The sequence below is a fragment of the Borostomias antarcticus genome, assembly GCF_949987555.1.
Source record: "Borostomias antarcticus genome assembly, chromosome: 4".
Lineage (NCBI taxonomy): Eukaryota > Metazoa > Chordata > Actinopteri > Stomiiformes > Stomiidae > Borostomias > Borostomias antarcticus.
In genome coordinates this window covers 13,516,541-13,577,769 of record NC_140237.1, presented here as the reverse complement: position 1 = coordinate 13,577,769, position 61,229 = coordinate 13,516,541, and the positions used below count along the sequence as shown (strand labels likewise).

At 45.6% G+C, this 61,229-nt stretch overlaps 3 protein-coding genes across 3 annotated transcripts in view; 2 read left to right on the top strand and 1 right to left on the bottom strand.

The window, feature by feature from the left end:
- Positions 1-575: 575 nt before the first annotated feature.
- LOC311308377 (GRAM domain-containing protein 2A-like) lies at positions 576-14,532 on the top strand (the record flags this gene model as incomplete). The annotated part of the gene is made up of 12 exons (XM_084437336.1): positions 576-624; positions 1,849-1,915; positions 2,262-2,319; positions 4,105-4,177; positions 5,988-6,091; positions 7,171-7,269; positions 8,707-8,778; positions 8,889-8,948; positions 10,530-10,704; positions 11,695-11,788; positions 12,625-12,729; positions 13,067-14,532. 12 exons carry the CDS (start codon positions 576-578, stop codon positions 13,068-13,070), a joined length of 960 nt encoding a protein of 319 aa, XP_084293462.1. The 3' UTR covers positions 13,071-14,532.
- Positions 14,533-21,341: 6,809 nt separating this feature from the next.
- On the bottom strand, positions 21,342-22,775 carry senp8 (SUMO peptidase family member, NEDD8 specific; the record flags this gene model as incomplete). Its single annotated transcript, XM_084437088.1, has 1 exon — positions 21,342-22,775. One exon carries the CDS (start codon positions 22,773-22,775, stop codon positions 22,137-22,139), a length of 639 nt encoding a protein of 212 aa, XP_084293214.1. The 3' UTR covers positions 21,342-22,136.
- A 19,213-nt stretch (positions 22,776-41,988) lies between these two features.
- The window catches only part of myo9aa (myosin IXAa), a gene marked incomplete at both ends in the record, with an annotated part of 101,829 nt that continues 82,588 nt past the window's right edge, over positions 41,989-61,229 (top strand). The window contains one exon of the mRNA XM_084437335.1: positions 41,989-42,876. Coding sequence (XP_084293461.1) covers positions 41,989-42,876 — 888 coding nt within the window. The remainder of the gene's footprint in view (positions 42,877-61,229) is intronic.

Below are 61,229 nucleotides of genomic sequence, written 5' to 3'. Positions count from 1 at the left end.
CTCTGTATCTAGCCTGTATCTCTCTGTATCTAGTCTGTATCTCTCTGTATCTAGCCTGTATCTCTCTGTATCTAGCCTGTATCTCTGTATCTAGCATGTATCTCTCTGTATCTAGCCGGTATCTCTCTGTATCTAGCCGGTATCTCTCTGTATCTAGCCTGTATCTCTCTGTATCTAGCCGGTATCTCTCTGTATCTAGCCTGTATCTCTCTCTATCTAGCCTGTATCTCTCTCTATCTAGCCTGTATCTCTCTGTATCTAGCCGGTATCTCTCTGTATCTAGCCGGTATCTCTCTGTATCTAGCCGGTATCTCTCTGTATCTAGCCGGTATCTCTCTGTCCACAGGTTTGTGGTGATCATGTGATACGTGTTCAATTTACTGCCCGACCACTAAGTCCTCAAGTCCTCACACACACACACACACACACACACACACACACACACACACACACACTATCTTGTGCCACACAGAGGGTGTAATCAGAACAGGGTTGGGGAGGAGGAAGGTTGCCATGGCATTATTGTAATGTTAATTTGATGTTATTCAAAAATGATATAAGATGCTAATGAAGAGATGTGCTCACAGTGCTACAATCAGAACAGAGTTGAGGAGGAAGGGATAGGTGGGCATAAACTGTGGTCAACACTCTGGAATACACAATAGTGTGTTAAAAATAGACTCTGGACAGATTTGAATAACATAATAATAGAATAGAATAGAATAGAATAGAAAGTTTGCCATGTGTAACAAGCACGGGTACAGGTACATTGCTATTCTTGTAATCGCTTGTCCTTACAGTATCTTATCAGTGCTAATCAGTTCTGCATTCCAGTCCTAGCTACTCAGCTGGACATTTAAAGGTTCCCAAACTGTATTTATAGTATAGTATTTGCCATACTATCCGTTGTCTAGCAGTCTATCATCCTCATCTACTTATCTCATCCAATCATGGATGACTATGACTGTCCATGATGTAGGCAGTGCAATTAAATAACATTCAAGTACACAGTTGTGCATAGTGTTGCATTTTTCGAGTGTTGTCAGCTGTTGGTTCAAGTGTTCAAGTGTACGGTAGTGCAGAGTCCTGTCGTGGGCGGTGGTGTTTCCGTACCAGGCTGTGAGGCCTCTGGTCAGGAGGCTCTCCATGATGCTGATGATGCTGAAACACTCACTTTCCCCCATGAACATGAACGTATCTATCTGTCTGTTGTGCAGGGCTTCACAGTGTCCACCCAGGATCTCTTGTTGTCCAGCTGATTTTGTCTGATTCATGGAAAATAAAACAAACAATTAGCTTCAACACTTAAAATTGATCTTGGTCTAAATAATAAATAATTGGTCTAAATTGTGGTAGCAGTATAATTTGGATGATAGAATAAATCATTACCCTCTTCAGAAATGAGATTGTCTTCATTCCCGGTTGCTACTGTAGTAGAAGGACTGCACACAAATCTATGTTATGTTATTTTTATTTATAATGCGTCCCCCAACCAACTGTTACATCAGCCCGGGGCGCCGCCCAGGTACAAAGGGAGACAAACAAAAACAAAGGACTGCAAACAAACAGATTAAAAAGAAACGCCAGGAATTGGAGAGTGGCTGGCTGCTGTCGGGCGTAGCGCCGCCAATCTTCAAATCAATACCCTGCCTCAACACATGTCCCATATCAGCCTCCATAGCTAGTCAGTTCAAGTTCCTCATGAATGCACATTCAGCAGTGCTTCTCAGCCTGTGTGTCTTTTTATCATAAAGGACGCAATGTCTTGTCGACAGACTTGCGTTGTCTATTTGTACGTCTGTATCTATATTTGTCTGTGATGTTTATTTTGTGTGCGTCTGCCTACAGTTCTGTACAAGTGTGCTGCTGCGTCTGGCAGCTTTGAGCCAACCTTGGACCCAACCAACATTGTGCTGTCATAAACAGCAGACACACACACATCACACACTACTGCTTGACCCAATGCCATGGTCAGACAGTTTATGACTATGGATTAGAGTTGAATGCCACAGATGAAGGTCAAGATGAAATCTTGCACCACTTTCAAACATGGCTTCAGTCCAATCTGTGTCATGGATATTATGTATAAAGTAGATAAAGTTTATATGTGTTGTTTGACAGTCCTGAATCAAAAAACTTTTTTTTTTTTGATTACACAGTAGTATACTTTAACAAGAGTTTCAATCCACTGCATGTAAAGATTAAGTGACAAAAAAGTTCCCCATTTCATATTTATCTCTATTTCTGGGTCTGTATAACAGGATACAGTTGATTGACGACCTGTCATATGAAGATGTGAAGAAATGCTACAGAGGCTCGGTAAGTGATGTCTTTGTGACGCTTTGCAGTAAACAACGATGGTTCAATAACACAGAGATGCATGCAGTGTCAATGGTCCATCTATGTGGACCTTGATGATGTAGTCCCTCCACAAAATGCTAAACCTTTTTGAAAAGTGAACTGCCAATTATATAGTAGGCATAGGTTTAATCCTTACAGTAGAATTCATCTTGTTTTTTAATGGATTGTCTTTACCTTATTTCTTGCAATGTATTGAAGTAGTGTATGAGAAATGTATTATCTTTGTGTCTGGACCCCTTTTGTGACATCACCGAACTGTGACACATTCAAGTCTAGGCTAAGAGGTTATTAAGTATTCAGTAGGATCTAAGATTAATCCTATTGTAAGATCAGGAGTCTAATTAGGTTTGTCTTCCAGATATTGGTTTGAGCCTTGTACCCACTCCAATCTCACCCCAGTAATAAGACAAAAGACATAATGTAATAACCTGTGGTTTAATTGTGGCGGACCTACTAAATCCTCCATGTTGATACAGTAGGCTGGAAGGTTAACCATTAACACTACTCTCCCTCTGGAGGTTAGAGCGTGCACATTACGGAAGGTAGATTAATATTATCTTTCATATCCCTGAAGACACAAGAACACAGAGCTGAACAAAACAGAGCAGCTTGGGAGACACAGAAAACAGGCTCCTTCATGACGACAAGCAAGGCTGCTGAGGTTCTGTTGACGAGTGTGAGAGAGAGAGAGAGGGAGAGAGGGAGAGGGGGGGGGGGGGAGAGAGGGGGAGAGGGAGGGAGGGAGGGAGGGAGGGTGGGATGGAGAGAGGGAGGGAGGGAGAGAGGGAGGGAGGGAGAGAGAGAGAGAGAGAGAGGGAGAGAGAGAGAGAGAGAGAGAGAGAGAGGGAAGGAAGAAAGAGGGAGTGTATTTGCGCTGTGAGGTATGACACTGCTTTTTTTTTTTCGACTCTGGGTTTGTGATATTTAAGGATAGAGAGGAGGAGGAGAGAGGAGGAGTGAGGGACACTGAGAAGTACTGTAGATGTCAGACAGGCCGTTATCAAGTAGGAGGAAAGAGTGGCACAGGGTGGACCGACAGGCGACACGTGGTAAGAGGAAGTGGGAGGAGTCACACTGCTGAGTCGCGTTAAGCAGGCACAGTGAAGGAGAGAGAAAGGGAGAGAAAGAGAGAGAGGACCGGCTGTCTGGCTCACAAGGGCAGTGTGAGAGAGTGTGTGAGTTTGTGAGTATGTATGTGTTTGAATATGAGTAGAAAGTGTGTGTGGTTGAGTATTTGTGTGTGTGTGTGTGTGTTGATAGAGTGCTTGTATAAGGATAGTCAGCGTTTAGTGTTTAAAGAGCCATTTTAAGACAGAGAGCTCAGCTGAGGCGTATGTTGCAGAGTCCTTGTTGAAGGGTGTGCGTGAGCGTGTGTGTGTGTGTGTGTGTGTGTGTGTGTGTGTGTGTGTGTGTGAGCGTACAGTATGTATACAGTGGGTCGCTCGTAGCCCATAGCCACTCCTCCATCACAGACGGACATCGGTGGCTAACCGGCGCCAGGACAGTGTGTGAGCAGCCGGGTGCTCCACGGCATCGATGTGAAGGAGTGTGTGAGTGTGTGTGTGTGTGCGCGGGGCCAACATGCTGAGCCTGGTGCAGAGCACTCGTCCTCTGAGGGAGAGGTTGGTGGCGTCGGCGGCGGGCGCTGCCGGTGGCGGTGGCGCCCAGCGGGGGGGTCCAGCCCAGCGGGGGGGGGGTCCAGCCCAGGAGCTGCTCATGACTCTGCCCTGTCCCTCTGCGCAGACGGTCAGCAAGTACAACTCCCAGTACCACAAACTCTTCCAGTGCGTGCCCAAGGAGGAGATCCTCATGAAAGGTACTGTAGTTACAATATAAAACACACACACACACTCACACACACACTTACACACACACACATTCATACACACTCACAAACGCACGCTAACATGGTGTTATGGTATATACAGTATCTGCTTTAAGAACTTTAACCTTAATGATAACTATTGTAGCCTTTTTCTGTCTTCTGTTTATTTACAATACGTCAGACTAACGCTATGCTTTGAGATTGTTCTCTATAGACTACACTGACCATCTCTATAGCCTATGCTTTGAGATTGTTCTCTATAGACTACACTGACCATCTCTATAGACTATGCTTTGAGATTGTTCTCTATAGACTACACTGACCATCTATAGCCTATGCTTTGTACAGTACGTCCGTTAAGTTCTTTTTAGGCTTACTTGCTATCATCCTTGGTACCTCAGTGTTAATTCCTGATGTTGTTGTCCTGCTAGAGTACATGTACTTCCTTCCGTAGACCAGTTGAAAGACTATAGTGACTAATAGAAAGATCGCGGCTGACTCCTCCCACTTTGGACACAAACTGTTTTGACCACTCCGGTCCAGCAGCAGGCTGCGGTCCATCAGGACCAAAACCTCTCAGAACAAAAGCAGCTTCTGTCAGACTGCAGCCGCCCCCGTCAGCAAGGCCCATGTCCCATGTCTGACTCTGCCCATGTCCCATGTCTGACTCTGCCCATGTCCCATGTCTGACTCTGCCCATGTCTGACTCTGCCCATGTCTGACTCTGCCCATGTCTGACTCTGCCCATTTCCCATGTCTGACTCTGCCCATGTCTGACTCTGCCCATGTCTGACTCTGCCCATGTCTGACTCTGCCCATGTCTGACTCTGCCCATTTCCCATGTCTGACTCTGCCCATGTCTGACTCTGCCCATTTCCCATGTCTGACTCTGCCCATGTCTGACTCTGCCCATGTCTGACTCTGCCCATGTCCCATGTCCCTCTCTGACTCAGATTCATCATTTGCAAATTACTTTTGATTGTATTGTAAATAGGATTACATTGCATATATAGGATCATATTATATTTGCCCTATTGCATTTTGCGCTATTATATTTTGCACGGTCCTGTCATTTGCACTATCCTGTCTTGTCCTGGCACCTTGTCTATTGATGTCTATTTAGTGTTATACACCAACAGTCCAAAGCAAATTCCTAGTATGTGAGAAAACCTACAGTACCTGGCTGAATATTATGAACCTGATTCTGAATCTATGCGGCGTTATGTATTTGGTATTAACTTACTGTCCAGTCCTACTCTGTAGTCTACGGTCCTCTTCCAGTAAAGTAGGTTTATAGGCCTCCCTCACAAACCGCCTTTTGTGGTGAACACAAGTCTACAGCACACACTCTTTAAAAATGTCAGCATCTTCCACAGGAAGTGTGGTTAGTCTTGTGCCATTTAATCTAACGGAACGTTGGCATTTTGAACATACATTTGTTCCTGTGAATTTACCTCAAGATTCAAGATTCAAGATTCATTTATTTGTCCTGAGGGAAATTTGTCTTGGACATACAGGCTGTTACATAAAGTGCAAAGGTGCCATAAAAAGGACAAAACAAAACATTAGTGCATAGACATGTGCAAACATGTGCAAACATAAAGTTTGCACGTCTATGCATTAATGTTTTGTTTTGTCCATGTTATGGTACCTTGGACCTACAGCCTGTATGTCCAAGACAAATTTCCCTCGGGACAAATAAACGAATCTGCAATTTAAATGATCAGCTGGCACATAATGTCAGGTGAAATCAAGTGACTTTGTTGTTGTTAAGGGTCTCTGGTGTCTCCTGTCCCCTCAGTGTACTCCTGCGCTCTGCTCAGAGACATCCTCCTGCAGGGACGACTCTACATCTCCAGAAACTGGCTGTGTTTCTATGCCAACCTCTTTGGCAAGGATATCAAGGTCAGATGATCTGATAGGTCGACCCTGTGTTATTGATGTCATCTCTGATCTGGTGCGTTTGGATAGGTGAAATACTCCATACTGTACAGCTGTTAGCACTTTTCTCATGTTACTGTAGATCAGTGATTTCTCAAAGGAGGGGAGAAAGGAAGGATGCACTTTAGAGTGTTCAAACTGCTATTGACTGTCAGGTTAACCAGACAGACAGACAGACAGACAGACAGACAGACGGAGGTGTGGCTAGACAGCCAAGGTTAACATTTTTAACCCAATAGTAGACCAGACCAAGTGGGGCAACAGGCTGTTATTACTCAAACTTGCAGCAGGTGCGTGCGTGTGTGTGTGTGTCTGTGTGTGTGCGCGTGAGAGAGAGAGTTATGTGTTCTCTCTGTGTATTGGAAACCCAAGCCCTCCTGCCTCTAAGGGACAGTAAGCTGCTTAGTCTGAGTGCATTCCTGGCATTCTGATTGAAACAAGAGACTGTATCTTTCTTTTTCTGGCTCAATAGGTTTCCCCTATGGGCTTTCCCCTGTTATTATTAAACCTTGCTGGTACCTGGACACAGTCTTGCCCTAATTTTCACCTGTCCATCTCATTTGATTATCTATCCATCTATCCATCTATCCATCTATCCATCCATCCATCCATCCATCCATCCATCCATCCATCCATCTATCTATCTATCTATCTATCTATCTATCTATCTATCTATCTATCTATCTATCTATCTATCTATCTATCTATCTATCTATCTATCTATCTATCTATCTGTCTGTCTGTCTGTCTGTCTGTCTGTCTGTCTGTCTGTCTGTCTGTCTGTCTGTCTGTCTGTCTGTCTGTCTGTCTGTCTGTCTGTCTGTCTGTCTGTCTGTCTGTCTGTCTGTCTACTATAATCTATCTATCTATCCATCTGTCTGTCTGTATGTCTGTCTGTCTGTCTGTCTACTATAATCTATCTATCTATCTATCTATCTATCTATCTATCTATCTATCTATCTATCTATCTATCTATCTATGTAATATTGTCTCTTCCCTTTCCCCCATATGTAATGTAATGTAAATGTGTTGTGCTCCTCCAGGTTGCCATCCCTGTGGTCTCTGTGAGGCTGGTTAAGAAGCACAGAACAGCCGGTCTGGTGCCCAATGGCCTGGCCATCACCACAGACACCAGTCAGAAGGTGAGCCTTAGTCATGTAGCGCCCCAGGTCACTGTGAATGGAAACACTGCTAATGCTCGTTAGCATCACGCTAGTTTCCATCCAGCACTGGCAGGTGGAGAAGAACTGCAGCCTGCTATGCTAACATGCTAAGCTAGGCTAATGTGAAACGGAGTATGGTTAAGCAGTATTGAAAGGGTGTCATCATGGTCACACTCACAGTCTATTTTCGTCATGTTTCCCTTCTTGGTATTTTTCCTGTGTTGTGTGTGTGTGTGTGTGTGTGTGTGTGTGTGTGTGTGTGTGTGTGTGTGTGTGTGTGTGTGTGTGTCTGTGTGTGTGTGTTAGAGAAAGAAGTTGAGTTAACCGTCCCATCACCTCTTTCAGAATCAGAAACAGGTTTATCAATGATTAACATGTTTCATCAATGTTGGAAACACGTACAGCATGTCTGTCACGTTTCTGTCACATGTTGTTGTTGACATGTTTACGTCAATGTCTAAAGCTCAGCTGGCATGTTGTTGATATGTTTACGTCAATGTCTAAAGCTCAGCTGGCATGTTGTTGTTGACATGTTTACGTCAATGTCTAAAGCTCAGCTGGCATGTTGTTTTCATCCATGTAAGTAGAGATAGCCTCACATGTAGCATTCAGATGTATTTTCCACTATCATATGAATCAAATGTACTGTAGATGTGACGCTGTAAATTCCCCCACCTGGAAGAGGAAATGGATCAGCTGGTGATGTGTTCTTCCAGTCAGCAGATACCTGACCACTCAGTAGCTCAATCATGATTATCACCTGTGTGTTAGTGGGAGGTGTTTGAAAGGCCCAATCGTTTCTCATTCACAATGATTAATGAAAGAACCGTGTCTCTACTTGTGTGTTTTCTCTGCTCTCTGCTTGCTGGTTATCTCTAGTTGATAAGCCCCTGCAGATACTGTGCATTTTCCTAGAAAATCCTGTACCTTTTCCCAGTAATGGGGATATCATTGTTAGATCTATGTATATATGACCATATATACTCTAGACCCTTTCAATGGAACTTTGGGTCACTAGGGCAATGACATCTTGGTCCAAGTAAACAGCTCTGTAAACTCTGGTATTATTGATATTGTTGTTATTGTTTTCAATATGAACATTCCATGAAATGGTCAATAGAGACATGTCTCCCATGTGTCAACTGTATATTCTGTCCTCTGTATGTGAAAGTGTGGGTAACATTAATTCCTGAGTGTGTTCATTTGTGTGCATGTTTTGTTTGTATTTACATGCTGTGAACAAGTGCGTTTACTTCTGTTTGTATGCACTGTTGTTTTTCAGTATTGATGAATGCCAATATGTTGTATGTGTGAAGGTGGTTTATTTGTCATACTGTATGTAGGCTGTAAGATAAGGGCACCATATATGATGAAATGCTTAACGCTCATGTGTTGTAAATACCTTCTCTCCTACAGTATGTGTTCGTCTCTCTCCTGTCCAGAGATAGCGTCTATGACGTTCTCCGCAGAATCTGTACACACCTTCAGGTCAGAGAACACACACACACACACCTCCTCCTCGTCCTCCATCAAAACAACACCTTCAAGACAGCACTGTTTGCAACGTGTTAACACCTGTGTTTGATCTGCCTCCGCAGGTGAACGGTAAGAAGAGTCTGAGCCTGAAGCAGTACCTGGAGGAACCCAACTTGTCTCTGGTAAGACCGACCTTCAGCCCCTGACCCCTGACCCACCCCACGCTGCTCACCTCCCTGACACTCTTAGGTACTGTCAAGACGTGGGTCTAAATACAATCTGAAATTCAATAAAATGAAAAAAAAGGAAGTTCAAGGCAAATCAAAATGCCTTTAAAGGCCCTATGAGGAGTTTCGGCAAGTGGAAGTGTTTTCCGCCCAAAAAGACCACATTTCCCATGAGCCTCGTAAACCTTGACCTACCTGAGCCGGGTGTTTTGAAGACGGAACGATGGCCACCGACGAGGTAATTACATAGGTCTTACTAGTAACGTTACTTTTGACAATATACTGTATAACGGTCATATTTAAATTATTCTTCGTCTTGTCGGCGGCGTAGGCTACTGCAGTAAATCGTTTCGTCATTCCAAGGAAGTTCTGGACGACCCGACCACAAAATAATAATCGAAAAATAAACGACATACAAGAAACAACATTTGTCGAAAATGGACACATAAACAAGTGTGGGTAATGTAGATTCACCCACATTAAAATGAGACTGTTTCGTAACCAAAAATAAACTCCTCAGGGTACCTTTAATAGCCTTTAATAATGGGGTTTTTTTTAGACCCATGTCAGATATGTACAGTCTGCCTCACTGTACACACGCCCAAAGAGGCAAAGATCGGTGGGGCTTCTGGTCTGGTATATGATTCATAGTAATGTATCTTTCATCAATCTGCAGTTGTGTGTAGTGACTGGCCAACTGTATGGTCTGGATGAAAATGTACTGGAAACATTTCAAAGGAATGTTAAAGTTATGCATTGTAAACGTTTGGTAAAGGAGAGAATTAAATTAAATTAAAAATATGGTGTTTATTTTGAATCAACCATGATGTTTTCCCTTTTGGTGAAAGTATTGATGTGGTGTGGAATGGCCATAGCATACTACATCAGTCATGACCCGCAAACACCAATGACCTTATTATTGATGGCCTCTCTCCTGGGGAAGAGATAATGTAGTTAATCAATACATCACAAAGATTTACCTCCTGAGCTGGCAAGATCAGATGAGGGATCTCTGAACAAGTCACCTTGTATGCAGCAGTATGGATTTTGCAACTCAGTATTATGATTAACTTGTGTAGATGCTAACATATGCTGTAAAAATACACTTGTGAATGTTCTAGTCCTGCAAGATTTCATATTTTGCTTGCTTATTATCTTCAGGGGTCTCTTACTGTATACTGTACATGTCAGGTATCCTGTATTGTAGCTATATTACATCTCTCTTTGTGAAACTTTCTTTTTCTCTTGTCTTTCTGTATATGATAATAATAATAATAATAATAATAATAATACATTTTATTTAAAGACGCCTTTCAGGACATTCAAGGTCATCGTAAAAAGCCGGATAATACAGTAAAGAAATAAAAATAAAAACAATAATACCACAGTTTACAGAGCCGTTTACTTGGACCAAGACGTCATTGCCCTAGTGACCCAAAGTTCCATTGAAATATATGTCAGTGCCCCATGTTCAGTTGGTTTTGATACGGTACCAGGATGAACCTCTCTCTTCCTGGTTGTGTCCCCGGCCTCCAGGGGTTCCCGGCCCCAGACGGCTTCCCGGTGGTGGGGGACTTTCCCCCGGCGCTGACCTGGAGGAGGAAAGCCTCGGTGACGTCCGTCTCCTCGTCTCTCCCAGACCTCCTGGGCAACTCTGCTAGCAGCCTGAGCGCCGTGGACACGCCCTTCCAGACTGACCAGCCTTTAGAAGGTGAGGACCTCTCTCTACCATCGGCTCATTGGCTTTTTCAATAATCTGCATTTTCACAAGCATGATTCCCTATGCAAAGATACAATAGTCCACCTCTCAAATCCTGTGAGAAGGTTAGCACAACACCCACCCAGGTGTTTAGTAGTGAGTACTACTGTAGGTACATAAGGCTTGAAAGGCCTCCTTCTCTACCCAGCTACCTTCCTAAGAACAAACACTGATCTGCTATGATATGGATTGGTCTATATTTGTGGAAAGCTATCCTATTCACAGTACAACCATTCTTTATTCCTTTGAATGTTGTGAAGTGAATATGATGCATTTTTTTAGGATTTCAGTTCAAACGGGGCCCTTAGGAGCTTGACTAAATGTCATCTCCATTAAGGGGAGATTTTGGGCTCGAGTTGGGATTTTACCCGAAGAGATTTGAGTTGTCGGGAATCACGTTGATGTCAGTGGGGTGATTTATTTTGAAAATAACAATGGCCTAACATCTCTCATGAATGCTATTACATAATAACCCTGTGAGCTCTGTGAGTTTCGTGGCCAGGGGTCCATTAAGGGATTTGTTGAGGTTTAGCTTCCCTGACCTGCGGTCACAGCGACTACCGTATTCAGCTTCCCGGGCGGCCATGTTATTTGTAGCATGTTCCTTCCCCTGTGCATGTACAGGTTAGGTGTGTGTGTGTGTACTGTACATGCATGCATATGTACAGTATGAGAGTATTTTGACAAGCAGACAGCAGCACTGCTTTTGAAAGTGTTTCTCCCTCTTAACAAGGTATTAAGCTGCAAATGGAGCCGTGATGCTTTGGGATGTGAACCCAGTGATCGTAGTTTGGGATGTGAACCCATTGATCGTAGTTTGCCCTTGTTTTGCTGCGCTTTGTCACTGTCATCTCATTATGGAGGAATAATACATCTGCGTGTACAGTACACACACACACACACACACACACACACACTGACCTGCCGATGCTGTGTGTTCAGAGCGGGTTCTGCAGACGGAGAAGAGCCTGCTAGCGGAGCCCGTTCCAGAGCTGGGCCAGATGGAGTATCAGCTGCTCCGATTCTTTATCCTCCTGTGAGTACACACACACACACACACACACACACACACACACACACACGCACGCATGCACGCACACAAACACACACGCACGCACACACACACGCACACACACACAAACACACACACACATGCACACGCGCGCACACACACACACACACACACACACACACACACAAACACGCACACAAACACAAACACACACTCACAATGGTGATAAACACACACACAAACACACATCCTGTACATGCACGCAGGTATGCACACACACACACACGCACACATGTACAAACACACACACACACACACACATTTGCACACACAAACACATAGACCTCCAGCACATCCCTTTACCAGCTGCCTCACATCAACAATATCATGATTATGATTATATTCTTGACACAATATTTAATTGAATTAGTCTAAACTATCACGTTTAATCTGACTCTGCAGGATGCATTTCAGCAGTGTAGTAGGGGAGTAACATGTTTTTATGGATAAAAGTTTGTAGTTTTTGTTTGATCTTGATGCTAACATTCTTTCGTCTTTTCATAGTTGAATGTAGTCATACATTGGTTTTCTGTTGAACGATGTTAGTTGACACATCTGGTAAAAAGGGGTCTGGAAGTGTCCTGGGAGGACCAGTTATCCTGGCCATCAAAGAAAAGCCTAATGGCTCCATCTAGTGGTGGGATACATACATTACAGTTCGTTTTCCAGACCCATATACTGTACCAATCATTATGGAAGGTGTAGTTTCACACCTATTGGCTGGTATAAGACAGAGTGTATTGTCCATCAGTGTTCCGTGAGTGAAACTCACCCTTTCCTTCCTCTCCTCTCCTCTTCAGTATCATTCTTCTCATCCTGTCGTCGTGTTACTTGGCCTTCCGTGTGTGCAGTCTGGAACAGCAGCTGTCCTTCCTCAGTAGCCCAAGGTTCTCCCTCCAGGAGAGGTGAGAGCCACAGCGGCGCCCTCTACTGTCCATAGAATAAACCGGACCCACGGTCTTCACAGTGACCAGTAAGGACCGGCCCATCGCTTGCTGGCCACAATGGGGATCTACTGTCCAGAAATGAATGAAAGTGTGCTGTAACCTTATGCTGTTTGCAGTTCAGTCTTTACATTGCATATACTGTGAGGTTTTTATTTAAGGGTTGATGGGATTATATGATTTAATCAATAGATCAATTGATTGGTTGATTGATTGATAGATAGATATATTGATTGGTTGATCAGTTGAATTGTAAGGAAGCCCTGGCCTATTCCTAACACCATTCTGCTCTCCTAAGGTAACCACTGCTCCACACTGTGATCCAGACTACAGACATTTCTACCCCTTTGTGGATGTGGGAGTTGGCAGGTGGCACACATCTGAGATCATCTACCAGCAACTTCCCCCTTCCCTCTTCCTCGACACATTCCTCTCTGTGATCACATCCAGACTATGCAAACGGTCTTTATTTATTTATAGTTTTAAAGATGTAGGCACTTTACTATGGGCTATCCCCTCTCCCTGCCGTTTTGGCTCCAGATGGAAGACGATGCAGTTTGCAGAGACCATGGAAGAGCAAGCAGATTGCATTTAAGCCAATCGCGGACAGACTGATCATGACAAAGCTTGTGATTGGTGAGCATTGAGGAAGAGGCAGAGTTCAGACTGGGATTGGTTCAGATTGGTGGATAGATTGGTAGTGACACAAGTTGATTGGTTGGAGGGTTTTCACAAGAAGATGCTGGTTCAAATTTTCCTTAGTTCGAGTTACCTGCACTTTTGCTGTCTTTCAGCTCCACCAGAAATGATCAGCTATGCTCTACAGTAAGACTTTGCTGGACAAAAGTAAACCAAAAAAGCATCAATCTACTGACAATATACTGGAATGGCATGAAGTCTCTGGTGCAATACGTAAGTTAAATTCTACTCAGTAGAATTGTGGATAAAAGCATCTATGCACTTTTGAAGATTTGCCATGTATCCAGCATAGACTGAAGTAACAATAAAATAATAATAATAATAATAATTCAGTGTATTTTGAGGAGTGCTCAGGTCTGCACCAACTACGCCTATTGTAACACGTAACACTACATCTACTTCTACATCTACATCTACATCTACATCTACTACATACTACATCTGAAATATGCTCCTTTGGATTCCTTGAACTTGAAAATTAGATTCACTGGAACGTTAGCGTAGTCATAGTGTACTGTACCATCTCCATAGCTTGTTTTCTATTTACTTCAATGGTGAAGCAGCGTTTTAGCCTGGTGCAAAATCTGCATTTGTCCTCAATTCATGTCCCTAATGTCCACCCCTCTTCTCCCCATTTTGAGTATTAATATACAGTAAAGCAAGACCATGAAATCAACAGTAGAGCTGTGTCTTTACAAATATAACCTCTATATGTACAGATGTAATCTAAATGTTATGGAAGCAGCCGCAGGTTGTGGCGGTGGCCACTGGGCTTTATACAACTGTGAAAGTGCAAGTGTTTTACCCGCATGAATTCTCAGTCTGTAGATCTGGGCAAAAAGTTGTTCAATCTTTACAAATACTGGTGAGCGTTTACTTGAGCCTGCCTGAGAGGTTGGTGGAACTATTCCACTGGTTGAATTGTGCCAGGGTAGCTCAATCAAGCACCAATACGTTTTTCTAAGATGATTTCAACTATATTTTGCCCAGGTCTATTCTTTGAAAACAGAGTTATACCTAGCACTCAACAACACATGTAACACTGGCCTATGTAACATGTTGAACTCTACAACATGCATGTGACAGTTTCTAATAAAAAATAGGTCCATATCCTCTGATGATGGAAGTCTTTCTGTGAAGTCTGCCCCAGTACCCCCTGAAGTGAACCCTGTACACTCATGTACCATGAGTGTATTACTAATATCTCCTCCGTGGTATATTAGCAGTGTAAGAAAACATGCAGATCCCTTACTGGCCACAAGGTGGAGGCACACACTCGAATTATCAAGCAGAGGCCACTGCTGCACATGTCAATTCAAGACAGTCCTTGCTCCTTTTGAGAATATGGACTGCTGTATTTTCTGCATCCTTAACGCGGTTAATTTCTAATTAATTGACAGGTCATTATTGAAAGATGATTCCACCTTTGTACAGGACAATTCTTGTGATGGCTCTTAATCTACAATGAAGACGAAGCGAGATAGATATTGTACACAGGCTGATACACTATCTTATAAGCTTATCACCAGCGGATTTCTTTCCACTCTTTGCTATTCAGTTGAGTCTCCCCTCTTCTTCACTCCATTTGTCACCATCCGGCCACTGTCTCATTCTTGGTAAATGGACTGCACTTATATAGCGCTTTTATCCAAAGCGCTTTACAATGGCCTCTCATTCACCCATTCACACACACATTCACGCACCAATGGCGGCAGCTGCCATGCAAGGTGCTAACCTGCTCATTTGGAGCAATTTGAGCTTCAGTGTCTTGCCCAAGGACACTTCGACATGTGGACAGGAGGAGGCGGGATTCGAACCGCCGACCCTACGATCATTGGACGCTTTACCGCTTTACCACTGAATCACAGCATTCTTCATTCTTGAGCTGCTCCTCCATTGCTGCTGTTCCACTGCTACCGTTTCCTCCCCCCGCCCCCCTCCTCTATTGTTCTACCTGCCCCCTGTCCTCCTCCTCTATTGTTCTACCTGCCCCCTGTCCTCCTCCTCTGCTGTTCTACCTGCCCCCTGTCCTCCTCCTCTGCTGTTCTACCTGCCCCCTGTCCTCCTCCTCTGTTCTACCTGCCCCCTTTCCTCCTTCCTCTGCTGTTCTACCTGCCCCCTGCCCCCCTCCGCTGTTCTACCTGCCCCCTGTCCCCCTCCTCCACTGTTCTACCTGCTCCCTGTCCCCCTCCTCTGCTGTTCTACCTGCCCCCTGCCCCCCTCCGCTGTTCTACCTGCCCCCTGTCCCCCTCCTCCACTGTTCTACCTGCCCCCTGTCCCCCTACTCTGTTCTACCTGCCCCCTGTCCCCCTCCTCTGCTGTTCTACCTGCCCCCTGTCCCCCTCCTCTGTTCTACCTGCCCCTGCCCTGCTCCTGTGCTCAATTCCCCTTCAAACTGCCTCTCTGCTAAGGATACAATTACTTCCCAAGGCAAATCTCTACACCTGGATACCATGACAACCGAAGGTGATTGGCAGCTGACAGCGTAGTTTCCACAGACAGAGCGATGGGAGTGGCCAGGTCTCCGTGGAAACCACCTGGTTCCAAGGCTGGAATGCTGCCAGATAATTATCACCAAGGAGACGAGCTCCCAGGTTGACAGGCAAGGCTAAAAAAGGGCTACAAGGACATTAACTATGAGAAAGGAGGCGCATTCTGGGTCCCATCTTCTTAAATTACTTGAGAGACAGACAGACGATAGCCAAGCCGGTTCCTGCTGGGAGTCATCTGGTCTGTTCTGGAACGCTCCTCAGACGACCCTTGACCCTTGCTCCCGGTAGTGTGAATGTGAACATGTTGACGGTAAGGTGGAGTCACAGCCTGCAACACAGAAAAAGAAAACTCCCCACCTATCATGGGAGGATCTTTCCTATGGTTTTCTGTTTCACCCTCTAATGATACCAGTAGGACTAATCCTGATGAATTAGGAATTTGTTTACATACTGTAAACCGTAGATAGTTTAACCGTAGAAACAAATTCATACACAAACAATGCATTTAAGATGAGATACTTTAATAATCCCTGTGGGGTCAATGTGGGGTTTCAGCAGAGGAACACGTACAGAAGCAGTGGGGGAAAGTACAGTGGAAAAAAAAAATATATATATACATACATACATACTGTACACACACACACATACATACACATACGGCATGCCTAGATATAGTATACATGTATGTACTTACATACATGTTACTGTATGGTTTGGGCCGGGTCCACCCCGGCTCGCCCCCTGCTCCCAGTCTGGACCCTCGCCCCTGCCCCGGACCCCTGGTCCACTCTGCTCGCTCCCGGTCCAGACCCTCGCCCCTGCCCCGGACCCCTGGTTCATTCTGCTCGCTCCCGGTCCAGACCCTCGCCCCTGCCCCGGACCCCTGGTTCATTCTGCTCGCTCCCGGTCCAGACCCTCGCCCCTGCCCCGGACCCCTGGTTCGCCCTGCTCACCCCCTTGTCCCGGCCTGGACCCCTGCTCCTGAGCTCCTGTGCCCCCTGGACCCTCCTGGACCCTGAGCACCTCCCCTCCCAGTGACTGCCCCTGCACCCCCAGAGACTTTTGTACACACTGTTCACGTTGTCACCTGGTTTTGTTCTGCCTCCATGTGTGTTTGGTCTTGTGTTCGTTGTCTTGTCTTTTATGTTGGTTTGTGTCCTCCCAGCTCTAGACACCTGTCCCCTCACTAGTCTCACGTCACTCTAGTCCCTCCTCTCCTGGCCCTCTAGCTCCCCCCTCTAGTTTTCTGCCCAGTCCCTTTCCCTGTCCCAGTTTCCTGTTCCCTTCCCTTGTGTCCTTGTTCCTCTGTCCTTGTGTTGGTGTCTTGTTGGAATCCCTCCATGTCCTTGTCTGGGTGATTGTCTGCACCTGTCTCGTTATGTCTTGTTGCACACCTGTACATTGTTCCTTGACTGTTCTCCCAGAGTATATATGCCCTCCTGTTTCCGTTTTTCCCTCGCTGAGCTTCAATCTCCATTTCTGGAGGTATGCCGCTACTGTCTGCATGTCCTGGCTCAGTGTCTCCTCCACAGCCTGCCAGTCTCCAGCTGACTACACCAGCGCTAGGTCGTCTGCTAGGCGTACTTCCTGGAGACTGTGTTCGGCAGGTCGTAGGTGTAGATGTTATAAAGAGGGAGGCCAGGACAGATCCTTGCCGTTCTTAAGGCGTTGCAACCTGCTTCGCTGTCCGCTGCCGGTGGTGAGGGTAAAGCTGCGGTTTCGGACAAGCTCCATGATCATGCTGACCATGTGCCTGTCCGGCAGCAGGCGGAGCAGCTTGCAGGTGAGGCCGCGGTGCCATACGGCGTCCTAGGCAGCCGTCAGGTCTATAAAGACGGCTCTGGCCTTCTTTTTGGCCGAAAAGCTGTCCTTGATGTCTTGAGTCATCAAAGTGACTGGACCCACGGTCGATCTCCCACGTCAGAACCCGGCCTGCTCCTGTGGGAGCATCGGGTCAATGATTGGTTCGACGCAGGCGTAGATGAGGCACTCTTGAAGGGGATACATAACAGAGAGATGGGGCGGTAACTCTTGGGGTCCCCTTTAGGCTTGTTCGGCTTAGGTATCACGACAACTAGGGCTCTTCTCCAGATTTTGGGGATCTTGAGTTGGCGCAAGCAGGAAGAGAGGAACTCTCAAGGACTCAACCAGGACTTCAAGGCAGGCGCAGCATGGAGTATAAGCTCTGGGCAGATGGAATCAGGCCCCGGAGCTTTCCCTGGCTTTACATGCTGGAGGGCAGCAGCGAACTCCTCCGGTGTGAATTCACCTGAGATATAACCGCTGCTAGGAATTGTGACCTTACAGAGGTCAGACACTTCCTTTGCCACGAGACATAACGATTCGCTGTCTTTGCCCTCATATGTCTCACTTTTCACAAATTGTGATGCGATTTTGTTTGCAGAGATGGGGCAGTGACAGGGGGAGTGTCTAGACCTACCAGTGAGGTTGTTAAGGATGCTCCATGCCTTGCGGCTGGAGTGTGAGAAGTCGATGGAGTTAATGGCCTCTTCCCAGCACTCTTGTCTCCTTCGGCTGAGTCTAGACAGCAGGGCTCCTGGGGGGCCCCGGAGGAAGGCACAGTAGAGACTCTAACACTCCACATCCCAACACGGTTTGTAGCTGTTGCGACATCCGCGTGGGATGGATTTTTGGCCTCTTTCACCAGTATGCCGCAGAGTTCCTGGTACACCTGGTGGTGCTAAGTGCTGGGAGGCACCTCGTGGATCTATGGGTAAGGAGGCGATAGCATTTCCAGTTGGCGTTTTGGAAGTTCCATCGCTTCACCGGCTCGCTCGAGAAGGTGTCTGCCTTGCCCCCCTTTGCACTTTATCATGTATTTATATTAATATCACATTATCAATACTACATTTGCAGGATAAACCATTGCTCTAATTCTCCAAACCGAATGTGCTCCTCGACCTCCTCTGAAGGTTAACCGGTCGTCTTTAATGTTTTTAAAGTGGTTCATACAGCATGAGGGACCATGACCTTGGGAGGGGAGCGTGTCTGGGGGCCATTTGCATGGCTGTCAGATGAAGAGGTCGACTTGACCTTCCGTCACACACACACACGCGCGCGCGCACACACACACACACACACACACACAGCCCCCAGACTCCTCTCTGGCTAGGCGGTCTGGACCTTGTGAGGTGGAAGGTAATGTGGGCGTTGCTCTTCACGGCTGGATGCACTGACCTGTCCTCTCCTCAACTCTCCTTTACATGCTCAATCTCTCTGTTTACATTTTGTATTTCTCTCCATCTCTCACCATCTCTCACTCTTAAAACACATATTTACAGTGCAAACCCCACAAAGGGAACATTTGAATCGTCTTGGGTTTGTCATAAAGGGTCTATTTCTTTTGTGGTTAATACTGCACATTTGTGTTCGTCCTAATTCTAACAGCTATGCTAACAGCTATGCTAGGGATTCACTACTGAGCATTTACCCTACAGAAAAAAGAGTGTTAGTGGAGGTTCATGCGCGAGTGGACAGGCTGACCTACTCAACATGCAGAGGACTAACACTACTGCTGGTCTGACCTGGGGATGTTTCAACACACTGACTCTCCCCATAATCGTCCACACCAGTCGTTTTTAATTGACATGGTGTGGGCCTGTTTGCTTGACCTACAGTAGAGTCAACCTAATATAGTCAACCTAATATAACCTAAGTATAAAAAGCCTCATTAACAGATTCTCAATTTAAAATCTAATCTGGTCCAATATATATCCCTTTAAAATAGACCTACTTAATCTCTCTGTCAAAAAATAATCCCATGTCATGAAAGTGGCCACTTTACGGTTGGTCAACTGTAAAAACAGCTGGATCTCTTTACTCTGTTATTGGTACCTGTGGCCCCTGGCTGCAAGATCACCTTCACTGATCAAAGGACAGGACATTTACTGGGAGATATTTTCACTCTTCACTTCCAACATGGAAATACAGAGTTCTTTGTGAACTTTATTTAAGGAAGAGTTAGAAAATAAATAGGAAAATGGATTACACAAATGCCTGGATGGCAGTCTCTGGGTCTATGGTCTATTGTGTTTACCTCCATGGCTAGACTCCCCCGCACAAGCAAACATATGTTTGAAAATTTAATTAACAATTAGCTTCTTCTTGATTGTGACGTTTTACTGGAAGATATGGAGCAACGTGGCTTGACCAATTGAACCTGCTTCAATTTACACCAAGAACACATGGCAGTGGACTTTTCTGGATGTTTGCATGCTACAGGATGAAAAGGATGCTGCTTGTTCCAATTAGACTGATGTTGCACACAGCTCGGTGTAAATGGAGCTCAAATAGTTTCAATGTTGTGGTAGTTGGTTTCAGATGTTCCCACAACATTGTTGTGTTGAGTGTTGTGTAGCTATGCCAATGAAACAAAGGTCATAAGGCGAACAGACTTGCCTTTGACTTGATTTGATTGTACTGAATTGTTAAAGTTTGGTGATGCAAAGCTGTAAATTGGCTTTCGCATTGGAAACCTAAGGTGCGTTTGTGTTGTCCTTAATATGGAAACAGGATGGAAGTGTGATATGCGTGGCGTGCGTGTGTGTGTCTGTCTCTCTCTCTGAGGAAAGCCAGGGCTCTCGATTGGAGATGCTGATGTTGTTCATGGCATGCTGTCTTCTGGGAACAGTCTAACCCAGGTCCCTGCGTGCAATCAAACAGCCAAATCTCTGCATCCTCTTCGGCCAAAATGCTCATAACCATAATTAGGCCTTAACCCAACAGTTTTAAGGCAACAGAGAATTGAATTAGACCCTCTTTGCAAAAGACTGAATAATCCTATTGAAAAATCAACTAAAGACACAACCACAACCACATATATGTGCAGAAGGTGTACATTTGAAAAGAAATGTTACTTACAATGCCTAGCAGGACACCTAATTGTCTTAGAGCATCATTTAAAATAATTTCTTGTTAAAGGGGCCATCAGACAACTACTGTGGCATCAGCCTGACCTGTATCATTGCAAAGATGTACAACCGAATGTTCCTTACAGCTGGCTATTGGCAAACACATAACCACAGACAAGCTATTTGTTCCCCCAAAAGGCACAAAAACCTCTTTGAACCTCAAATTCTTAAAGGCAAGTATCAGTGTATTAACTGTGATTATGTTTGGTACAAAAAGTATCTTTACTGATAATGCTGTGAATCTGAAGTTTTAATTTTAGTGATCAGATTATTCCTTAAAATATAAAGATTGAGTTTACTTGCACGTTTTGCTAACACTGAATATAAATGAGACACTAGAGGTTTATAATGTTCTCTGCTTTATTACAGTCCAAACATCATTCCACTCCAAAACATGATTCAAAACAAAATATGGCACTTCTGCATTTCTCCCTACTGTATCATGGCTCATTGTAAATACGGTATGGTAAGATTATTTGTGAATAACATGGTTCACATAGTCAAGGACTAGTATTTACAGTACCTACAGATTCAATAAATAGAGGTTTCATGAGTTCTCCCAAACATTTTACATGTACCAGTCATGCTTGCACAAAATACATTCATCTTCAATGCGAGATCATTGACTATTCAACATATGATATACATTCTTTTGTCAATTCTAGTTCATTCAGTGACCCTGAGCGAAAATACCTTGTGAACAATTTCCACATTCGCATATATATATAATATGATATAACTCTAAATGGAGAAAAGGAAAGTAACAAGCTTCAGCCTCATTTCCAAGACGTCTTAAATCATCTGCCTCATTGATTATATTGTTCTGGATAAAATCCCTTTTCTTATATAGGCATGCTGGTGCAGTGTTAAAAATATGTTGCTGTGGACTTGACACCAAAGGCTATTTCACGTTATTGAACAAAGATGAGCAGTATTTTACAGGCCTGCTTTGCTGCGCTGGCAAAGGATTTCTCAGCTGGAGAGGACAATGTAAAAAGACACGACTGAGCCAGGCCTGCACCATTAAGATCAGCGTGATAATGTGAACAACTCACAATTGTTATATTGTTATTTATTCTTTAAATATCAGTTGGGCTGGGAATATCTTGCAGCATACTTTAGATTGCGAAGAGCATTCATTGGCTCTTGCACTAGATATGTGGGTGGCTGACCAGCTGTGTTCTGCAAATAGTCAATGGGCAACAGGAGTCAATGCTAAATGGTAAGGGAGAGTGCGCAACAGGAGTCAATGTTTTGCTAGTCTTTGGATCAGTCGGCACCACTCAGCCCTCTTCTGCGTGATATAGGCTGGGGTGATGGTCTGGACGGGCAGGCTTGGAGACCCCTTCACCCTGGCCTTCTCACACAAGGCCTCCGCGTTACAGATCACATACATGCCACAGTCATAGCTGTTCTGCTGGGACGGACAAGGCTCCTCCACCACGGGCACCTTTCTCCCCACGCCCAGGAAGGATTCCAGCTTGCTGGCGATGCGTCTGGCGTGCACGGAGTTACCTCCGCTTTGCGAGTCGTAGTGGGCAAAATGTCCGCTGTCGCGTCGGAAGAGGAGCAGGCTCCAGTGGGAGCCCCCGGCGGTCTGGTTTGAGTTGTCGTTGACGGCCAGGAAGACCCAGCGTTTGGATGCCAGGTCCAGAGGCTCCAGGAACAGGGCCAGCTCCTCGGGGCAGGAAGCACACTTGATGAACTGGGTGACCTCTGGACTGATGAAGATGATGGCCTCGCCCAGGCTTTTGAAGCGCTCCGCGGCAAAGTACTCAAAGGTGAAGCCGATGACTTGGTCATTTAGCCATTGAGGTCCCTCCAGTAAGGCCACATCTGAGCTTCGCAGGAGGCTGTCCTGATAGCTCAACACCACGGGATCCATTCTCCGAGATGGGTTGGGGGCAGATAGGTGGACAGGGTCAGTCTGGTGCGGAATACAGACAAGATGGTTGAGGATCAACTACGTTCAGAAACTGTACAAAATAGCGTAGGAAAGAGCGCTAGACAAAGCTTGGTCTAACATTGACACGTTAATGCATTGCCGTGAGGATACATATCTCGACTGAAATAGCTAGCTATCAGTCAAGTGCTGATCAGATGATTTAGCTGCCTTCCTAGCGAATAACAGCCGGCTACTGTACTTCTCTGGTTCACTAGCTAACGGTTAGCTATTGTATTGGAGAGTTAGCTATAGCTGTCGCATAATCTGGACAAACAAATCATGTGATTTAACTGTTTCATTTTTATCTCATAATGATCCAAAGCTGTTGGTCCATTGACTTCAGGGGTTGGGGGTGCTGTATTGGGTTTGGTCAAACCAGCCAGCCATCTGATCTGACTGGAGCTAGGCTAGCCGTGCTAACATTAGGTTACGCAGCTAGCATCACACATCTCACATCATTCTAGTGGATTGACTGGCGAGACAGTCCACACATTCAATTACAATACATGCGTCTCTATCATTTAATGTAGTCACATACCTTGTAAAACGCATTCAATTAAAGAGTCCATCAAAATTGCAACTGTCCCCTCATTGCAGTGCCAATCGTAAACTGCTTCTATATTGTAAACATTTTGCGACAGTGTGCTGCAGTGCAAAAGTGGGCGGGGCCTAGAGCGAGGCCGTCCGGCCCCGTTGCGTCAACGCATCTGATTGGCGGGAGGTTGGTGGTCGTCCAATCATGTCGAAGCTATCTGGAAATCCTCTTCACTCATTATCTGATCTCCACCCAGTAGAAGCGTGAGCGCGCAGTGCGCGAATGTGAGCAGCCGCACTGATTAGCAGGAAAAAGGCTGGAGAGTTTTCGTCCAACGTCACCGGGCAAAGGAGGACTGCTTTTAATTATTTTTTAGACAGTTTAGGAAATTATAGGAATATGCGCGACTTCGGTACAGCAGTGAGTTGCGAGGGAGAGAACTGAGGAACCAAAGTAGCCGATTCGTTCTTGGGAATCCAGGGAATTAAAATTCCCGATTTGAGAGTTTCAATTGTGTGCAAGCCCGAGCTGATTTCCCCCTATCCCGACAGAGTCCGCTTCTGGGTCAGTTCACACGTTTGTGTTAAACATTCAACGGAGTCTTGAGGTAAGAATGTTTGTTGTAATTTTACTCTGCCCCAGACAGGGTACGGGCTTTTGCATGTGGCAGAGCCGAGAAACCTTGAAACCAGCCCTAAATACGTTTTTTTTTTTTAAATGATTTTTGAAATTCCATTCATTGCGCCCTTGGCCCTCCATGCAGGTAAAGAACCTTATTGTAGGCTGCAGTCAGCTGGACACAGACATCGCCTGACAGCCTAGTGATTGTTGACCAATGAGAGATATTTTAGCACAGTGAGTGTCACGTTTGCCTTGAGGCAGCTACAGTACTTCACTGCTACTTCATGTGTATTTCACATTTCAAGTCACTTATGTTATGCTGCAACGTGATTTATTTTCCAACAGATCTTAGGAGTTATTATTATACGTACATACAAATGAATAGGCCTAGTTACTTTGGTTCAATATTTACCAGGAGATGCCAATTCATCTCGGTAAATGCAGTCTCGCCGACATCTGACGCTCAATTCGGAGTAATCTCATAATTGAATGCAAGAGGTGTGCTGCTGGCTTTGTCTGGGGCGGGGGAAATGTCTGCATGTATTATTTAATGGAGGTCAGCCAGAATTGGTTGTAATGCAGTGCTGGCGATACAGACTGCAAAGCAGTAGAATTGTAGGCAAGGTCTAATGGGGTGAAGAAGTTGCTGAATCACGCCTGCCTTTAGCCGCTCACTCCAACTCTCAGGACAGGGAGCCTTAATACTATATCATGTTTTTATGCTGTAGAACGGAAGCTCGTTACACTTTGACTAACACTTTGGTTTGGAGAATGTTAGCCTACCGTTATGAATTATGAATATAGTCTTGACAGTGGCTTTTACTTTAGACTAAGTGAAATGTCCTCACCTAATTCAAAATGAGTATAGTCATAGTTGTAAAATGCATGTTGTTAGCCAACCCATCATCTGCACAGGTGAGCAGTTGCATAGAGCAGAGAGACCGGCCTTGAGGAATGTGAGGAGGGGTCTGGATAACTTACAGCTGTCAGAGCAGGATGAGGGAGGGGGGTCCACAAGTCAAGCAACTGCTCCCTGACATCTGACACCCCCCAGCCCTTGAAGTCTGCTATTTCAGAATGACAGGGCTCTGGAACTAAGAGCCCCATATAGTCCAGAACTAAGCATATGTCTGTGAATTCCTTGTCTGTGTGAGGATGTTACATTGATTGTTGAATGAATGGATACTAGAAACATGCTATTGTCATTTAAAGTCACATTTCAACCGTAATACAACAATATAGGCCTACAACTCTAGGCCTATGTGTACTTTTTCAGCAGAATTCTAGAAGTGACATTTGGGGCCGACACCAATGTAGCAGGCTTATCCATCAAGAGATGTGTGGGAAAAGCTCATGTGAGATGCGGCTGATGCACATACTGTGCAGAAGGAGCAACATCACACTGATGTTCTGAATGCATTAAATATTAATCCATGCCTAAAAATAACAGATTATATAATTCTCTTTGACAGTGAAATATGTCTGAAGCTATGTAAAACGAGTTTTGCATGCTCCTCTTAGAGGAACTAGTGTACTGTGCAGTTCTTAAAGAAATGCATTATGCAGCATCAGGAAATGGGCAATACTGGACCTGCTAGCGGTTATTGAGTTATTATCCGACCAAGTAATTTGATTGGACAAGAGGCATTCCATGAGTGCTGAGCCTGGCATAGCTAGAGTATACCAGCACTGGGACTTTTAACTGTAGGATGTATCACTCCACTGCACAGGTGTTCTAATGATGGCTAATTACATTAACTTTAACCCTACACCGCAAAAATGAACATATTTAACCAAAGCGACTGTTGACAGATTTCACTGGTTGCACAATAAATGGAAACATACAGATAAATATACATGATACAAAGTAGCTGGTCTGCAGTAACGCGTGTAGACCTACACAAAGTAGCAAGATGGTCTGCAGGAAAATGTTTAGGCCTATATGTTCAGGTTGCTTGGCAACAGTCCAGTTGCACAACTATTTGTGTTGGTGGAGCCAAATACCTTATTAAATAAACAAACAAATCATAATCTGTTATCGTTTATTACTGTTAACTAATAAATGGCATTTGTAGAACGTTGTATCTTTGGCACCCAGCCGGTGGCCTCGTACCTACGACCGAATTACAGCTGTAATGATATTCAGTATAACAGCACTCCCTCTCATGATGCTGCTCAAATGCACCACCATTGTTGTGTGCAGATAGAGTAATAACGACCAAAGCCTATATCAGTGGATTACATGTTACCTTAATTGAAAACATTATACATCCCAAAACTGATTTCACATAAACACACCCCTTACCCATACTGTACGCTCTTACAACATTGTTGATTGGGTTTCATCCAGATTGTTTTGCTCCCTTGGGCATTAAGGCAACAGAACTACTCCTCTGTGACCAGTGCTTTCCACATGCACAATGGCCCCGTGAGGACCGTTCACATTCTGAAGCCTAACATGACCCCAAACGAGAATGACCCCAGTTGTGCTCCCTGAAGGGCTCCCCTCTCGTGTGTGTGTGTGTGTGTGTGTGTGTGTGTGTGTGTGTGTGTGTGTGTGTGTGTGTGTGTGTGTGTGTGTGTGTGTGTGTGTGTGTGTGTGTGTGTGTGTGTGTGTGTGTGTGTGTGTGTGTGTGTGTGTGTGTGTGTGTGTGTGTGTGTGTGTGTGTGTGTGTGTGTGTGTGTGTGTGTGGAAGAGGGTCACGTGATTCTGACTTGCATGATTTAGGCCGTCCAGAAAAGTGTTTTGGCCCCATGATGAGATTGTGTGGCGTAAGTGATTGGCAAGCGCATGAAGTCATTAAAGAGGAACCTTCTTGTGTTGCGCTGAACAAAGACCCCCATTCTCTGCTGGCCCATTACTGGAGGAGGCTGCGGCCTCAGAGGCTGGCCTCCCCCTCGCCTCTGCATTTCCCCTAATTCAACTCTATGGTGCTCGCAATGGCTGAGAAGGAAAACACGGGGGATTGTGTAGCTCCTGTAGCATCGGGTAATGTTGACTATTGTGCATGTTTTGCGATGTGAAAGTGTGCGTTGGTCATCGGTTTGGTTTCCAGTGGCCGTTCGTAGTTCCCTGACAAATGGTTTCCCAGAACGTTAGCCTAATGCAGGCTCTGTTCTAGACGGAGAGTAGGCCAAAGCCCTTGTGTTTAAATCCTTTTCTGTTGAGAAACCCTCGTGGTGATTTAAGCTCAAACAATCACAGGAAACTCCAAGGGCATGTAGAGGAGTTTCTCCTGGAAAGTACTGTAGCCTGTGTTAACTTTACCTACCACTTTAACACTCTTTACAAATGAGCTCTGAGGTACAGTATATTCCAGAATTTAAGTGCTCAATTTGATTTGGCAAAATCAACGATACATGTACTAAATGACTAGATCAAATGAGTATCCTACACAACATTTAATGGAATAATGTACACTACACTTAGTGAACTATAGTCAAAGTATACAACATGAACACTTTCTTACAGTATCTTGAGGCATACTTGCAGTTATGAGAAAGAAGTTCACTATGGTGTATGATCGTCTGTATGTAGCCTACTGTAGTTTGTAGATTGTTGATGTTAATATTTATTTAAACCTTTTAATTAATGTATCCCTCAGACCTCCAGGTTGGGGGTTTGATCCCCGGCTGGGTCATACCAAAGACTATAAAAAATGGTACACAATGCCTCCCTGTTTGGCACTCAACGGTAGGATTGGGGGTATGTCCCTGAGACATACTAGTGTCATGTCCAGGGGGTGTAGGCCTACTTGTACATCAAGCTGCCTCACGCTAAGGAATCAGGAGATGGGCTCCTGCCCTATGGGCCACTAGGCTCCAGAACCATTGGTTCTCAAGGCTACTTACTTACAGACCCCCAAGTGCTTTAGTAAGCACTAGGTCATCACTGGAGACCTGTGTGTGCCTTCGTTTTGAGGGATGCCTGTCGGTCTTTTCTACCATTAACAAAACACAAGGCAGAGGCTATTTTAAATATCATATGCAATACAAATTACAATAGAAAAAGTCTAACACTTCTATTTCCTATTTGGCTCAGGAATTCCTAAGCTAAGGGCTGTCCAGTGTCAAGAGATTAGACAAGAAGGGAGGAAAAGTGGAGATAGCTTTTGGTTAACGGACAAGAAACAGACGCTAGTGCCATTTCTATGTGATAATGTAACGTAATGTAAAAGGCAGTTCACATTTCCTCCCTCGCAGAAAACAAGATAATGGTAGAAGATAGATTAGCTCATGCTCATTAATCCACCTAACCTAGCTACTGAATTTGAAATGTGTGCTTCATGCTTGCCAAGCAGTCAACCCCATTCATAGTTTGTGGTAACTTAAAGTGAACTGTACATGATTCATTGTTGTTGTATTTTTTTTCGGCAGATTTTTTTTCTTTCATAGTATCTAAAGAAGGTTTCCAGTGAACTCTGTTGGAGCCCAGCCATGCTACTGCTGTGCTGACCGTTTAGTATGTTAAATCAGTCTGCTAAAACCATTAGCTTTTCTAGAGCGTCAGTTCACCTCAGACAAACTCAACTGTCACACTTTCCTTCACACTCAAACCATGATTCACACCCAATATATTAACCCAACATCTCACAGTAGTGAAAAATGTACAGTAGGCTTCATGTTACCAGGTGTGATGTTGAGCTACAGTCAGAGGATGAAGTTTAAGACAAATGTTTTAAACTTATACGGTATCAAATGATTAAGATGCTTATCCTGGCTCATAGAGTAGGTCATTTCCGATTCCTTTATTAGTAGTGTTTTAAACATTATCCAGTATAATGAGTAGGTGGTCTGGAGGGTCTGGAGATCTTTGGGGTGTCCCCTGGTCTCTTTCATGTCTGCAAGCCCACTCCTCCGACGTTTTCTCTGTCCTATCACATGAGTTCAGGGGGGCTTCGGTCCAGCTGAGGGGAACTTATTCTAACATTCCCTCACAATTCTTCGGGTGTGTAGTTTTGGGCATGGCGACTGGGGATCTGGGGCAGAAAACACTAAGTAGGGGATTGTGAGGGAGAACAGGACTGCCATAACTCTGAGCTGAGGGAACTAGGGTCTGTCCTTACCGGAGCTGCAATGTTTGGCACCAGAAGTCTCATAGGAGCTATTCTCTTATAGCCGGGCCCTGGAGGGAGTTTATGGCTAAGTTTGTAATTGCGGGATACCTGTTGAAATTATTGTCAGCTTCTAGGTGAATTTCTCATTAACTTTAAGGTTAGGTTTTCTCAAGCAAATGGAAGAATCAGCATTGGATCGATTTGAGCTAATCAGGATAGACTGACCCGATTATTGTCTGCAATCACCAGCATAGTGCACTATACCTCACAAGTCCTGACAATCGCCTCCATTACATTACAGTCATTTAGCAGACGCTTTTATCCAAAGCGACTAACAATAATTGCGTTTAACGTAGGAAAAGCCAATGTACTACTACTTGCCAGAACTCACAAGTGCATCTCCTTTCTAAAACAAGTGACTAAGAGCATAAACTAGTGCTGAAGGCAAAGTGCAAGAATAGCAATCTAAAATACAATACAATAAAATACAATAAGTGCTTAGGAGGGAGGATTGTTGTTGTCCATACTTTGCTTGTACGTAGATCCACATTCTCCTCACTCATTTCACTGAAGCTCCACTGCAGCCCTCGCTGTCTCCATCCACTGTGGCTCTGGCTGTGTCACTCATCTCACATTTCAAAGCACGACCATCTGCTGGAGACGGACAGCCATCAGCCCCCATCCTCCTCTGACAGGCGGGAGGGTTCCCTCTACGCTGCCCTGTAATTAGAAGTTACGTATGGCTGGGTATTGCAAATAACCTCACCATACCTGTCAGTATACATGGATCATAATATAATATTATAATGCTTTACGATACTGTGCATTTGATTACAGTATATTTGTGGGATTTACTACGATTATTATTGTTTGTTGCTTGAGAACTATTGTTGTTTAGGGGGATAATAAATCTCTAATCTGGCATCCCTGACTGACTTTGCCTGCTAGCTTTCTTTTGCTAAGGTGAACGGTCTGGCTTTGATTGATGATTGATTTTATTTTACGAATTTTTATTGTTAAGAATACACATAAAATACATGTAGTACAACAATACATGATTGTTGGCTTCCTTTTGCAAATGTAACAGTTACTGGGAGCAATCTGAGCAAACTTTTAATGTATGACGTCTACCTTTTAATGTATGACATCTACATCAGGGCATGGATAATCCAATCTGAATCATGTAAAACATAACATTTGAATACTTAGCTGAATCAATATAGCTATATAGTGATGCAAACGTATGCATAGTGCACTGTACATGCAGGATGTCTTGTCAATATGGAGCATTGGACTTCAGTGGACACCCTATAGCAAACTATTCTCAATAAATGTAAGCCTTAAGCTAATGCTTTTCTAGAGTTGTCTATAAAGTTGCATTCTCAAACCTCAGTAATGGCCATTATTGCATTGAAACTGTCAAACAAAATGAATAGCTTAAAACTCTGTTTGATATCCAAATCAAACAGAAAAACATATCATTCATCTCAGTGGATATTCTATCACATTTCATACCTGGCATTGGTCCATGGACATGCACAACCTGTCAAAGCCAGTCGGGGGTAGTGGATTTCTTTGAAGTCTTCCAAATCGGATTTTCCATCGATTAGGAGGACAGAAATGCGCCAGTCGCTAGCGTTTGAAATGGGACTCGCATCCATGGGAGGATTGAGTTTGTGTCTGAGGCAGCATTGTGTCTCAGCACAGTGAGATGCTTGATCTGAAACCACCCTAAACTATAGCCGAGGCTCATGGGAATAGTTGATATTCTGATTCATTGTAGAGTTTGTTTGAATGCTTCTAACTCAGCTTAAGTTGCACAAGCTACTTTTTGGAAATCTGACACATTTTGCTTAAATCTCAAAAGTTTATGGTTGGTTCCTACAGACAAGTTTTTAAAAGACGAAGTAGACCTGCTGACATCTGACTTATATACCCTCAAGTACAAATGGATTACATAAATTACCACACTGTGTTTTTATGCAATCCTTTACAAAAGAACCATCCAGCAACTAATTCGATCAACTTCAACAAAGTTAATTTAGAAGAATGACTAGGTTCATATTTATATTCATACCCTTGGGTATAACAATTAGGCCTACTTTGTGTTTTTTGGGATTCACAGGGCTAAGCCATGCAATCTGTTTGAGGCATCCTGCTGACCCGGACAGGAAACCATGCGGTTGATTTATCAGGTGGGATCGCTGGATCACGGTTCTGCTCACCGGCGGGTTCAGGGCAGGATAGGTCTCTGGCTCTGGGTCTCTGGAGCCGCGTCATTACAGCACACCAGCAGTCGGCTGGGAAAGAGGAGATGAGTCCTGGCATGCGCGGCCTGTCTCGCCTTGCCTGTTTTGTGTGTGTGTGTGTGTGTGTGTGCGCGCGCGCGCGTGTGCGCGTGCGTGCGCATGCGGACCCATGTTTTCCTTGTGTGTATATCTCTGCCAGCCGCTGTCTGGAGGCAGCCTGCTCCCCGCTGGTGCCCTCCCTCGTGCCCTCCCTCGTGCCCCCAGGACAGAGCCTCCTGCGTGGGGCCGTTTGGCCGGCCGCTCTGCCATTCTGAGGGGGAAATGGAGTGTGTGTAATTCAGGTCACTGATACCTCATAGCTTCCCTGTGTCTTCTCCTCCTCTGTCCTCCTTTCCTCTCTCCCTCTCTCCCTCTCTTTTCTTCACTTTCTACCAATGTATGTTTCTGTTGGTACTTAGTGGTTGTAGTGGTCTGACATTGCTCATTCTTTCTTCTCCTTCTCCTTCTTCTCCTCCTCCTGCTTCTTCTTCTCCTTCTCCTTCTCCTCCTCCTTCTTCTTCTCCTCCTCCTCCTCCTCCTCCTTCTTCTTCTCCTTCTTCTCCTCCTCCTTCTCCTTCTTCTTCTCCTTCTCCTCCTTCTGCTCCTTCTTCTCCTCCTCCGACTCCGACAGAAAGAATGTTTTGGAGGGGGATATCTCTGGTATGTGTTCTACCCTCCCAGGTTCCCCCCAGGTATCTGTAGACCCGCCTTGACACTATGACTTCTGCCATTCCGGAGCGTGGGAAGGGGAGAAGCTCCTCAGGAAACTCTGCATTCTGACTGACCCATGGCTCCTCTGGCAGTGTGTTCTTCCATGCCGTCTCGCTAGCACCCACTCCGCTGGAAAACCTTGGCTGTCTGCTGCCCAGACCTGTCAGTCTTTCCTGAGTGTCCTTCTCACGTTGGAATAGTTTGTTAGACAGTATGTCTGCCTGTTGGAAGTTCAGACTTCCATGTTTTTCTTCTTCTTCATCTCCTCTGTGTCTGATTAAAGATGCAGGAAATGGAAAATGGCTTGTTTGCTATGATTTCTAACTTGAGAAGAAACAGTACCCCCGTTTTACCATTTTCAAGAGTTTGTCTATAGATTTCCAAACACTCAAAAGTGGGATCTACTTTTTGTTGCCGTTCAGGACAATGAAAGCCCCATGCTGAGGGTTGGGCTTTGGTCATTCCCAGTGTGTCGAAAGTGAAAACCAAGCTGTCTATCATGACGTTGTTTTGGAGATGCCCCCTAAGTCCCTCTTCCTGTTTGGCCTATGATGGGGTCATTGTGCTGGGAGTGGATTCAGGAAGTGGGCGTGACCGTGGAGGAGTGGTCCTGTTTATGCTCGGTCTCCTGCGCTCTTTTCCATGTTAACCCTTGTTGCCGTTATTAATAGCAGTTCCTCTCTGGAACCTGCCTCAGCGTTCTGTATGGCCTGATGAATCCTGTTTGATTGTACCTGCTGGCCTGCATGTTGTTCTCTGAAGTGTCTCAGAAGGACTTGGTGTTTCCTATCCATTTAAAACTGGGCATTTACTGCATATAGGCGGGAAATGCGTTTTAAACCTCCAAAGAATGTCGGTGGCCATTGATCTTTCATTTCAGTTGAAACTTCACTTCCTGTTTTTTAGCTCTATAGCTCAATCTGTTGATTGGTCGGTTGGTCAGTCTGTTGGCCAGTGCCATTTGAGTCTTTCTACTTTTACCTTTACAATAGGCCATTAAAGAAACACAATAGTCGTTTCCAAGTGTGTTACCCTAGCAGAAATATCTTTTGTGTGTTGGACTGACTGAAAATACCATTCTCCTCTGTCTAAATAGGTCTGACAGTTTTTTTTTCTCAACCCTCTTCTGTCTTGATTGAATACTGATTGTGAGTTAGCCATGTTAAGAATGAGTTTCAGGAGGTCAGAGATTGTCTCTATATTGTAAAAAGACAGCAGTTCTTGTGCACCTTCTGTGCCCTCGCTAATATCCATGGACTGGGGCAATGCACTGTGCTAATTCCCATACCTCGCATTCTGTCTCTTCTCTGTCCTCATACCCCTCTTCTATGACAACAGCGCAAGTATGGTAGGGAGAAGCTCCTATTTTAGCAATGACACATGGTACTGCCGACCTGGCTCTCCAAAACAAGATCCCAGCCCTCTCAACAAGACGGACCCATATTTTTGTGCCAATGCTTGTCTGCAGTTGCGCCACCTGTTAGCATTTAATGTAAAAGCTAGCGTGTTCCTATTTTAGTAGGAATGCAGAGGGAGTTGGCCTAGCAGCTGTGTTTCATTCAGAATAACTGGCCATGATTATCTCCATGGTGCTTGCAGATGTGAATGGAGGAACATTTTTAATTACATAGAGGACAGTGATGGCTAATGTGGACCAGCGCCAGATAGGTGTTCGTTGTGACCACATGCTAGCTGCGTTGGTTGGTCCTGTAGGTTAGAGTTCTTGTTGCACTGTTTGTTTGGTATAAAGCCTGATTTGAGCTCGACTCCCTTGAGAACCTAAGAGACAGTCACGTTGCTGGTGGTAGCCCCCCTCCTTTTGCCTAATCGATGTTGGTTTATAGACACTCACTGTTGACATGACACAAGCCTCAATCTCTTCCTTTTCTCAACATGGATTTAATTGAATTAAAGAAGCTAGGCATTTGCCTCCATCCTCTCAAAAGTCGCTGACAGCTGTTCTAGTCAATTGGCAAGAGTAGCAGTGTTGCTTGGCTTCTCCTTGGGTCCGTGGTGATGTTTCCTATTCTCTCGGCGTCGGCTCTGGCCTACTGACTCCGGTTTCTCCAGCACAGTTGGTTGGCCTGAAAATAACAGCGTCATTAAGAACGGCTTCTCCTGTGATCTGAGACTTTATCAAAGTGTGAGTGTTAGTTATCCCCCTGGCTTTCACTTCTCTCAGGGTTCGAGGCCGACATTTGATCAAGAGCTTTTGTGAGCGTGTTTCGAGTGTTGTTGCTGTTGTTGTACACAGAGGCCTAGCCAGGGTTATGATCAGCTGAAGTCTTACGGAGTCCACATGTTGTTTTGCAATGCAGATGGTGATTCCTATACGCAATGAACTACAGAGCATTACTCCAGCCCATTGGTTTGTTTGATCTTTGAATCTCTGCCTTGATTTTAGAGTTGAAAAGGTGACCTGCTTTCACTGTTGGGTCGACCTTTTAGGTCTTTTAGTTTTTTTAAATTTAGACGTCTTATTGAAATCAAATGAATCAGTCGAACCCCTAGACATTCCCTTTACATTTAAGTAGATATGACCTTAAGATTACTTAAAAACAACTTACAAGGTCAAGTGTGTAAATTTAACTAACCAATAACATTACCTACTTGTACTTGTGACTCGCTTCTAGCTAGAGGCCTGCTTGGTTTGATTTGCAGCGAGTTGCAGCTCAAATGTAGGCTTTAAGTACACACTATTGAATTTACTAATGATGTTTTGAAGAGTTGCCAATAAGCTGAAGGGAACAGGCGATGTGTTCTTCCCTAGAGACCCCGTCTCAGGTCCCATCTGCTGGGATTCACCAATGAGCTACAGTTGACATGAAGCTAAATGTATGTAGCAGTATTAAAGTCCCAAACTCTATACACTATAATTTTGAGATTTCAATCTCAGCTATGTGGCACCTGGTCAGGCTAAATGAAAGACAGCGAGTCGGTCTCATGACATAGACCGTTTACGAGGCAAGGCTGTTAAAATGCGTTTAATGTGTTTTTGTAACGGTTAAATGGAGGGGGTGGCAGAACTGGACAGGGACTGGCTCCTTGAGTAGGACGTGGTGTCAGTTGCCTCAGGTCCTGGGGATAGCCCACAAAGGTCTTTTCATAAGCGGCCATTACAGGTCTAACTGTACCCATGGCCAGAGAAGGAAAGTATTTACTCAGCAAATAGAGCAACTGCCTGTCGAGCCTTCACTACAGGGACTGAGGGGAGGGACGGGGAGAAAAGAGGAGTGGAGAGGGATAGGTAGGGGATGGATGGAAGGAAGACTTTGGCTAAAGAAATCTTGGAGTGGGGGTTGGAGAGAAGTCGGAGGCATGGATGCAGAGCAGAGGCGAAGCGTTGAATGATGTCATCCTCTCCAGGGCTGTGGTGGAGTCTGACAGCCCACTAATTGACTGTGGGCAGGTTCTGGAATCTCTCTCTCTCTCTATCTCTCATCCTCTGCTCTTATTATAGCTTCCTCTATTCATCTATTTCTCCCTTTTTCTATCACTCTCTCTACCCCTCTCTCCTCTACTCAGTCTCTCATGCCTGTAGCTCTGATTTCAAGAAAAGTCCTCTCCCTCTCTCCCTCTCTCTCTCCCTCTCTCTCCCTCTCCCTCTCTCCCTCTCTCTCTCCCCCTCCCCCTCTCTCTCCCCCTCTCTCTCTCCCTCTCTCTCCCTCTCCCTCTCTCTCTCTTTCTCTCTCCCCCCCCCTCCTAGAGCTGCGAAGTCACACACTTGTGTGCACACACACTTGCCCGTTGAGCTCAACCAGCCGACTGAAGTACTCCCTAGGACAGGGACATGCTCGGAATACCCTGCATGGCTGATAATGTCCTAGTCCACTCCCTCTCTGAAGCACCCTACACACTGTTATTCTGCTATTAGCAAATTCCTTCACGGGTGGATAGCCATGTAGGCCTACCTAGAGCTATCTAAATTGATCTAGTAACTAGACTTGAAATTACAACATGGTAAGCTTATGAGCCCTATAGGTCACCAGTCATCTGAGGTGCAAACGTCTTGTGCTTGAGAGTGAGAGATTGCTTGCTCTTTGGACCTCAGGCATACAGTATGCTCTTGCCTTTTCTAATCCCTTCAAGTCAGGTAATCTAGTTTGAAAGAAAGATGTATTCACTGATTGTTCTTCATGTACACCCCTCATCTCTGCTCTCAAGATAATTAATAGTGATCTCTTGAAAGAGCTGTTTGAACCTGCAAAAGCATTTTTTTTAAGATCAAAGGGCTCTTGGACAAGTACTGTACAAGAAAACATTCCTTCTGATGGGGGATCATGTTGTTTCATTTTGTTTACACTCATTTACGTACTGATCTACTGTAAGCACAGGAGCAGCTGGGGAGAGACATGCCTGTAGAGTTCCTTAGACCAAGGCGGAGGTTGCACGTCTGATTTGCAATTCAAATAGTCCCCTAGGCTCAGAGAAGTCTTGTAACTGAAATATTGGCTTTGTGGGGTCAGCAAAAAATGTGCTATCCACTTTCTATCCAAATTTGGGGTCCAACTAGGTCATGCAAGAGACGGTTTGAATCCTCTCTAACCAATAAGAGGATTTGGGGTGAGTCTTGTTACAGTAGCTTCATTTGTTTAAACAAACTTAGTAAAAAAAAGTCAACTGTTACAGTAGCTTCATTTGTTTAAACAAACTTAGTAAAAAAAAAAAAAAGTCAACTGGGACCAGCACACAGTCACTATCATTCAATAGCATTTGCATAATGATTAGGGATGCACCAATGCATCGGCCGAACATCGGCAAATAAAATGACAATTCACCGATGGTAGTGGCCGATGTTATGTCGCAACAATTACGGCTTTTTTTGTTGCAAAACGTAGCCTACCCAGCTGCAGATTCGGAGAAGATCCGTGACGTAACACCGCAAATGCACATGTAGTTTGCTTTCAAATTAAAGTGAAATAAAAATGGCCGTTTTGGAACCAGACACTTCATTTCTTTGTTTCCCTGGCACAAAAGGGGGAATTAAAATATAATAAACATTGGCCATCGGCATCGGTCATCGGCTGGATTGTTATTTTAAACTTCGGCATCGGCCCAGAATTTTGCAATCGGTGCATCCCTAATAATGATGATGATGTTCTTCTATGAAACATATCAGATAGATACTGCAAATATCTGGTAGCCTACATAATGCTGTGTTTTAGCTAATAGCTAAGCAGTGTTTTTTTTACACACAGGTCTAGATGGTTAGCGGGTAGACATCTTTGACAGTTATGCTCTGGTAGGATACAGTAGCTTCTTGCCCAGATAATGGCGTTGACTTCCTGAGACTCTGTGTCCAGTAGTGTTGTGTAACTGAGTTTATTAACTGGATGATGAATTGAGACTCTGCTTGACGAGGTCATGGCGTCCTGTGAGCTACGATGCTACCTCTCCAGGTCCAGGTTAAGCGCTGTAGGCGACTTGCACACATGTGTTGCATACTACAGGTATGCAGGTGTGTGTGTGTGTGTGTGCGTGTGCGTGGGGCAGGCAGGCTATTGCCTGAGTTGGCATGCACCCTCCATATCATTCACCTGACCCCAATGTCAGAGTGGTCATTACCTAACAACACACACACACACACACACACACACACAGGATCCTGTGCTAGCTGACTGTTCTAGAGAGGGCCCCAAGCAATCTGGCAAAACCTGCTCTCCCCTTCATAGAGCACTGACTTCTTTCTCTCACTGGTCTGGTCTTTCTCCCTGGGTCTCCCTGGGTCCTCTCTCTGATCACAGCCTGGTGCTTCGTTCTTTCGCAAGGTTTCATGCCTGTCTTTTAAGAGCCCTTGTTTTTTTACAGGTTACTTTATGGATGAATGTACAGCAGTAATGTATTTGATGTCCAAAGTGCAATTTCCTCTCCATGACTTGTAGTGTAATTGCTTGAGGCCTGTGGGTTTGTGGAGTCGGGCGTCTTAAGAGCGAGGGGAAGTGAGTGTTGGTACAGTGTGGGATATTTCATGGGAGGGCCTGGTCCTTTACGCCCCATTAAGCTCTAATGCTGTTCCATAGGTGCCCCTAAAGGTGCCTGGTGTATTGCTGCGCCTTCTCAGAATACACACACGCACACATACTTGCACATCAGAGCACACATAAGTGCACAGAAATACACAAACACACACACACACACAAAATGCCTGACAAACAAAGCTTGCTATGACATGTGGATCTGTCAAGGCCAATGCTTGTGGTTGATGACACAGCTTCCCAAAAGATGACTTCACATCCTAAAAGGCTGAGCAGATGTAATCCCGTTCCTGGATCCATGGGCCAGGGCCAGCCTCCCCCTGCTCCCAGTTGAGTCACAGAAGGGTGAAGCACCAGTAAAAGTCAGCTCTCTAACCACAGATCTGATTACCTCAACATAAATCTTAACCTTAACCACCCCAAACAGCTGCCTTAACAATATTTACGACTTAAAACGTACCTGTTTTATCATCGACATCTAGCAGACAGGGCGTTCGTTGAAAAATCGTGTGCTGATTTTGAGTCGAGTGGCAAATACTTTGACGCGCACTGCGACTCAGTGATTCAAAATCAGTGACTATTAACAGGCAATGTCCATCTATGCTGGGATGGATTCTGTGTCCCTCAGAACACACCTCTGATCACATGGCCTTACAGTGTAACTTAAAGTGGATCAAACCAAACCTGTGCCTGACTCTGCCTGCTTATACGGGCAAGGGGAGGTCAGTGGGTGGTGTCTCTCTCTCTCTCTCTCTCTCTCTCTCTCTCTCTCTCTCTCTCTCTCTCCCTCACTCTCCCCCCCCTCTCTCTGCCCCCCTCTCTCTCTTTCTCTCTCTGCCCCCCCTCTCTCTCTCCCTCTTTCTCTCTGCCCCCCCTCTCTTTCTCTCTCCCTCTCTCTCTCCCCCCCCTCTCCCTCTCTCCCTTTCTCCTCCTACCAGGTTCAGTCAGTGTGTTGCTGTGTCACTTCCTTCAGGGAACTCTCCCCTAGGCTTAATTCCACCACAAGACCCTTTCTCCTTAGCAGAACTAAAACCTACACACCATCTTCAGGCGGTATGACATCATACCTCAACATTTCTTGCATCTCTTTTTCTTGCTCCCTTCTCTCTCTCTCTCTCTCTCTCTCTCTCTCTCTCTCTCTCTCTTTCTCTCTTGGCAAAGACACCTCACAAAGCAAATTATGCTAAGTTAGTTTGCCAGTCCACTGCTTTGGTTTGTGTGACTACAATGGCAGATTCTGTCCTAGGCTGTAAGGTTTGATAGTGCTCTTGCACTTTGGCTTTAGCACTAGATTATGCTCTTAGTCACTATTTAGAAGGGAGATGCACTTCTGGCGTGTAGTAGTACACTTGACTGCCTAAGTTAAATGCAATTACTGTCGTTTTGGATAAAAGCGTCTGTTAAATAACTGCAATGTAATAGTTATTGTTTAGTTCTAACACTTTCTATGAATGTAAAAGTGGAGACGGTGTGCTCAACTCTACCCTGTAAATTCTGGGTGCAGAGCAGGGAAAAGGAATACCCACACTTGCAGAAAAAAAGACCTTTTTAGATGTTTTTCATGCACAGCAGCAACAGAGTTTCAGCTCTTGACCTTTGTCGTTTTGACACTTTGTATGAGAGCCCATCGATGTTGTGGACATATTGTCCTGAGTTTGAGAGTGTATGTTTTGTTCTTTGAAACAACATTTGACCCTACAGTAGAATAGCCTGGCCTATGGAGGGTCATTTCACTGCTTTGAGTAAAGTGTCGAACCCGACATTCACCCCCGTTTAGTAAGAATCATGCTGCCACGCACAGGTGGTTGAATACAAGGGACAAAATACTCTATGGGTGTCAAATCTGTGGCATATTAACCACATCATATCGACAGTGTAACGAACATGCATTTCTACCTGAGGAGAGTCGTATTGTGTTAGCGTTGCTGCTCATTCAGTGGCTTACAGCAGCAATGACATCTACGACCCCCCCTCCCCGCCCCCCACCTCTAATCTCAAACAGACAAGATGTCCCTCACCCTCAGCGGTGGGGTTTGCGTGACCAGTAAAACTGTAGAACGGACTAGAAGATCTTAGACGGCTCCTGATTTGATTTCCAGCGCTCTGACCATCTGCTCGGGCATCACCCTAGCCCAATCACACACACACACACACACACACGTTCACACGGCCGCGACACCGTGCCCTGCTAATACCCCAGAGAGTGTGTATATCCAGCCTTATGCAATCTAGTTAAGAGGACTGTGAGTGAACAGGGGTGACCAGTATGAGTGTGTTTGTGGATGACCGTTTACTGTAACTCTGTGTGCGCTTGTGTACGTATGTACATTATGATTAACGTCAGCTAGCAACATTGTTGCATCGGCCAATAACATGGCAGGGGGGGTTGTATCTAGGCCGACAGGAAATGGGAGAGAAAGGCTACAGCATTGTATTAGGTCCCAGCTGGAGTCTGCTGCACTTTGCACACCACTTTTCTGCCTCCCTGTCGCTGGGTTCCATTTCCTGTTTAGATTTTTTCAGCTCCCCACATGCCACTTTTATGGCCGGACCTGCTTTGTTCCTAGCAACAGACACAACAGCCAGCTAAATGGACACAACAGCCAGCTCAATGGACACAACAGCCAGCTCAATGGACACATCAGGGCTGATAGTTGTCGGCTGATTCAAATAGTTTTTGAAATCCAAACATATTTAAACGATTGGTGAAAAGAAATGGTGGACTGTGAATAAATGGGTAAGGCCTGCCTGAATTGCAAAGACTTGTCTGGCCTTCCTAGGCTACATGGTTCAGTCCACCTGTGTAAAACAAGGGGTGAATCTCGACGTGGGCACTGTGCAGACACCATCGCTGGAGCCCTGCGTAGACAATAGAGGTCTTTGAGACACTGAAACCTGTTTTTGTAACCTGCACTTGAGTGACCTGGCCTTAGTCCAACAGGTGTGTGCACGTACATATGCATGTAAGTGTGCGTGGGCTTTTGTGACCCCCCCAAATTTGACCGACTACATGAAAAGGATTAACATAAAAAAAATAGTAATTCAGTTAAGCCAAGTAATTGTCATGTTGATCCAGTCTTTGTAAGCAAAGTGTTGTATTTAGAAGTATTTGTTGCACTTGCGTTATTTCATAGAACTGGCCTTTGAATTTCAATACCCCAGTATCCTTAACACCATACTGCATTATTTCAGTCACATTTCGGACATTTTTGGACCGTGAGGTTTTTTTCTTACTGGCTCTTCTCTAACCCCCGGATGGCCCTCCGCTGTGTATTAAGAGGGAACTGGTGAATGGTGTGATTGTGTATTCAGTAGGAGCGGATGGCATCTGCTAGTCTTGGCATTGGGATGAGCTGCTTTGTGTGTGTGTGTGTGTGTGTGTGTGTGTGTGTGTGTGTGTGTGTGTGTGTGTGTGTGTGTGTGTGTGTGTGTGTGTGTGTGTGTGTGTGTGTGTGTGTGTGTGTGTGTGTGTGTGTGTGTGTGTGTGTGTGTGTGTGTGGTAATCCTCTAGATCCAGATGACTTATCCCTTATATGATCCTCTTGACTGTACATGTGGGAGTCCAGTGACACCATCACTTGGCACTTTGGTCGATTATGTAACAACATTTTATACAAAGATTTCCTGAAAATTATTTTCCAGACAGTTGTTTTTGTAGGTTGAAGTTGAGATGTAGGCAGTGTTGTGAATAGCAGGCACTGTTTGTTCAGTAGCTTTAGATAGACTAGATATGATCTTAGACTTCTGTTGCTGCTGGCGTAATGAGCCCATAATAGATTCTAACGCAACACTCTGCGTCTTTCTTTCTCTCTCTCTCTCTCTCTCTCTCTCTCTCTCTCTCTCTCTCTCTCTCTCTCTTCTCCATCTCTCTCCCCCTCAGCTGTGATGTCTTGAGGCCGTCGTCCGTCCAGCCCAGCGAAGGAGGTGCGTGAGTGAGGTGCTGCTCATGGGAACTCCATCTCCGCCATGAGCGTTCGTGATGGCGGCGGCGGCGGCATCGGCGGCGTGGGCACCCTCGGCCGGCGGCAGCGTTTCGAGGACTCCGAGTTCACCGTGCGCATCTACCCGGGCGCCTTGGCCGAGGGGACCATCTACTGTCCGGTCAGCGCCCGCAAGAGCACCACGGCCGCCGAGGCCATCGAGCGGGTCATCGAGCGCCTCCGCCTGGAACGCACCAAGTGCTACGTGCTCGCCGAGGTCAAGGAGTTCGGCGGCGAGGAATGGATCCTCAACCCCACGGACTGCCCCGTCCAGCGGATGATGCTGTGGCCGCGGGTGGCGCTGGAGCAGCGCTCGTTCCCCGGCGGCGAGGACTACCGCTTCCTGCTGCGCCAGAAGAACCTGGACGGGTCCATCCACTACGGCGGCAGCCTCCAGATGTGGCTACGCGTGACGGAGGAGAGGCGGGGCCTGGTGGAGCGCGGCCTGCTGCCGCAGCCCCAGACGCAGGGCGACCACGCCGACCTCTGCCGCCTGCCGGAGCTCAACGAGCGCTCGCTGCTGGACAACCTGCGCTCGCGCTTCCGCCAGGAGAAGATCTACACCTACGTGGGCAGCATTCTCATCGTCATCAACCCCTTCAAGTTCCTGCCCATCTACAACCCCAAATACGTCAAGATGTACGACAACCACGCGCTGGGGCAGATGGAGCCGCACATCTACGCGGTGGCGGACGTGGCGTACCACGCCATGCTGCAGAGGCGGAGCAACCAGTGTATCGTTATATCGGGGGAGAGCGGCTCCGGGAAGACCCAGAGCACCAACTTCCTGATTCATCACCTGACCGCCCTCAGCCAGAAGGGATTCGCTAGCGGGGTGGAGCAGATCATCCTGGGGGCGGGGCCTGTTTTGGAGGTAAGAATATCACGTAAAGAGGGTGAATCTAGAGACTAGCCATGCGATCTCGGTTGAAATTGTGTACTAATTCAATATGAGTGGTAAAGGTGCTGACCTATCTTGGCGAAGGCATTTGCAAAGTCTACATATTGCTCAGATACCAGTTCTATTACATGTAATGACATGGCGGTGTTGATAGTCGCAAGTGAAATGAAAAGCGGATAGGGGGCGCCCCGGTAGCTTACCGGGTAAGGCGCGCCCCATATGAAGGCTAGTCCTTTGCGCGGCGGACCCGGGTTTGATTCCCGGCTCAGGTCCTGTGCCACATGTCCTCCCCTCTCTCTCTCTCCCACGTTTCCTGTCTCCCTCGAACTGTACTGTCCCATTAAAAAAAAGCGGATAAGCGTAATACAGCGTTACTGTAATGCAGAGACTACTGCTGTCCTGTAGTGTATATTTAACCTGGGTGGTTGTTTCAGCTTGGGACGAGCTGGGCTGCGACTGCTGGCTCGTAACATTAGTTACGCAATGGTACTGAGCCGCAGCTGTCCCAGAGTTGTGCTCTGCTCCATACTGGACCTGAACCCAGCTGTGCACGGATCATATGGGACACAGAGGAGCTGTTTCCTCTGAGCACTTTAGCCTCTGAATAGTTAGTCGGGCGTTATTGAGCGGTGTTTCCACTTCTCTTTTAGGCGGTGCAAGCGGTGCTGCCACTTCTATACGCGCCGTGTCCATCTGTCCCTGATTATCTGTCCGTCCATCCGTCTGTGTTTGTATCCGTTCATAGGGTGAGATTTAAACCAATCAGTTTGTTTGTAAAGGCCAGAGCGGTCATAGGGAGTTCATCCCCTGTTTCAGAACATGGCTCTCATACCAAGCATACAGTACCGGGACTTGTCACTCTGAGACTGGAGGTGTCATTTGAACCCTCCAAAACACACCCTCTGTCACCTCTCTTCAGATTGGCCGAATGCCTGAACATGTTTGGCATAGCAACATAGGTACAGCGCTGTCAGTCAGGTTAGCGAAAACCTGAGGCGTTTCATAGATGACATGTCGTCGTCAGGCTGGCTGTCCCATTCGCTGTCCCCTGCCCGCAAGTTATTTACACAGGCTCCAGTTTCATCGAACGTGGGCGTGCTTGGAGCGATGCACACATTCCTTCTTGCATTCCAGCGTGAGGAACTCTGACTGGCACTGAGCACACTCATACCACCAGGAAGCCGAACGGGCACTCGTGAAACATGGGATTATATTTGTAATGAACTCATGAGTATGAGTCATATTTGAAGAGTCACATGAGGGGGCGGATATATTGCCAGCCTTTAAGCTGTGTCTTCAAAATATTAATCGAATGGCCACGTGTCACGTGACAAAAGTATTTCCTAAAAGCCCACTGTACGGTACTGTACTTGGGTTTAGAAGCCGGTCTCCCTGGAATACCAATCTCTGGAGCTAATATGTAAGCGCCATGGGTTAATCTCCAACACACTGGCACAATTGAGTGGTTTTGGAGGGTAGAGGAGCAGCCTTTAATTGTTTGCACAGGGAGATTGCGTATCTGGACGTTAGTGATGAATACCTGGACTGCGGTGGAGGGGGGGGGGGCGAAAACGACCCAGGCGCCTGTGTGGCCGCGCTCCTTTTCCTGTCCTCTTCTCTTCCTGGTTTTTCTTCATGACTGTCTGAAAGTAGCACACTGACTGCTGTTGCCTTAAAGGAAAGATAGAAATGTACGGCTTTTAATGCTCATTCAGTAAGTGGGGAAGCCTCTTGCCATGAGAACGATCTGTATGAATGGAATATCTCTGCTTGTAAATGTGTCCCTATTATGTTAACCTAACTTTGTATCCACTAGTGTGTTCAAGGGGGAATATGAGATGAAACAGTAGAGAACATGGTTGACCTGTTCCCAGAATACTGTTGCAAAGCCAAAGCAGACGACAGAGATATTTGAACGGTTGTCAGTTGGTAAGCTCACTCACCCCAGGCTACCGGCAGACAGACAGCATGTTAACGCTTGATGGAAGATCATATCACTTACAGGAGGCTTTAGTCTGCTTGGACCTCTGCCAACAGCAGCAGTTAACTCCCAACTCCTGACAAGCCCTGTCGCTCGAGTGCTCAAATAAATCAAATGTAGGATTGATAGAAATGAGTCAAATCTCAATTAAATAATAGATACATGTCTGTGTGGCAACTTAGAAGTGAGATTATGTTTTGGGTGGTGTGAGCCTGTGAGGTCACCTTTTAAAGCGTTAAAGGGTAGTCGTCTTTCTTCTCCTCGCCTAACCCTTTTAGCTCAGTTTCGGACGTGTAATGACTCGAAATGAAGATGTATATGAGCGCATGGGAAATTAGACATATTCATGCACTGTAGGTCTGGTGCTTAGCTGTCCATCATTCCTGACTTTGTTTACAAGCGTTTTGCCATTCTATGACAGGGCTCACTGTTAACCCCCTAAATGCTCCAACGCTTGAACTAGATAGGCCTCTCACAACTTCAACTCTGTCTAAATCACATTGGAGAATCCCACAATCAAACAATCCCCCCCCCAAGGCTTTTACCATTATCTCTTTTTTTCCCACTGTCTTTACTTTGACAGCCACCATTTTGAATGCTGCTTATGTTATGTTTCTTCTACAGGTGAAAGAAGGTTCACCTTTATTCAACCTCTTGAGTTTGAACATGGCGTTTCAGTGATAACCACTCCTTCTTAGTCTTGTTTGTCCAACACTCATCATCATCAGTAATGATAGCCTAGCTCAGGAAGTAGTGCATCCTCTTTCTCGGAGATAACTCACATGTTTGCTGCATACCCTTAATACTTTGCCTCGCACTATTTTTAGTCAGTGGCATGTGAGCGCAGAGAGCAAACAGTCTTGACAGATTGATAAGTGATGAAAGGCTCCCTGCCCAGCCGTCAGAAAGAAAGGCTTTTTCTGAGTTTCAAGATGGCGCCAGATAGGTGCCTTTTTAATTTTCTATCTTTAAAAGCTAGACAAGCCCCTGGTGGCCGTGTAACTACCACTCCTGCCTCAGATCCAGGTGTCGGCCGGTGGAAGAGCGGTTGGTTTGCAGGTGTTCCCCACTCACATCGGAGATGGATGGGAGCCAGAGATGTGGAAACGTTTCCCTGTTTCAAACAAGTCGGAGAGGTTTTTAGGCTAAATGTTACGCATCGTATGAAACTTCAAGGGCGTTCCTGATAAGCTGAAATAACTGATGATAAAAAAAAAGCGCCAACATTCTGTATTCAACAAGTAGGCTCTTGTTTTGATTTTCACAACAAAAAGCCGTTGCAGTGATCAAAGAGCAGTTGCAGTGAAGACATCGTCTTTGGAACTGCATCAACAATGCCGCATAAATATGCACAGCACCCGAAATGACATACTTTGAAAAAACCTTTTCTTTCTTTTGCATAGAACCAAAGAAACCTTTGACAAGACACAATTATTGGTGTATCTCATGTCACCCTGTGGATATGAGCGAGCGGTCTGGAGCAGGCAGGAGGTGGTAAATTAGCTCAGCTCATTCTGCTGGTGCTTCATTGCTACCTGCTTGTGAAGAATGAGGAGCCGTCTCTGGCTGTTAGTGTGGGAGCAGCTTGAGGTGGTGTTGGGAGGGAGGCTTCCAGACTCCTGGCACTGCTCTTAATGTCTGTTTAAATTAGAGGATGACACACACACACACTAATAGACACACCACACAAATCAACTCCCTCTGCACGACTGGGTGCTCAGCAGACTTCCATTAGATCTGAAGATGTTTTATAGTTTTCCTTTTAGTGTCTCAGTGTGCAGTGAGACCTCGGTATGAGCTAGTGCTGGGCGGACATGTTAGAGGGGGGGACTCAGACTAATAGTGATCGTTATAGACATCCTCCCTTCGACCTCTGTCTGTATTGGTGTGTGGTTTTGTTGCGGGAACATACCGTCGGTGAGAATCTTTTGCTCAATCTTCGGCTACTAATGCCCTTTCCACAGATATCCCCGGCCCGCGCTAACTCTCCCACAGTGAACCAGCCCTGGTCAGCAGCTTCACTTCCCTGCTCCCCTCCCAACTCCAGAGACACACAAACACTCACAGAAACACACACAAACACACACAAACACACACAAACAGACACACAAACCCATGGAAACAGACACAAACACACAGAAACAGACACACAAACACAGAAAGAGACACACACACACTCAGAGAAACAGACCCACAAACACAGAAAGACACACAAACACACACAGAAACAGACACAAACACAGAAACAGACACACACACACACACACACAGAAAGAGACACACAAACACAGCACATGTAATACCCACTCCCCCGGTTCCCTGGGAATATTCAGTATTGTGATTAGTACGTATTATTGTTCAGGGTGGGGTCAGCGTGGATTCTGGGGGATTTACTGTCCGCTGGAAGTGCTTGTCTTTACTCCTTCTCTGGAAAAGACGGGCCGAGTCTGATTGGGATCGATTGAGCCCCAGGCTTCCCGGCACAGAATCTGGTGTATCCTTCCGTTGTGGGAAAAAAGTCTAATTTCCGTGTTTCTAAGAGGGTCAGTTGGGTTCGGATGAGATGAAGTTTGAGGAAAACAAGCTGTCAGAATTCTCGCACAAGGTTACTGTATAGTAGCTACAGTACATGTGGAATAAGGTTACTGTATATGGGGTTGAGGTAAGGTGAGTAGAAGTGTGTAGTTTAGGGCAGTACAGTATGTAAACACACAGAGTGGCTTCAAACAAGGAACCGCACTATACTGCATGATTGCGCAATACACTGGAATGTTCACCTTTTATATCCGTTTGTCATTTCTCTTCATGTCTAGTCGGACAACTCATTACCATCATGAAATGCTTTCAGCCAAACAATAGGCTCCAGGAAATGAACGAGCTAAATGCCTCTGATTCAATTCTAAATGCCTTTTCCCTAATACTAAGATAATGAAAAAATGAGATGATAAGCCCTCTATCAGCCTGCCGGCAAATGACTTAATTTTAATATGATTGAATGGTAAATGGTAATGGTAAATGGACTGCATTAATATAGCGCTTTTCCACCTTAGCAGCACTCAAAGCGCTTTACAATGGCCTCTCATTCACCCATTCACACACACATTCACACACCAATGGCGGTAGCAAGGTGCAAGGTAGCACCATGCAAGGTGCTAACCTGCTCATTGGGAGCAATTTGGGGTTAGGTGTCTTGCTCAAGGACACTTCAACATGTGGACAGTCAGAGCTGGGATTCGAACCACTGACCCTTCGATCACTGAACGACCCGCTCTACCAACTGAGCTACAGCCGCCCCTCAATGAGTCTGTGGGATAGATATCATTAAGAGGAAAGTGATGCTTGAGTCATGCTAATGGCCAGTGGGTTGACTGGCAAATGCTGGACAGTGAACACACTTGAACCTCTCCTTTGTATGACCTTCATGAAAAATGTCATGACATCATCAACATGACATCATCAATGTCACATACATCGTTTACTACTGTTGTGTTGTGCTGGTTATACTTTAACAGGATTTAACTGGGTTAACTCTTCCGTCTGACCCTGATGATAAACATCCTGATAATGACATGGCATATAATGGCTATTGCCCATTTCTGCGTTCTCCTGTAATTACTCAAGTGCTTTAACTAGCATCCTTATGCTCCCGACACAGAGAAGCTTTGAAAAGGCTGTTCAACCATATCCTCCCATTTGTAGAGTGCTAGTCGGAACCAGCTTCTGTTGAATTATAGGGACAGAGGTGACTCACACCCACACAGACCAACCTTTCACTTAACCCGTTTTGTCAAGTTCAGTGCCAACATTCCGAATATTAATTGGATTTTCCCTATGTTACTAGAAAGCAGTTTCTCAGCTTTCATGAAGTATTGGAATGTTGGAATTTTTTAGATTTTCTTTCTTTTTTTCTCTTTAAAAAAAATTATTATTATTATTATTTTATTTTTTTGCCGGTGACGCGGTAGGCTTCAAAGGATTAGATTGATGGTGCACTGTACCGGTCTTGCCTGTTGGTAGAGAAACGCTGGACCAAATCCTGCTGGTTGTTCTCAGGCCTCCCTTTCATTAACGCATCCTCACCTTGATGACAAGCAGTCTTCTCAGACAGTGTTGGGCTGAACAAGCAGTCTTCTCAGACAGTGTTGGGTTGAACAAGCAGTCTTCTCAGACAGTGTTGGGCTGAACAAGCAGTCTTCTCAGACAGTGTTGGGTTGAACAAGTAATCTTCTCATAGACAGTGTTGGGTTGAACAAGCAGTCTTCTCATAGTGTTGGGCTGAACAAGCAGTCTTCTCAGACAGTGTTGGGTTGAACAAGTAATCTTCTCATAGACAGTGTTGGGTTGAACAAGCAGTCTTCTCATAGTGTTGGGTTGAACAAGCAGTCTTCTCATAGTGTTGGGTTGAACAAGCAGTCTTCTCATAGTGTTGGGTTTAACAAGCAGTCTTCTCAGACAGTGTTGGGTTGAACAAGCAGTCTTCTCATAGACAGTGTTGGGCTGAACAAGCAGTCTTCTCATAGACAGTATTGGGCTGAACAAGCAGTCTTCTCATAGTGTTGGGTTGAACAAGCAGACTTCTCAGACAGTGTTGGGTTGAACAAGCAGTCTTCTCATAGACAGTGTTGGGCTGAACAAGCAGTCTTCTCATAGTGTTGGGTTGAACAAGCAGACTTCTCAGACAGTGTTGGGCTGAACAAGTAGTCTTCTCATAGTGTTGGGTTGAACAAGCAGTCTTATAGTGTTGGGTTGAACAAGCAGTCTTCTCATAGACAGTGTTGGGCTGAACAAGCAGTTTTCTCATAGTGTTGGGTTGAACAAGCAGTCTTCTCATAGACAGTGTTGGGCTGAACAAGCAGTCTTCTCATAGTGTTGGGTTGAACAAGCAGTCTTCTCATAGACAGTGTTGGGCTGAACAAGCAGTCTTCTCATAGTGTTGGGTTGAACAAGCAGTCTTCTCATAGTGTTGGGCTGAACAAGCAGTCTTCTCATAGACAGTGTTGGGTTGAACAGAGGACTGGTACCACACTAGCATAGAGATAGGGGCACCGTGAAGTACATGCTGTTCTTAGGTTAACATACTGTACTAACAAAAGCACAAATTGGTCGGGCACTTTATTGGGCTTCTCTCTTTGGATCGGAGGGCTTGAGGTCAAAGTGCACCACGATAATTGGCAGAATGTGGGATTTAGGTTTCCAGAGGAACTTAAGTACAGTACCTTAACGGTTTTTGGTCCTCTTTGGAGTTTGAAAGGAAAGGAAGCTTCTGCTGTGAGCTGCCAAAACGTCCCCAAACATCCTGTCTGCTTGGAAAGGGCTGTTATGAATTAAGGCTACCAGCAGTTCAAAGGTCAAGGAAAATGCTGGAACTAATCACGGTTTCTTGTCTGTGGGCGTAGAGAGAATTGTCACTAAGTTACAAAGTAGGATGTTACTACAATTTGTTGAGGACTTGCTTCTTCTGAAATTGGCCAGACAACTTAAGATATTAGAATAACAAGCCTTGACTTTTCTAGCATACCGAGCTATCTTTCAACACGTAGCGTTGAACAGTGTTGCAGCGTAGTCGTGTCAGTGTCTCTGGTTGGGGCCTTGCTCTGCTCAGTGACCAGGGCACCAGTCAATAGTTGGTAGCAGAGGCTGTGGCTAATGGCAGCCTAACAATGTTTGTGTGTGTGTGCGTGTGTGTGTGCGCGTGTGTGTGTGTCTCCCAGACAGGCTCTTTATTTAGAATGAAGCACGTGAGAGCCCACAGATGCCTCGTCAGCATAACACACACACACACACACACATGCGCGCGCACGCACACACACACGCAGTGCAACCAGCACCTGCTATCAGAATGTACCAGCAGCTGCTCCACTGCCCTCACTACACCTGCAGCGCCGTCAGTGGAGCAGATAGAAATAGAATAGAATAGAACAGAAGCGATTTGGTCCTAGACTGTGAACGTGTTGGAAAGTCTTTGACAGTATTGTCCTATTGTTGAGGTTCTAGACACTACTAGCCTAAGTCTTACTCACTAGAATATCTCTCTGTAATCAGGGGTGCAGACTTGTCACTTTTAGGTGAAAATGGCTGTTTTTAATCCAAAATAGGTCATTTGTTTAATCTGTGTATATGTTTTTGCACGTTTGTCACCTTTTTCACCTGTGATCGGTTTGCACTGTGAATGAAATTCAAGTCTCACCAAAGTGTTTTGTTTTCCTACTTGACTATTGTTCTAACTTTGTAGTTCGTTGTCATAGATCAGTCTGTTAAAACTACAAATTATTCCTGTGTGACATCACTTCCCTGTCCTCTTCATCCTGAAACTGTCACTTCACAGGTTATATAACCTATCGATCTCGTCCCCATCTGACTCACTCGAGCCCGGATTCACTTCCTGTATTCGAGTCCGAATTTGCAAATCGTAACAGAATAAACTATTGTCTTTGTTTGAAACAGCTTGACCGACCACTCAGCGTGTTCTTTGAAATCTAAACTAAACCAAGTAAGATTTTTCCTTTACAGCACCTCTGTAATAGTCAGAGTCTTGCAATGTTTGCATCAGCCCAGGGAAGGAAATAAACTCCTACTGTATCCATTCCCAATGACTTGGTTTAATTTTTTCCAGTTTCAATGGCTCAATAGTTTCCGTTGAAATGCTCTCTGTCCCCAATGAGCAATAGGAAAAATCGTCTGTTTTGTACTGTACCTCATGCTTGGCTCTATACACGCAGACACACATACACCCCCACCCCCAACACACACACACACACACACACACACACCACCTCTCCTCTCTGTCCTTGACTCTTGTTCATCTGCAGCTGGCTGGGTGTTGATATCCCTCTGCTGGTCTCTCCCGTCCTGCTCGTGTGACGGGGCGGATGTGCACGTTGTTTTAAAAGCCCTGAGTGGCGCCCCGCCATCCTCCCTCTCGCCCTCCTACCCTCCTAGAGAAGGCTGGGGGGGGGCGGGGTTAAGGACAACTCAGGATTCCAAATTGTGACATTTGAGTTGTGTGTGAGCATGGCCTTTTGCATCATATTGCATGAAATTATTTTTTCTCTTCACTACTCCATCCCCCACCTCCTACTCCCAACCCTTGTCGCTGACAATTTCGCCAAATTCTTTGACAAGAAAGTTAACGATATCAGATCCTCTTCCCCCCCCCCTCCCGGTCGACGCACCATGCGGTCGGAAAGGCCTGTTGTAGCCTATGATTGAATGAATGAATACCGGAGCACTTTCACGTCATCTGGATCGCTAAACGACTAATGTAATGTTTTGGTCCAGCACTCGTTTTCACTTGGATGTACCTCTCTTATGCACCACAGTAGGACCTTGCAAGGATGGAGTGTTCTCTGTTGGCATTTGTCCGTTTGCATTGTTCACTTTTAGCATAAGATTTGTGATTAAGTTGGTTAAGTTGGTTTTGGTGTTTGGGATGTTTGGGACCGTTTCATTCAAAGGAGTTGGAGGAGAAGAACGCATCCAGGATCATCACACTCAATTCCACGGTCCTATTCACTCGCCCTTTGAACCTCTGGGCTTTCACCCACACCCTCTTTATTTTCCGTTCCTGTGTGTCAATAGGCCCTATGTTGCATAAATGGTGTAAGCACACCCTCTTGTCCGCTTAAGTTACGTAAATTCAGGGAGGTGACCTGAGTGCTGAGGTTCACATCTGGTGATGCCGTTCGTAGTGGGCCGAGGGTTTCTAACCCGTGAACTGGCTCCGGGGGCGGGGTTCGTATTTGCAAAAGTGTGCATGCTGTTCCAGGCCCAATGCTCAAGCACAGACATCTGGAAAAGAGCAGGGTTGGAGTTCAGCATGAGATACGTCACTTGTGGAAATCACCATGTGTCGACTGTGCTTTTACCTGTAGAGAGAAGCCTCAGTACACCTTAACACCCAAAGCGCACCCAAAAACAAATTAAATACGAGCAAAGTCTCTCGGGGATTCTTTTGTGTATTTACCATTTGTTTTGAATTCTAACTATCGCGTAATCCGTTCTGGTTTGGAGACCTATATTTGCTCATATTTAATTTGTTTTTTGTTGCGCTTTGGGTGTTTAGGGGTGTTTTTTGGACAGGCTAACGTGACTTCATTGTGTTGCACTAGCATTAGCCACCAGTGGAAATTGGGACAACCCAAAGCTGTCTACAGCAGGGAATTAACTGAACATGATCTCCATCAGTCAAAAACATCATAGGTAAGTCAAAAATAAGGCCCTAGTTCAAAAATTCCAGAATATCCCTTTAAGTACCACCCTTCATTCTATATGAGGAAAGCATGGCCGGCTTCAGACAGCTCTCTCAAGAAGTATTCATGCTAAGCTTAGATATTGTGTAGCTTAAAAGAGCAGTGACAAGTGTCAGAACAGTGACAAGTTTTATTCATAGTTTTTGAAACGAATGGTGTTCCTCTATAGCTTCGAGTTGCTTATTTCGAATTCATACCCGTTTTCTAACTTGTAGCCACTCCTACAGTTTCTGAGCTACATGGACCTACTGAACTGTTCATCTGGTTCCCAGGATTCCTACAGTTTAATATCTAAGCTGTGACATTTATACTTCTTAAGATGGAGCTCTCTGAAGCTAGCCGTGCTCTCCTCATGCCTGCCCTCTAGTGCTAGTGTGCAACGGGATTGGTGACTCCTGATTGGTCTAAATCTCATGCTATTAACGGACACACACACAGACAGACAGACACACATCACGTACAGTACCAGTCAGTGTGTCCAAACTATTGCCTAGTACTGTAGGGAAGCTAAAAAGGCAGCTTTCTGACCGTTTAAACCGCGCTCCGCAGGCTCAGCCCAGTAAGAGGATAAGTGTCACCACCCTGCTAAGAATAAAGCGCTTGTCCCTCTTGGAATGTGGCCGGGGCCCGGCCGTGTAGTAAATGACTGATTAACTGTCCGTAACAATGACTGGATAGAGGCATCGCAGCGGTTTTGTGGGCGCGAAAAGTCGGTTCCCACCCAAATGTAAATCCTTTAACAGCCAATATATCCACCGTCTCAGACTTCACTACTTCCTTTCAGTAAACTTCAGCCTCTGATGTAGTGTCTTTATGGATGTGTTAGGGTAAGTTGGTCACATGCTTTGTTCGGGGAAGGTTTGCTCACCCCTGTGTTGTTGTGCATTCATTATGTAGTGTTTGCTTAATATTTTCGATAATGTTTTAAGGCTTAGTCCCTAGTTCAATCTGCATTGGTGCTGTTTTTAGCATGTACTGGGCCAGTGGGATCAGATGCTGCCCTCAGAATTGCCCTTTGTTAGCGTCATTAGCACAACATTGAAGTTGGTTGAGAAGGTCAAACCGTTGGGATTACTCAACCATTAAGACAAGACTTAACAAATAACACTTTTGAAATAGTTATTTTAAGAGTCAGACTTTCATGTCAATGTAGCAAATCGTTCTCACAAGTGACACCATGTGTCTGCAGAAAGACTCTGAATCGGCGCAGGGTTGGATGAAGTCCCATTGTTTGTGTGTCTCAGATCAAAGTAATGGGATTGACCTCCTTTCTGCCTGGTCCAGGTGGGTTAGCATTAGCCTCAATGTGCTAAGTCACTCTCCTCACTAATGCCTATCATTGTATAGCCTAGTGTTAGCCTAGGCTAGCGTTAGCCAGCTAATGCTTGATATGTGGCCTGCATTGGGGCGTTTTGCTGATAAGACCACCTATTCGGACTTCACCTCAACCCTGTTAAGCAGAAAGAGCCCTAGAAACATGGTATACCACTGTATAGTGTTGTAAAAAGTGCAATTTCCACCCAGGGATTAATAAAGTATGGATTCAACCTCAAAATAATGTCTTCACAATTTAATAAATGTGTTAGAAATGATGTGTAGGAGCACTGAGTCACTGCTCTCTATACGGAAGCTGGGAGCAGTGATGGTGTTGGGGCTGACGAAGGGTATTTGCTGGGTAAATACTCAGCTGAGATAAGAGGGTGGGAAACGATCCAAAGTAAATCCTGGACCTGCATGTATTGAGGATAGGAGAGACGGACCTCTCAAGGAGAACGAGAGAACGAGAAAAAGGAGAGATAAAGTGAAGCGGAGAGCTGTCTTCTATACAACGTGCAAACACACCACTGCTAAAATAATAAAAACAATAATAATATCTATATCAACCAAAATAAAAGTATTTTCTCTAGTGAATCTTCGTGGAGCTTCAGGAGCAATAGTATATCCTTCAGTTAGGGCTCCACAATTAATCGTGAATTAATCGAAATCGCGATTATGACCTCCGCGATTAACTAATCGCAAAAGGCCGCAATTAATGTGATTAATAATGCTTTGAATAAATTGCTTTGAATTGAATGTGCTAGGACTACACGGACGAATCACAGGCGCTTATGCTGTCTGACCAAACACATGCGTTCCCGCTGAGTGGTTACGAAAAAGATGATGTCGCTCAAGCCCAGCAGGTCATATGCAAACTGTGCAGAGCTAAAGCTATTACTTTGAAATATTAATCGCAATTATTAATCGCAATTACCATTTTGAAGCAAATAATCGCAATTATCTTTTGTCATAATCGTGCAGCCCTACCTTCAGTTAAATATATGAACTGATACAAAATGCACAGAGAACTGCAGCCCTGTTATCGTGCAGTATTGACATCAGGACAATGTTGTCTCCAGGAGAGTGTTGTCTCCAGGAGAGTGTTGTCTCCAGGAGAGTGTTGTCTCCAGGACAGTGTTGACATCCGGACAATGTTGTCTCCAGGACAGTGTTGACATCAGGACAGTGTTGACATCAGGACAGTGTTGTCTCCAGGACAGTGTTGACATCCGGACAGTGTTGACATCCGGACAGTGTTGTCTCCGGGACAGTGTTGTCTCCGGGACAGTGTTGTCTCCGGGACAGTGTTGTCTCTAGGACAGTGTTGTCTCCGGGACAGTGGACAGTGTTGTCTCCGGGACGGTGTTGTCTCCGGGACGGTGTTGTCTCCGGGACGGTGTTGTCTCTGGGACAGTGTTGTCTCTGGGACAGTGTTGTCTCTGGGACAGTGTTGTCTCCGGGACAGTGTTGTCTCCGGGACAGTGTTGTCTCCGGGACAGTGTTGTCTCTAGGACAGTGTTGTCTCCGGGACAGTGGACAGTGTTGTCTCCAGGACGGTGTTGTCTCTAGGACGGTGTTGTCTCCGGGACGGTGTTGTCTCCGGGACGGTGTTGTCTCCGGGACGGTGTTGTCTCCGGGACAGTGTTGTCTCCGGGACAGTGTTGTCTTGCTCTGAGGCAACTGGTTTCTGGCTGAAGACGGTCACTGACAGTTTGCCAGATCTCACTAAACTTTATCAGGCACAGTCAAATTTTCCTGAGCTAGAAGCCCCGTGAAAATAACATTTACAAACATATTAGGTGAAGTTCGATGCCAGTTCCAAAGCTAGCATTAGTATAGCCTCATATTATGGAATTGATAGTATCTTATTGAAGGATTTCGGCAAAGTCTTCCCAGTCATCACAGAGATATTGTTTTGCCAAAGGTACTGTAGTTTGGAGAGCTAGGCTATATTGAAACCACAATAGTACTCATTGTTCCACTGTCGCAGTTGGATACCTTAAGCTCACTGCAGGTTTCTCTTCTGAATTTTGACCTTGTGTTCCTCATATAAAATTCCTCGCAAAAGTATTAGTTACTATCCAGTATGAATGGTAAGATTGGATACAGCTGCTGACAAAGCAAGATAGAGTCACAGTGAAGGAGAGATGTCTTCTTCTTGCCCTCGTTCACAGACATCCGTGGAAATACTACATCTCACTTCTTATCACCTCAGCTCAATCTAGACAAGACTGAGCTGCTGTTCCTCCCGGGGAAGGGCTGCCCGCACCAGGACCTGGCCATCACCATTGAAGACACAGTGATGACGCCAACTCGGACTGCGAGGAATCTGGGTGTGACGCACATCACATCCATCACATGCTCCTGCAGATTCATATTCTACAACGTCAGGAGGATTCGCCCTTTCCTCACTGATTCAACGGCACAGGTGCTCATCCAGGCCCTGGTCATCTCCCGCCTGGACTACTGCAACTCCCTCCTTGCTGGGGCCCCGGCCATTAAACCTCTGGAACTTGTCCAGAAAGCTGCTGCTCGCCTGGTGTTCAACCACCCCAAGTTCTCCCACACAACTTCCCTTCTCCGTTCCCTGTAGTGGCTCGCATCCAGTTTAAAACCCTGGTACTAGCTTCCAGGGCAATGAAAGGAACAGCCCCCTCCTACTGTACCTCCAGGCCATGGTCAAGCCTCCCACCACCCCCCTGACCGCTACGCTCTGCCACCTCGGGCGACTGGTTGCCCTGTCACTCCGAGGCCCCTGCGGTCGATCGACACGGTCATGGCTCTTCTCTGTCCTGGCCTCGCAGTGGTGGAACGAACTGCCCACTGACGTCAGGACAGCAGAGTCGCTGCCCATCTTTCACTGCAGGCTCAAAACTCATCCCTTCAAGAAGTACTACCACGATCCTCCCTCTTAAGCACCTATTGTATTTTAGTTTGCTATTCTTGCACTTTGCCTTCAGCACTAGATTATGCTCTTAGTCACTTGTTTTAGAAAGGAGATGCAATTGTGAGTTCTGGCAAGTAGTAGTACATTGGCTTTTCCTGCATTAAATGCAATTATTGTAAGTCGCTTTGTATAAAAGCGTCAGCTAAATGACTGGAATGTAATGTAAAAAAATTTAATGATTATGTATTTGAGAACATGTGCCCATCTTCAGCTAGCATTACTGCAGTACCTCTCAGCAGTATCTCCACGGCTGCTTCACTAGGCTGGAACATAACCAGAAGTATAGTAACTCTACCCCCGAATACACAGTTAGCTTTTGGAAGTACTCTGTGGGAACGCTGAGGCCCTGGTCCAGGCTTGGCTAAGAGTGACTGATCTACAATAACAATTAGCGATTGCATAGCTCTGTTAGCATAAGGAGACTCTTGGCCTTACAAACACATGAGGAGAGTAAGGTTTACATTGCTGCAGCTAAGGAATCCCAGTCAGTTCTGCACTGTATAGCCAATATTCGTTGTCTGATGTGATGTGAAAGTTGAGCTGACATGCTTTCATGTGTCATGTGAATGTTTTTCAGCAGCTCGTTGAATAATGAGGTTACTTTGGCCAAGGGACGTCGAGATTGTGTTCAGGTTTAGCATTGGAGCGTGAGAAAGGAAAACAGTTGGGTAGTTAAATCAGACATTTTCATGTTGTATATCAAAAGAGCAAGCTTTAGCAGTATAAGGCAATAAGTGTCTCAGGGACTGCTGGTCTAATTGTTTTTTTACTACTTATACATATCGGTACTGAAAAGTCTCAAGTTTTAAATTGTAATTTCTCCTACATTACAAGGTCAGGACAGAGTTCTCTCTCTCTCTTTCTCACACCCTCTCTCCCTCTCACATCCTCTCTTTCTCTCTCTCTCTCTCTCTCTCTCTCTCACACACACACACACACACACACACACACACACACACAGTTTACATACTCTCTCCTAGCGCCTCTCTCACTCCTACATTCCACCCCTCTGCATGGCGGCCATATTGGGAAGCTTCTTTCTGCACCGCCTGCATTTCCTCTCCTTCCGGTCATGTCTGGACCGCCTGTCCCTGTCTTCCCCTCACCCACCATGGCCTGTCCCTGTCTTCCCCTCACCCACTATGGCCTGTCCCTGTCTGTCCCCGTCTTCCCCTCAACCCCCATGGCCTGTCCCTGTCTGTCCCTGTCTTCCCCTCACCCACCATGGCCTGTCCCTGTCTGTCCCTGTCTTCCCCTCAACCCCCATGGCCTGTCCCTGTCTGTCCCCGTCTTCCCCTCAACCCCCATGGCCTGTCCTTCGCCTGGCGGGGCCCCACCTTGTTTTTGTGCCGAGGGCAGCCTGAGCCGTGTTCACAGGGGCCAACTGAACTCAGATCAGAGCGTCTGAGTGGAAGGGTCGGGTCAGGTAGGGCGAGAAGGCCGGCGAAGCGTCTGTAAGATGCTGAACAGAGTGAGCTGTGTTTTGGTATCGTTAAACTTGCACATCGTCTTGTACACGGTCCGATAAACACTCACATGGACTCCCACGCGTCTCTCAAACACGCCCAAAACAACTGAGAGAACGCGAGCAGGTGGATTTCAGTTTCCCCACTAGCCTAGAGATCTGGCAGCGCTACATAAATCCTCTCAGAGATTTCTCGCCACACACCTCTGAACACCACTCTGCACACCCCTGGAAGCAGCGCTATGCTAGACGCTATACAGATCGTTTCTTTACTGGTGCGTTTGCCTGGCTTTTCTCCCCAGTCGTCCTGGCTGAACCTCTCTGAGTGTACAGTAATCCGTCTCCCACGTTGGAATCTGCTTATCATAGCCATCTGTGTTGAAAACGTTGGGAAACTTGTGTCTGTATTGTGTCTAGCCTTTGCCAATTATGTCAAATTTGAGTCTCTTGTTGGGTTTTGTCATCATGCTTTCTTTGGACCCTAAGTTTTGACCTGACCTGGAAAAAAAAAGAAAATGTTCAGGGACCTACTATTCACCACATTCAGACAGGCACTTGACAAAGATACTAGAGAATATTTAAATTCCCTGGGATCACCGTCCAGGCTCACCCTGAACTCGGATGATCAGGTCATCTCATGTCATCAATCTGCTACTCTAAACCTTTGTTGGCTCATCTTTTGGTTCTTGGCTCTGTTGCTGCTTACATTACAAAATCCAGTTCCGTTTGTGGAGACGTAAGTAGACCGAGCAACTGCAGTACATGCAGGCCAACCCAGAAGCTCGCTTGTGTTGAGAAATCCCTTATTGACATGGCCCTCGAGAGAGAGTGGGATTTAGTGTTTGCTCTAAAAGATAGGGCTGTTTTCCTAATAGCAGAGCACATTGACTTAGCTCATGTCAAACACATCCTAGACTGGGAGCAGATTGACTCTGGCTACTCAACCCTCAATCAACATCAGGGCACTAGTGATTGGGGCACGACCAAATCTACCCTCTGTTAATGACATGATGGTTTTTCTAATGTGTTTGAATTGGCTAGTAGGGGTGGTGGGGAGTGTGTGGGTGTGTGTGTGTGAGTGGGTAGGATGATAAGATGTGTGTGTGCTATGATGTGCGTGTGCTATGATGTGCCCATGCTTGTGTTAATGCGAGTACAGTATGGAGGTGTGTACTTGATGTGTGTGTGTGTGTGTGTGTGCTTGCTTTGGCTCCTCTCCACTCTCTTGTGCGTGTTATGTTACAGTGAAAAGGATAGGTCAGCGTTGGTCCCAGTGAGTTTGGATGGCAGGCGTAGTGCCTCTCTAACGAGCCCAGGAGCTCAGCTGCCATTTTACTGTTTATTATGATAGAGAAACACTGTGCCATCGCAAGAGGGCTGACCTAGAGAGGGTTAGAAAACCTTGGCCTAAATGTACAGTACGTGTATACAGTATCTATTTGACATAAAATCTTGACTGGCCTCATGTAATTGTAATATGCTGTTCTTTATGTGAAATGAGAGCCTGGGTTATATTGTAGATTTAATCTACAGTAATGCCAGTTTGGGCCATTTAAAGAAAAAAACATCTTCATACTAACCATAATGGAAACAGATGAGAAAATTAGAATGGCAATGATTACAGTAACTGATGAGCAAATAAGGAACACATGGTATTTGCTGAAGCTAAATTCAAAAGGCGCCTCGCTAGATCAAGTCATCCAGATCCGTTGCCGCATGCAGTAAAAGAGACAGTTTGCTGAAAGTACTGTTGCCACTAATAATATTTAGCCACTCTCCAAACTCTCTCCCATAAGAAACATTTGCGTCACCCCCCAACTTTCTAAAACCCCCTAAACTTTCAAGTGGAAAGTGTCAATGTAAACCAGATGTCTATAAGTACCCTCTAATGACATGAGACCATGGCCTTACAAGTGCCAGGCCCCCGTGCTCTTGGCCCCAAATGGTTGGCTGCCTGCTGTCTGTCACTCAGAGTTTTAGCCTGTAGCGCTGGCGTTAGCCTTTAGCTGAAGCTAGCTGTCTGTCTCTATCCCCACAGGGACATCATGGGGACAGCTCTTAACATAACATGGCCTCTCTGTCTGTCTGGCTCAGTCCCTGGGCGTGCGGCTTAGCTGGAAAAGCAATCATGGTTGTCGCTACTGCCAGTATGACCCTCTTCCCCTCTCTCTCTCTCTCTCTCTCTTCCTCTCTCTCTTCTTCTCTCTCTCTCTCTCTCTCTTCCTCTCTCTCTTCCCGTCTCTTCTCTCTCTCTCTCTCTCTCTCTCTCTCTCTCCCTCTCTCTTCCTCTCTCTTCTTCTCTCTCTCTCTCTCTCTCTCCCTCTCTCTTCCTCTCTCTTCTTCTCTCTCTCTCTCTCTCTCTCTCTT